General features: G+C 50.0%; 1 protein-coding gene across 1 annotated transcript; it reads left to right on the top strand.

The window, feature by feature from the left end:
* Positions 1 to 20,477: 20,477 nt before the first annotated feature.
* On the top strand, positions 20,478 to 64,704 carry NRF1 (nuclear respiratory factor 1). The gene is made up of 10 exons (XM_058805626.1): positions 20,478 to 20,700; positions 23,568 to 23,682; positions 25,642 to 25,768; positions 26,741 to 26,881; positions 33,200 to 33,358; positions 34,002 to 34,196; positions 37,267 to 37,368; positions 40,543 to 40,700; positions 42,250 to 42,374; positions 64,464 to 64,704. Exons 1-10 carry the CDS (start codon positions 20,478 to 20,480, stop codon positions 64,625 to 64,627), a joined length of 1,509 nt encoding a protein of 502 aa, XP_058661609.1. The 3' UTR covers positions 64,628 to 64,704.
* Positions 64,705 to 70,628: the final 5,924 nt, after the last annotated feature.

The following is a 70,628-nucleotide window of genomic DNA, read 5'->3' as shown; positions in this document are numbered from 1 at the left end:
CCAAGGAGAGGCCAAGTGCTCCCACAGTCCTGCAGGAAATGTCAGCAGGGAGAAAGCACACAGGTAATTGAAGAAAACAAAAATGCTTAAAGCTGTTTAGTACAAGCCAAAAATTACATTGAACTTCAGAACTTATATTCTTTGTCTCAGGATGATTCAAGTAGGTCATGCAAATCTTGGGGGCACTTTCCCCACATAATTTAATAGAAAGTTTGCTCTGTGAAGGATGGAGATAATCAGCCTGGAATCAGTTTTCTGTGCAGACTGAGATGTGAAATCAGAAGTTACACCACTGATGTTTGAGTTAAAGTTATTCAGTGAAGCAATTAAATCACAATAATTATTTCAATTAGTTTTCCTGGAGTTTTCTCAGAGCTGACATGGGCAACACACCTGAAAGGGGCTTTAAATGTGAATTATCTCACCCTGCTTTGCACAGCTGTGGGTGCTGAGCTGCTCATGCTGGGATCTCCTAGGGATAAAAATGAGATGGGAAACAGGCAGGTAAATTGTGGCCACTTCCAAAAAACTCTGCTGTTGCTTTGTCACATTTGTGGCAAAATGCTCATTCCTTAAATTGTGGTGTTCCTGAAAAAAATTAATTTGCTTTTTAAGACTTTTTAAATTTCAGTCTGAAGAAGAAGGTTTGTAGAATAAATTTGCCCTCATGATTGGATGGATTGCTCCCACAGTGCAGGACGTGGCACTGTGTGTGCTGAAGGCTTGGTGACAACAGTGACAACAGCTTGGATCACCCAGGGCACAGCAGGAATGACCTGGCTCCTTTGGTATTTACACAAAACCTGCTCTGGGACACTTGCTATGGGTTTCTTAGGGCAGCTCAAAATGTTACAGAGCCAGACGGACCTTGCTGGAGCTGTAACATTTCTGTCTGGAGGGAATTCCTGCTCTGTGAGGTTTCTTTGTGGTGGCTCTGTGAATTTCCCATTCTGGATTTGAGGTACCTGTAACATTTCTGTCTGGGGGGAATTCCTGCTCTGTGAATTTCCCAAATTGGGTTTGAGGTATCCCTCACTAGGGATGCTTGGGGAAGAGCAACTGGGAGCACTTTGCTTGTATAAAATGGAATTATTTCCAGCAGAAAAGGGCAGGGCCTGCCGAGGTTGATGATTTCCTGTCTGTGGGGTTTGATTGGGTTGTCAGCTGATTTTCTCAAGCCACCAAAGCAGGGAACACCCCAATCTTCTGCTGGCTTGTACTGGAGCTTTCCAAGCTCTTGATCTTACTCCAGTTGTAACTATTGAGTTTGACATGGGGTCCAACCCCTCTCAATGACCTGAGATGGGTCCTGGAAAGCTTCTGTCACCTGTTTTGGCTTCTGAGATGGTTCATCAGGAAGAACTTCATGAAATTAGGTACAATATTGGAGGGAGTACCTCATAATTATAGCTTGCCCTTTGGAAACTGTCCCAGCAGAGTTTTCAGGTGTTTTTGCATGGCTCTGTTTTGCAAACTTCCTGTATATTTTGACAGTTTATATATATATATGACAGTTTTCTTCTTAGAAATCTGCCCACTTTTATCAACTCCTCATCCTTTTCCACTGCCTTCCTCACGTGCTTTGCAGTTTCTGTTCCCACCACCAGAAAAGCAGACAGCAGAGTAGGAAACACCTCCAGCTCTTACACTGGCAGCTCATATTTTGTTTTTCTGCCCTAGAACCACAGCTGGGGTCTCTCAAAATTCTGCAGCAGGTCTGAAAAGTTCTCCTCTAGAAGTTTCTTCAGGAGAGGAGATGGAAGGAGGTGTCTGTGGGCTTCACACTGGTGACCTCCTGGGAGTGCCTCTGGTGATCTCCCCAGTGTCCCTTGGTGTGTCCCAGGCTGCTCCAGCATCAGGTGGCTCCAGGACTGTTCCAATTCCATGGAATTCGTGTGGCAGAGCTCTGCTAATGCTGAGCTCACCTGAACCCACTGATCTTCCATGAAGTGAGTGTTGTTAAATCCCTTTTCTCTTAACATCCTTCCTTGCGCCCCTTTAGGGTAACAAAGCGCCCTGCTGCCACCCTTTAATATTGTAACACATTTCAAACCTGTAATTCTTGTTGCTTTCCTCCCTTCCCCACACTGCTGCCCTTGCATCAGCACAAGGTGACAATTAACACCTCCAGCCCACAGTTTTCCTTCCCAAACCTCGATGTCTGCATCGATGCTGGGACTAATCTTGATTAACACAGGGAGAGCAGCTCAGGATGGGATTCCTCTGATTAAACGTGTGCAGGGCTTTACAGCAGGCTCTGACTGCATTGTTTAGGCACAAATTTAGCTATAAATTTGCCATTTATAAGATTTTGCTGAGAAAGCAAATTAAAATTTAGCGTGGCTGCAGAAATGTGAGTCCCTTACAGGGGAAATCAGGGCTTAGCCCTCAGGAATTTGGGCTAAAGGCCGCAGAAAGGGGTGTGAGAACTGGAAGAACTCTACGAGGGGGTGAAACTGTGTGGGATATTCAGTGACTGAAGGGAAACCAGGCAGCCTGTGCCTTTGGGGCACCTCAGAGGCCAAACCTGCAGTGCCTGCGAGGGGCAGTGGGGCAGAGCTGGGGAATTCTCTTTGAGTTTATCTCTCCTGCCCAGGGGGAGCTAAACAAACATTCTTTTTTTTAAAATCAGTTTGCTGCTTTTTTTTTTTTTTTTTTTGGTCATATTTTTGGCGAGAAAATCCACTTTAAAATGCGAATTCCTGGAAAATGACTTTTAAAATAGACATTTTGAAAGAAACTGTTCAAAGTAGTTTTGATGGAGTGTTTTTTTTTCTTTTTTGCTATTTTTTGTGCTAAAATAATATTTAAAATGCATTTTTCTTTCCTTGTTTTGGCGGGAAAATCCATTTTAAAATGGAAATTGTGGGGAAAAGCCAGTTCAAAATGGAAATGTTTCTCTTTTTTTCCTTCTTTTTTTTTCCCTTTAAATTTTTTTTAATGCAGTTTAAAACAGGGGTGGTTTTTTGGTTTTTTTTTTTTGTCTTTTAAAACTTGGTTTTGTTTTTCGTATTTTTTCTAAGATACAGTACAAAAGGAAAATTATCAGGTGCTCCAGCAGAGCAACTGGAGAAAAAAACAATTGAAAAAAAAAATCCCTGCTGGTGTGTGGGGATGGGAAGGCACCGCCTTCCTGCCAGCAAGTTCCCACCTCATTTCTCCCTTCTTCAGCCTGATCTTTGTCTCCCCATTAATTGTACATGAGATGCTTGGAGATCCTTCCCACCCAAACCATTCTGTGGTGAACTTGACCCAAGTATATCCACATTTATATAGATATTTGAAAATAAGAAGTGAAAAGAAGCTGAAATATCTGAGGAGTGCCTGCGGAAGAGGAGACCTTTAAAGATCTAAACTGGAGAGAGGGAATATTCAGCTGAAAGAGCAGAAATGTGCATTTGAGAGCCCTGCCAGGTGCTGGGAGACGCTGCAGGAATCCCAAATTCCCCCAGGAGCAGCTCTCCAGAACCATTCCAAATTTTGGGGACTTCAGTCACTACCAGAAGGATGGTTCCACTACAGGAACCAGCCCCACACTCACCCTTGGTTTTGGCTGGCTCCAGAGAAGCTGTGGAAAGCAGAGCCTGCCCAAGGCTGGCCTTAAAACACTGAAACACCAAAATTCTCCCCGGATGTGGGGAAAAACATCCTGACTATGCAAAGAGAGCTCAGAGCACATTCCTGAACAATCCCTGCTGCAAGGACACACTTTAATGTGGGGAATGGATTTGTAGCTTTTAAACCACCTCTCATTTCTCCCATCTGTGGGGCAAGGAAAAGGTAATGTCCAACACTTTAAGGAAAGCAGGGGATGCCGTTTTCTTTTCAATCTGGAAAAGCGGGAGAGAAGAAAAAAAGCCAAGGAGCTGCAGCTGTGTTCTCTCCCCTCCCATCTATATTGTAAATGGTTGAAAAATGCTGTTTGTGGTCTCTGAGTCAAGTGATATTTTCACTTTTTTCAGGTTGTCCCAGAGGTTGTGGACTCCACATCCCTGGAAGTGTCCAAAGCCAGGCTGGAGGAATTTGGGATAATGGGAAGTGTCTCTGCCCATGGCAGGGGATGGAGGTGGATGATCCCTAAATTCCCTTCCACAGTTCTGTGATTTTCCTGTGATTTTCTCCCTTCCCAGATCCAGGAATGGAGACGTTTAAACCTTTCCCCTCGGTTGTTCCTCCCCAGGTTTTCCCTGAACACTGAATTTGGCATTTCCTGACCACCTCCAGCACTCCCATGGCTCCCTTCCTTCTGCAGCCACACTTGCATTCCCAGTTAAGTTTTTCCCAACTTTTTCCTGTGGGATTATGGCCCAGCACAACCTGGAATTCCAGAGATCCTGGACAGGTGTGCGCTGGTGCTCAGGTTTCCAAAGAGAAAGGGTTGGTTTGTTCCCACTGGGAAATGATGCCTGTCCAGATAATTTCCAGTCATCCCACATGGACATCCATGCTGTTCACTTGCTCCTGAGTGCCCTCTGCTCTTCCCAGAGGTAGGGGAAAAGAAAAAAAAAAAAGAGGAAATTTCCCTTTTCTACTGTATCTTAGAGAAAATATTTTTTTAAAATTCTGGTTTAAACTGTATTTTTTCCACTAAAAAAATAAGCAAAACATTTCCATTTTTAACTGGCTTTTCCCCACAATTTCCACTTTAAAAAGGATTTTCCCGACAGAACAAGGAAAGAAAAATCAATTTAAATTTTTTTTTTTCCCCCACAAAAAAAGAGACCACACGTGCCAGCATTCAGCAGGCACAGACTCAGGGATTTTGGGCACTTTGACGATCCCATGTGTGGATGAGCCCATTCCAAAGGCATCAGCAACACCTTGCAAATATGCACTGGATGGGACATCCCCACCCAGCCCGCTGCCCGAGGCAGGAGCAGCTGCACCTGCAGCATTCCCCAGCCTGCTCCAAAACCTCAAACAATGTCAATTGTCACATCCTGCCCCTGGGCATTTCCCTGCTGCCTCACCTAAATCTGCCCTTCTCCAGGACCTTCCTCCTGCAGGGATCCCAGATTCCATAGAATCTCTACCTATATATCCACCTATAGATATATAAAATAAATATATTAATTATAATATTATATTATATATGACCATATATCTATATAACCATATACATATAACTATATATACATATATGTAACCATATATAAAAATTATATATACATATATATACGTATATATGTGTGTATATGCATATATATATATACACACACATGTATACATATATATGTATGTATACATATATATATGTGTGTGTGTATGTATGTATATATATACACATACATATATATATATTATATATATACAGGGTGACTAATTTAAATCCCAAGGAATTATTTGATCCACCAGAGCATGGAATAAACACAAATTGTCTCTAAATGAAGGGACATCCCTGAAAATATTTTGCTTTCCAGGTCCCTCTTAAACAACTCCTGTGAACTCTTCTCATGCTGGTCCCGTTGTGATTTCCATGCCATTCCTAACAAAAAAAAAAAAAAAAAAAATCCATTAGCTTCAAGGAATTAGGTATCAAGTTCCACCTCAAAAGTCAAAAACCTCATGGATTTACACCCATTTTTATTATTTCCCTCAGCTCCTTTCCCCTCTGTGCTTATTTTTCAATTCCCTAACGCATGGAATTGTTTACATTGGTTTTTAGTATTATTAAGTCCCACTAAAAGTCCAGATGAATTGCAAGTTCCACAGAAAAGGGAAACAATTTGTATTTTTGACTGGGTTTTTCCACAGAAAATGGGGGGAAATAAATTTTAGAATGGATTTTCCACAAAAATGGAAAAAGGAGTAGATTTTAAATATTGTGATTCTCCCACAAAAAAAAGGGTGAAATTTCCCTTTGTACTGTATCTTAAACAAAAATAAAAATATAATTTAATATTTTTAAACTGTATTTTTTCCCACCAAAAAAAGAAGGGAAACATTTTGATTTTGAACTACCTTTTCCCCACAATTTCCACTTTAAAGTGGATTTTTCCGCCAAAACAATGAAAGAAAACTCCATTCTAAAGATGATTTTTTCACAAAAAACTCCAAAATACACCTCCCCACACACAAAAAACGCACTAATTTTTTTTTTTAATGTCTGTTTTAAAAGGCATTTTTCAGGAATTTACATTTTAAACTGGATTTTCCCGCCAAAAATATGGGGGGAAAAATATTTATTTTAAATTGATTTTTCCGCAACTCCCATTTTAAACTGGATTTTCCCACCAAAAATATGGGGAAAATAATCAGTTTTAAACTGATTTTTCTGCAACTCCCATTTTAAACTGGATTTGTCCACCAAAAACATGACCGAAAAAAAAAATGCATTTTAAACGGATTTTTTCGCAACTCTCATTTTTAAACTGGATTTTCTCACCAAAAATATGAAAAAACCCTATTTTAAACTGATTTTTCCGCAACTTCCACTTACACTGGACTTTCCCACTATATATATGTCCAAATAAATCTATTCCAAGCGCTTTTCCCTGCATTTCCACGCCAAACTCGGTTTTAGCAGCGCTCCCGCCCCGCCGCGTCCCTCAGCGCCCCTGAGGCGGGAACGGCCGCGACCTCCCCAAGATGGCGGCGGCCCCTCGCGCCCCCCGCGCCCTCCCCAACATGGCGCCGACCTCCCGCCCATGGCCGCCCCCGCCGCCCTCGCCCTCCCCAAGATGGCGGCGGCGCGGCGCTATGACGCCATACGTCCCGCTCCCCCCCTCTCGCTGTCCCCGGCCTCCTCCGCCGCCGCCGCCGCCGCCGGTCCCCGCCTCCCGCGCTCGCCACCGCGGCGGCCGAGGGCGACTCGCGCCGCCGCCCCGCTCGCCCCCCGCCCGCCGCCCGCCCTCCGCCCGCCGCGGCCCCGCGGCGCGGGCCCGCCGCAGCGCAGCCGCTCTGAGGTGAGCGTCCTACCGCGCAATCTCCTCCAGCCCCGGCGCAGCCGCACCAACGCGGGGCCCCCGCCGCCCGCACCCGCTCCCCCGGCGGCCGCGACCGCCCGGCCGCGCCGGGCCCGCGGGGCGGCCCCGGGGCCGGGGCAGCGCGGGGGGGCCGGGACGGGCGGCGCGGGCGGCGGCCACGGGAGCCGGGGCCGGGGGGCGGCGGGTGCGGGGCGGCCTCGGAGCCCCGGCCCGGGCTGAGCCGGGCCCGGCCGGCCGGGGAAGTTGGGCCGCGGCCGCAGACATTGGCGGGGCTTTTGCTTCGCCCTTTTCCCTGCTGTTCTCGGAGCCCCTTCGTGCCTGCTTTTGGCCTTCACCGCCTTTTTTTTTTTTTTTTTAACCCATTATCCCTCCTTTTTTTCCTCCCTTCACCCTCCCCCATTTTTTTCTTCACTCCCCCATTTTTTTCTTCACTCCCCCATTTTTTTCTTCACTCCCCCTTTTTTGCCTTCACCCACTTTTTTTTTGCATTCACGCACTTTTTTGCTTTCACTCTCATTTTTTAACTCTTCACCTCCTCTTTTTTTCTTTTAACCCCCCCTTTTTTTTTCTTTCACCCCCTCTTTTTTTTCCCTTCACACCTCCATTTTTTTCCTTTTACCCCTATTTTTCCCTTCATCTCGCCTTTCCCCCCATAATCAATTAATTTGTAAAAAGCCTCAGAGGTAAAAGAGTCCAGCCTTGATAAAGTTTCTCTTCATGCCCCTTTTTTTTCCTCCTTTCATCTTCGTTTTTTTTTCCCTTCACCTCCTATTTTTTGCCCCAGAATCACAGACCCAATTAAGTTGGAAAAGACCTCTGAGCTCATTGATGAAGTTCCCCTTCATTCTCCTTTTCCCCCCCATTTTTTTCCTGTCATCCCTCTTTTTTCCCCTTTTACCCCCTTTTCCCCCCTTTTCCCCCTTTATTTTTCTTTACATTTTGCACATGTAGAATTTTCCTCCCTCTGTACAGGAGGTTGGGATCGAGTTGAAACGTGTTAATCTCTCACCTCCCCTCCATTTAATGCACCCAAAAACGGGCTGCGAATTGCCTGTAAAAAAGGGGTGTAACTGGCTGTGTATTAAAATACCCAAAAAAGGGCTCTAAAACATCTGGCTCAGCACAGACCTGGCTGTTACTGAGGTGCTCAGGCCCTTTTTAGTGTAAATAATAATTAGGGACAGAAATAATTCAGCTCAAGACTCTTCCTGCATTTGAGGTTGCCAAGTCTAAGCTTTCTTTCAGCTGTAGATGATTTTTGTTGTGTGGGGAGATGTTTTCTCTGTTCAAGTTTGGGTTCTCTGCTTTATGTTTTTATTATTTTTTCCTCCTTCGCTGGACTGTTATTTCCTGAATTTGGGATTTTTAATCCCTTAGGCTGTTGTGGTTTTGTTTCTAAGCCTTGCTGGTCTCTGAGCACGGTTTTAGACCCTCTTCCCACATCCTGAGAGGATTCCCAGTGTGAACTCATCCCTTCTTTTCCTTCATCCACATCACAACTGCTCCTTTCCAAATCCTCTCACAGTGAACTTTCATTTCCCAAATAATGAGGAAATAGGTGAGAGAATTGTTCATGTTTTTTATTGAAATTTTTGTGCTCATGGTAAAACTAGGAGCAATGATTTGGTTTTTTTTATGCTGTTGAGGGTGAAAGTGATGATGATGATGATGATGGTACTTGTGGGAAGCTGAGGATTGTTACAACTGAATTTTCCCAGGTTTTATCCTTGCCCATCCATCCCTGGAAATGTCCAAGGCCAGGTTGGATGGGGCTTGGAGCAGCTGGGATGGTGGGAGAACAGGATGGGATTTATGGTCCCTCCAACCCAAACCATTCCATGGTTCCACCAAATATCACAGTGCAGGGTTCATTTAAACCCTCTCATCTTCCTCTGTAGTTTCTGGGTGTGTTTGGTGGTTTGCAGAGTGTCTCAGCTGGTTTTTATGGAGTTTTGTGGCATCCTGGTTTTTTTCCATGGGCCTCCCATCATTTCTGTGGGGTTTTGTGATGAGCTCTTGTGCACAGGCCATAAACACAGCAAGGTGGGAGCCCTCAGCCTCATCTCCTGTGGGTTTTGTGCAGCTCTTGGAATATTTTAGGATCTAGGAAATGTGTGGTCTGACAGAGGTGATTTGGCCACTCCATTCCAGAAGTTAAATGAAACCGTCCTGGAAAACCCGGTGAGAGTTGTTGGTGTGGATGGGAGGTTGCACTCTGTGCTGCTCCATCAGGAAAATGGGAAATTTGGGGGATTAAGCTCAGGGAAATGGTGGAATCCCCATCCCTGGAATTGTCCAGTTTGGCACCTGAGGCTGAGGTTTGGTGGTGAACATGTCAGGGTTGAGTTGATGGTTGAACTCAGTGCTCTCAGAGGGCTTTCCCAACTTCAATCCATGATTCCATGGATTTGCTCCTGAGGGAACTTGGCCGCTGTAGGGTTTGTCCTGCCATTAATTTCCTGCCATTAATTGGGGTTTCCCCTGCCATTAATTGTCTGGAATTCCCTGCACGGCAGCCCCAGCCCGGTCAGCTACTCTGATGTCCGCCTGCAGCCCACGGGTGTCTGGGTGTGAGGGATTCTTCCCATGCTGGGATTTCATCACTTTTCTGTCTCTCAGGAGCCTGGATCACCTCTTTTCAGCCTTAAACTGGGAAATTTAACTTCTGGCAAGCTCAGGCCTGGAATATTTCAGCCCTGCAGGGGAAACCAAGGAACCCCAAGAGAGAGAAGGAGCCCAGACTGGGAGCCCTGGGACCACTCCTGGTGTCCATCTCCCTTCCAGGCTGCTCATGTCCAACTTCTGCCATGTGCATGCACAAACTCTGGAATATTTCCATTGCTTTTCCAAAGGAGGGAGGTTTCCATGCAGTTTCTCTCTCCCGAAGGGTTTGGGAATTATTATTTTTTATGCATTACCTTTGTCTGCTGTGGGAAATTGTCTTCCAGGAAGGCAGCAGGGCACAGTGAACTCTGCTGTGCTCCTGAATCCCTTTTACCAAGAAAATTTAATCCACTCTTTTCCACATAAGAACATTTTGTGCTGTCAGGAGGAGTGGTGGGGTTGTGTTGATGATTTTCAGTGCAGGGAGTTCTGTGAAATTCAGCCTTGGACTTTATCTTCCTTAGGCTGCTTCTGAAGTTGGTCTGTGGGAAAAAAGCACACAGTTCAGATCTTTTGTGTTACCCATTGCCCAGTGCCCAAGATATTTAATAAAATCATTTTAAACCACTTTTTTTGGGGGGGGGTTTAAAAATAATTTCTTCTGCACAGTGGGGATTTTACTGGTACTGTTGGGTGCCCCACTACCCTCTGGGGAAAGAACCCTTTCCAAACGTGGCCTAAACCCCCTGACACAGTTCCAGCCATTCCCTTGGATGAAGTGGAACCTTTTCCTTGTGTGTGTTTAAAGGGAATCCATCCTCTCAGGGTTTGGAGTTCAGCTTTTTGTGAGGGCATTTTAAAGCTTTCCCACACCCCTGCCCTGATCCATTTCTCACTTATTTCAGTGATTAAATTTGTGTGTCTGCTCTCATTAAACTCTTCATCAGCTCATTGTGCCTGTGAATCCAAACCAGGTGAATAAATCCTGGCAAAATCCCTCTGGTTTCCAAATATTGCAAATTACAGAACATCACTGGTGTCTTTTATCTCTTCAAAGTAAAGCTCCCCCCAGAAGCCCTCACCGGTTCCCAGCCTAAAGGGGAGTGTGAGAAAAGCTTTAAGCTCCAGAACTGTGCAAGGCTTTGTGCCAGGGATGAGGAGCCTCTCACCTGTCCAGGTAAACCTGCACCATCCAGGCCCTTCCAGCTTTGGGGAAATTCACATTTGTTCTGTGCCCGCTGCAGCAATTGCAGTGGGGTTCAATATTTGTGACTTCACCAATTCTGCTCCTTCTATTTCTGCTTTTTTTGCCCAAAACTGGTGGGGCTGGTCCAGTTGCCAGGTGGACAGTCCCACTGGGAGGGCTGGCTGGGGTTTGTCTAATTTCTGGAAAACCTCAGAGCCTTTTATCCTTTGGGAATATCACAGCTACAGCCAGGAGCTGTCCCTGAGTTTCACCAGAGTCTGAGAGGTTTTTCCCAGGATTTTGGAGCTCAGGCTGCATTCCAGTTTTTTGGGAAGGACTCTGAGGCTGCTCTGGGTTTGCTGTGGATGAGTTGCTTGCCAGACTCCGAGAAGGAATCCAAGAAGAAGTCCAAGAGGGAATCCCTTGCTGTGCCAGATGGAAGCAGGGAGCTGCAGGCTGTGTTTGGTGCAGCTCACAGCTTGTCCTGATCCACGCTGACATTTTGATGTCAATGAAACTCCACCTTGGTTTTTTCCCTCCTGGAAAAAAGATGGAGCTGTACAAAACCCTTAGTTCACTCAGGATGGCAGGTGGATCCCATCTGAGTAGGACTGGGAATTCCAGTGTCTCCTTCCCTTCCTGTTTTCCAGCCTTTCCCAGGGACTGCGCTGCTTTTGCTGGGGAGTGGAGCCTGGTTTTGTGCTGGAGGATGGCAGCAGGAGTCTCCTTGCTTTAGAGCTTTATTTTTGTTGTTATTTTTGTTTGGCAGATGTGTGAATTGTTTGTGTGCTGCCTGTGTTGCCTATAAATAATAAATGGGTTGCTCAGATCCTGCAGCAGCTCAGAGGGAAACTCAACTTTCTCAGTCCCACAAAATTCACCTGACCTCAAATACAGAAGGGAAGACCCATGAAAGTGTATTTTCACTCACAGACCACGTTGGCTTGTGATTAGTGTGACCAAGGAAGCCAATCCAGAAGTAAATGAGTCCCTCCCACTGTTGATTGCTTAACTATCTAATTAAAGGAATCAAACAGGGATGACTTGGAAAACTCCATACTCTGGGTCAAAAATACTTTGCAAAGCCACAGCCCAGAGTGCCCATGTTTTATTTATGCTGAGGGGTGCTGTGTAAATGAAGAAGTTTATTCTTGGTGTCAGCCTTTAGAGTCTCCTGCTGCTTCTGCAGCCGCTTCCTTGGGCACCAGGAAAATCCTTTAACGCCTCGTTTCCCTTGGGGAGGAGAGGGGACTCCATAGCGCTGCTTCCTTCCCTCCCTAGAAGGAGCTGGTGGATGCAGAGCTCTTCTTGTGGTTGCTTTGGGTTGAAAGTTGGGTTATTTTCAGGCTTACGAATTCTGCATCATGAGCATTCCCATGGATTTAGGGATAAATAATGATTTTGGTCCCTTGCTCCAGAAGGAAACTGAAGTTCTCTGGGAATGGTTGGAATACTTCAGCCCTGGTAATCTGAAGTATGTGTAGATGGAGATGGTGGTGGAGAGATGTGGAAGAAGATCTGAAGAAGAAAATGTGGCAAATTAAAATCTACGGTCCGTTTTCAGCAGGTGGAACGCGGGGTTGTGGCAGGAGCTGTGGAAGCCTGGAGTTCCCTCAGGATTTGCATAGCCTGCTCAAAGCAGGAAAAGCACAGGGTTGGGATGGGTCAGGGCTGGAATTCAGGATGGCTCAGCCCTGGGTGCTCTCTGTGGGTCTGCAGAGCCCTCTCTGCCCATGTGGGACCCAGGGGACACGGAGAGCACAACAGGCTGTTCCACAGCCTCTGTCACTCTGGGACCAGCATCTGAACCCAGCTTGGAGGTGCCTCAGACCTGAAACACTGGCAGGCAAATCTCTCTGCTGTAGTTGGGCTGGAAATGCAATTTTTTTCCCTCCAGAAAACACAAATGTTGGTGGTGTGGAATGTGTGATGTGGGATTTTCTCATGGGATTTTCTCATGTACCTGCTGTGTTTGCACAGGGTCAGTTTCCCTTTCTGGGGTCGTGGATTCATCATGGAATTGTGGAATGGTTTGGGCTGGAAGGACCTTAAAGCTCAGCTTGTGCCATGGCAGGGACACCTTCCCCCATCCCAGGCTGCTGCAGCCTGGCCTTGGGCACTGCAGGGATCAGGGGCAGCCCCAGCTGCTCTGGCAATGCCAGCCCAGGCAGGAATTCCTCATTGCCAAGATGCCACCCATGGCTGCCCTCTGGCAGTGGGAGCCATTCCCTGTGTGCTGTCCCTGCAGGCCTTGTCCCCAGTCCCTCTGCAGCTCTGCTGGAGCCCCTGCAGGCCCTGCAATGTGCTGGGAGCTCTCCCTGGAGCCTTCCCTGCTCCAGGGGAACATTCCCAGCTCTCCCAGCCTGGCTCCAGCCCTGCAGCAGCTCCTGTAGATTTGCTCCAGCAGCTCCATGTCCTTATGTTCATGAGTTCCCAGTGGATTTTCTGGGGAGTTTTTCCTCCTCAAGTGCATATTTTGCAGGACAGCCAAGCAGACGCGTTCTTGAACCACTTGAACTTCAAAAAGGGGTGGCCAGGCTGCCATTTTGGGTGGAAGTTTGATAATTAAATGTGATTGGGACTGTACTGTCTGTTCTCACCACGTGCTGATCTTGAGTTAATGCCGTGTGAGGAGTGAGGACCGAGTCCTTAAGGTGGTGCATTGTAATTTTGGGCACCACCACAGACAAAAGGTACAAAGGTATTAGAGAGTGTCCAAAGGAGGGACACAGGGATGAGGAAGGGGCTGGAGGAACGGCTGAGGCGACTTGGTTTGTCCAGCCTGGGGGAGAGGAGGCTGAGGGGAGACTTGCTGGGGGCTGCAGCTTCCTGAGGAGGGGCAGCTCTGATCCCCACTCTATGTGACCAGGGACAGGATCCCAGGAAATGGTACTGAACTGTGTCAGGGTTGGATATCAGGTTGGATATCAGGAAAGGTTCTTTCCTAGGTTCGCTGGCGCTGCCCAGGCTCCCCAGGGAATGGGCACAGCCCCAGAGCTCCAGGAACATTTGGACAGCTCTCTCAGGGACAGAGTGGCACTGTTGGGGTGTCTGTACAGGATCAGGAGTTGGATTGATGATTCAGTGGATCCTTTCCAACTGAGGCTATTCCCAGGTGGAGCCAAGGCTGGGCAGAGCTCGTCCATGCTGGGCACGGGTGATCCTTCCACCCCAGAGTCTCCACAGCATCTCTGTCCCCACCCTGTTGCTCAAACCCTTCTGTGTCACCCACTGCCATTCTCTCTTACTGTGGTAGCCCAGCATAACCACTAATCCTCTCTGTCCACAAAAGAGGATTGAAATGGGCACATTTGCACCTCACAGCAGCCAGCAGGGTCGTGCTCTGTCTTTTCCAGCAGCAATCCCAAGGGCTGCACCTCTGTGCCCAGCCAGGAATGCTTCAGCCAGCACCAACAGCAGCCTGGGCTTGTTGGGTGAGGAATTCTCTAAAAGACACTTCTGGCTGTTAATTAAAAGAGCTGAATTGACTAAAGATGAGTAACTCGCTTCACGCTGTTAGAACGACTCCTGGCTTCTGCGGGTCTGAGGAAAATAGGTTAAAATTGGGGTTTCTGTGTGGCTCTTTGAATAAAATGCACGAGTTACAAAGTATTACTCAGAGAATGGCATTTATCATGTCCTGGTTCCTAAACCTGTGGCAGACCGCACATCCTGCAAAAAGATTTTTGGGAAAAAGGTGCTGAAAGTGCTGGTGAGGGGGAGCCACCTCAAATGCTGCCCGTGGTACCTGCAGAGCCTGGGGCAAGCCCGGAATGCTAAATGAGAATTCCATCCCGTGGTTCACGGTTCTGGGTGCAGTTTCACTGCCAGGTTTGGGTTACACTCAGCCTGGCATGTGGTGGTGCCCTTCCCGTGGGTTTCCAAATGGGAAATGTGCCCTTTTCTTTCTTGAGGTCCTCCTAAGGAGGGCTGATTCCACTGGGATATTATTTCTTGGTGCCAAAGCTCCAGAAGAGTCTCCAAGAGGAATCCACCTCATCCTTGTGTTTACCCCGTGGCTTCCTGTTGGTTTTTGGTGCTAAATATATGAAATTTAGCTGCAAAAAGGCCCCATTGCAGGTCACATTGTCCCTGATGTGTCCTATCGCAGCACCCAATGGCAGCTCTCAGCAGCAAGTAGCAGCTATTATCCTAATAAATACCTGTGAAACCCTGTTTGTTTCTTTTCCAGAGCTGCCACAATGAAGGTTTTTCCTGCAGGGGGATTTCTTTGCTCTTTGATGTGAGATTGTGACAAAGAGAGCTCGTTAATAGAAGGAATTTTGGTTTTATTTGCTAGAATCTGTTTGATTTCAGGGCTTTTCACGCTGAGACCAGGAGCATTGGGTTGTTTTGTTGTTTTTTTTTTGTTTGTTTTTTTTTTTGTTTTTTTTTTTTTTTTTTTTTTTTGTTTTGTTTTTGTTTTTTTTTTGTTTTTTTTTTTTTTGTACCCCATGCTAATTAAAAGGATCATTTTACTAATGTTATGCCACAGGAGGACGCTGTGGAACGAGAGCCGGTTCCTGGTGTTGCTCGAGTCACCGTATCTGTGCCAGGCACGTAAATGAGATGTTCACTTCAATCTTGATAGCAAGGGAATAAACTGGAGTGTCTTATCTCGCTTTGTGCCTGGTATCAGCTGTGCTGCTGACAGGAGTCAGTGTCTCCAGTCCTGGAAAGTCTTTCCCATCCAAAACCTTGAGCAGCTTCTGGAGGGGCAGGGAAAAAAAAAAAAAAAAACACCCTGTTTTTTATCAGGTTGTGGTGTTGGCTTCAAAATTCTCCTCGTGAACCGAGAGCATTTTTTTCTTTCCGTGGAAAATGGGATTTTGGTACTTAAATGTGCATTTTCAATGAGTTGTGGTAATTGGTGAGATATTAATCAAGCTTATCCTGGTGGATGGTGGTGTTTGCTTGTCAGACCCGCAGGGGTGATTCCCTCTAGGCACAGTTTTATACAGGAGAGGTGTCAAATTCACCCTAAATAGCAATTAACGAAGGATATTTACCAGTGAGAGATGCCAGTGCAATGTGGAAATCAAGGAAAGAGCTGGATCTCTGCGAGTCTGGAATCACCTGCTGGGGACACCTGGACATCCTCTCGCTCCTGTCCCCGTGGAGAAAAGAGCAGGAGAAGGTCTGGGACTGGCTTGGTGGTGATTGATGGGAGTGGGGCTGTTCCTGGGCTCTCCCAAAGCTGGTGCTGTTGGAATTGGCTGGCACAGAGCTCCTGGCAGCTCTGGTTTCTCCTGGAAGTGCTTTCTGAGCCAGCACTCTCAGGAAATGGCGTGAGGGAGCTGCACGCCCCGGCTGGGAGATGGATGAGACGCCAGCTTGGCCCAGATGGAGGAGAAGCAGAGCCAGGACAGCACCAGGAGTGGCCATTCCTCCTTTTTAAAGGTTGTCCTCTAATCCTCCCCTCAGCTGGAGCAGCTCCTCTAACCCAGACCATGCCAGGAACCACCAAACCAGCTCCTTTCTGGCCATTCTCGTGGAGGGGAGACACAAAGCCCTCAAGACTAACGAGGCTGACCACTGATTCAGTCTCATCTCCTGGTGAAAATCATGGAATACATCCCTGGGTTTGTGTTGGTTCCCAGTGAGGTTTGCTCTCCGTGGTTGTGACCATCAAAATGTGATGTAGCAGAAATCTGCAGGTGCTAAACCAGGATGTGCCCGCTCTCCTGAAAATCTGCATAGAGGGTCCTGTGCCAGAGCAGGAGAAGCAGGACTGGACAATTTCAAAGGTCTAATTCCACTCCAACAGGGTTTGATTTTATTGGGAAATGGCCAGTGATTGATTTCTTGCTAAGATCAGTTTTCACTTAGGAATTATCCCAGGCTGCCTCTGCAGGGAAATTGGAGTTTATCGAGATGCACGGCCAGAAGTGTGGACAGCTTTTTAAAGAACACATTCCTGAGCACTCAGTGCAGAGGAATTCAACCTGAGTGAATCCACCAAGTGTGACCCAGTTGAAAAATCTCCCTCACATCACATCAGCCCAGATCATCAAAGGTGCTTTTGATCCCTCCCCATCATGAGCTGCCCATGGTGCTGTGGCAGGGAGGAGGAGTGGCAGGTGCAAACTGTTGGCAGATGTTAAAATAAATGGAAATGGGATCTTCCTTACCCTCCTGAGAGTGAGGAAGCAGCTCACAGGAGCAGGTGGGGAGTCCTGGGTGCCACCAGCAGCATTCGGGAAGCTGGAAACTGCTCCAGCCTTGCTCCGTGGCTCATGGAGATGAAGCAGCAGGGAAACAGCAAACAGTGGCCAGAATCTGATTTAGAGGGTGATTTCCTACAGAGAAGGAAAGGGTGACCTTCCCCAAGGTCCCTTTCATGGTTGTATCCCAGGAGGGATCCTCTCATGAGAGGACAGAGCAAGCAGGTCTCTCAAAACCTCCACAGAATTCCTATTTTGCTTCCTTTCAAAATTATTTAAACCACCAAAGAAGCAAGAGCCAGTGATTCTTTTTATTTATTGCTGATCTGAGCAGGGTTTCAAATTAATGAGGTGTGGGCTGAGTTGGTAAAAATGGCACCATGATTTAACATTGCAGAGGATAAATGCTCATCTCCAGCTTCAGTTTGTCTCTGTCGTGTCTCCTGCAGCATCTGAATTAAAACCTCTTCAGTGGGATAAAGGTTTAAAATAATTCCAGGGTAAGGGAGTTTTACCATCGTGCTGCTGCTCCCATGATTTTTCCTGGTGTGGGATTTTTATTTTGGACTCAGTTTTAAGCACCCATTAAGGTGGATGGTGATGGTAGAGGATGGTGTCTGTGGGGTTTTTATGGGCTGAGTTGTGACTTGTTACAGTCACACCACAGAGACCTCAATTTCAATCCACGTGGGTTTCAATTTGGTGTAGAATTTATGGGGTTTGCAGCCAGTTCCCGCTGGTTTTGGGTGGTTTGAGTGGGGCAACTCTGCTGTTTCCTCCTGCTCCTGGTGTTCCTCCAGTGATGGTGTCAGCAGCCTCTGGCCAGGCCATCAAAGGAACCCCTGACACACTCGTGAAGCAGCTGCACTGTGTGATGAGAGGGACTTTACCCTCATAGTTTTTACAAGCACTTTAAATGACTTTAAAACTACTTCTGGCTGTCATCCAAACCTTCAGGACTAAGGAAGTGTCCAGAAATGTCCTTGCAGTCACCACTGTGTCATTAGGCTTTCCCTCCTCCTGAAACTGCTCTGGTTTTGGGAGAACACCAGGGATCAATGTTCCTTTCCTGGAGTGAGGAATGTTCCTCTCTAAAGGATGAAGGGAACAGCTTTCCTGTCATCCCTGTGCCCAGATCCTGCTCAAATCCAGGCCCAAACCTTTGGATGTGTCACAGGGATGCTTGGCTGGCCCAGCTTGGTGACGCCTTCACCAGTCAAGGTGTTGGCCCACAGAGCCTGACTAGTGTCAGGAACACTTTGGGAATAATTTGAATTTGGGAATAATTTGAATATGGGAATGGCTTCCCAAGGGTTCAGTGTTGGTGGCATTGGGTGTGGGTTGCCTTTGAGTACAAGGTTTGGTTCCAGTGGTTTGATCTGTTGTCTTGGGGTCTTGTCTCCTGGCCTTAAAGTCACTGTGCTCTAGCAATCATATTCTGATCACATTTTTCGGTGGGTTTTTTAAACTTTAATAGTCAGAAAAGCAACAGTGTTCCCTTTCAGGAAAAGCTTGGTGTTTTGGGAAATCTGTTAATCTGGTCCATATAAGGATTTACTTGAGATATTTTTTGCCACCCATTTTTCTGTGGTGATGGCAGTGTGAGTTTCATGGCAGGAGTTTAGGGCTGACTGTTTCTCCACCAGAAGTTTTCAGTTTGTCTCAATGTACAGATATTTTTTGCCACCCATTTTTCTGTGGTGATGGCAGTGTGAGTTTTGTGGAAGGAGTTTAGGGCTGATTTTTTCTCCACCAGGAGTTTTCAGTTTGTCTCAATTTGCACCTCAGCGTCTCAGTCCCTTCCTCACTGGCACTGTTTGAACTCCTGCTATTTTTGGGTGGTTCTAATATTACAACCCAGGTTGTAAACAGGCTTGGACAGCAGCAACATCAGACTCCAGCAGCTTTTTTGGGAGGATTGGGAGTCTGAAGCTGGCTTGGCTTTAGCTGTAGCCTCAGTAGGTTTGTGACAGTCTCACAACAACAATTCTGCTGTCCCTCAGGCTGGAGTATTCCAACCCTTCCCCAGCAGGGCCAATCCCACCACTAACCAGGTTAAATCCCTTCAGGGATGAGGGTCCAGCACTTCCCTGTTCCACTGACAACCCCTTTGGAGAAGGAATGTTCCATAAAATCCCATCTAAACCTCCCCCGCACAACTTGAACCCATTTCCTCTCGTCCTGTGGCTCGGGAGAAGTGTCTGACCCCTACCTGGCTGCAGCCTCCCTTTTGTTTGGTCAAAATACCCCTCTTGACAAAATGGTTTGGGTTCCTGTGTCTGCCTGAGCCCTCATGGCATTCTGTGATCTGTGATCAGTCAGGAGCTGTAATTCCATGACTGTTCTTACCAGGTCAGAACCTTTTTTTTTGTTTATTTTCCTATTCCCTGCAGCTGGTCACCTCTTTCTGCCCTTTACCCTGAGCAGGAACAGATTCCCTTTGGGGAATCTCTTTTTGAGGGTTGAGCTTCTAATTCTCCTGTTGGGAAATCTCTTAGGGATGTGCCTTTTCCTTTCCACAAATGTACAGCAGGCACAGACTGAAAATATCCCTGCACCTCCCATCCTGGTCCTTCTGTGCTCCCAGTGTGTGGCCCAGGGCCCTGCTGACTCTGTAAGCTGCTGCTTTGCTCAGTTCTTTACCACTGGGCGCTGTAATAAATCAGCTTTCTGTGATATTTGTGCTTGGGCTGTGATGGCTTTGCCTCTTTCTGGACTCTGAGTCCAGGTCTGGGCCCCTCCTGAGCAGAAAGGTCTGGAGGGGGTGGAGGGGGTCCAGGGAATGGAGCTGGGGAAGATCCTGGAGCCCCAGCAGGGCTGAGGGGGCTGGGCAGGGGCTGAGCCTGGAGCAAAGGAGGCTCAGGGGCCCTTGTGGCTCTGCACAAGTCCCTGCCAGGAGGGCACAGCCGGGGGGAACAGGGACAGGAGCAGAGGGAGCGGCCTCAGGCTGGGCCAGGGCAGCTCAGGGTGGGCACAGCAGGAATTTCCCCGTGGAAAGGGGTCAGGCCTTGGCAGGGGCTGCCCAAGTTGATGGTGGACTCGCTGTCCCTGGGGGTGTTCAAGGAATTCCTGGATGTGGCACTCGGTGCTCTGCTCTGGGGAGGGGACATAGGTTGGACTCGATGATCTCAGAGGTCTTTTCCATCCTCAGTGCTGCTGGGATTCTGTGCTGCCATCCTCGTTTGTCCTGAGCTGCTGAGGTCAGAGGAGACTTTGTGTCGCCCTCAGGCCTCTTGACATGACAAAACCAAGTCCCACCTTTGACCCTTCCATGGACAATCTCAGGGCTGCAGGGTCCTTGGGGACCTTCCCTCCACCAGACATGACGATGTCTGGGTGCTGTGCTCTGTTCAGAAGTGTGAATTTTTCCAAACTCTAACCTAAAGAATTCCTCTTTAACTTCCTGTTCTCTGTTCCTCTCCTGACTCCTGGCAGAGTTATTTCCCTGTTCTAGACACCCTGAGGGAGGTGATCTCTGTCCCTGGTGCTCACGGCCCGGTTGGCTTTTTGTCACGGCTTTCTGTCACGGCTTTCTGTCACAGCTTTCTGTCACAGCTTTCTGCCGCGTTTCTTTGTCCCCCCTGGCAGTGACTCTTGATGGAAGAGCACGGGGTGAGCCAGGCAGAGCACATGGCTACCATCGAGGCGCACGCCGTGGCGCAGCAGGTGCAGCAGGTGCACGTGGCCACCTACACGGAGCACAGCATGCTGAGCGCCGACGAGGACTCGCCCTCCTCGCCCGAGGACACCTCCTACGACGACTCCGACATCCTCAACTCCACGGCGGCCGACGAGGTCACCGCGCACCTGGCGGCCGCAGGTAACGCCCGGGGCCGCTCATCGTCGCTTGGGGAAGGTGAAACGGGAAAGCCTTGGAAACAGGATTGTCTGGCAGGAGGTTTTGGGAGTATGGAAAGTGTGAGATTGAAATGAAAGCAAGCTTTGAGATCCCTCAGTTACTGAACAACTGGAAAACAATGGTGTGGCCAGCTGAAGGTGATCCCCTTGTGATGGAACAACACTCTCTGTTTGCAGACAGGCCCAAGGGTCAGAGCAGACCCTACAGCTTGGCAGAAGGGCCCAAAGAGGAGTTTTTAGGGTTTAAAATGTAACACAGTATGGTAATGTAATGATTCTTATAGGCTGTGTGGAAATGCTATAGGATTTATATCTTGTACTAGATTGGTTAGTGAGAATTAAAATATTCAACACAGAAGAAAATTTATTGTATTGGAATGGGCATCTTGCCCTCTTACCCTTTTACTCTCTTACCTTTTTATTCCCTCTTACATTCTCATCCTCTCTCTCTCTCTCATCCTTTTTACCCTTCTCTTCTCTCAGACCTGCTCTGAGCTGTGGCTGGCAGCTCCCAGCAGGGCCCTGCACCCAGGCCCTGTGCAATGAACCCCAAATCCCAGCAGGGCCCTGCACCCAGGCCCTGTGCAATAAACCCCAAATCCCAGCAGGGCCCTGCACCCAGGCCCTTGGCAATAAACCCCAAACCCCAGCAGGGCCCTGCACCCAGGCCCTTGGCAATAAACCCCAAATCCCAGCAGGGCCCTGCACCCAGGCCCTTTGCAATAAACCCCAAACCCCAGCAGGGCCCTGCACCCAGGCCCTTGGCAATAAACCCCAAATCCCAGCAGGGCCCTGCACTCAGGCCCTTTGCAATAAACCCCAAATCCCAGCAGGGCCCTGCACCCAGGCCCTTGGCAATGAACCCCAAATCCCAGCAGGGCCCTGCACCCAGGCCCTGTGCAATAAACCCCAAATCCCAGCAGGGCCCTGCACCCAGGCCCTTTGCAATAAACCCCAAATCCCAGCAGGGCCCTGCACCCAGGCCCTGTGCAATAAACCCCAAATCCCAGCAGGGCCCTGCACCCAGGCCCTTTGCAATAAACCCCAAACCCCAGCAGGGCCCTGCACCCAGGCCCTGTGCAATAAACCCCAAATTCCACCACCTGGCTGCAGAGATCTCTCATCTCCATCCATCCTGGCATCCTACCCCCCGTGCATCAGCCATGCAGGGACACTCAGTGGCCATGGACAGCAGAGATCTCCTGTAGGGAGGATTGGCTGTTGGAGAGATAAAGAAAACTTGTAACAATTCAGAGGGAGGGGTTTATATTTTCCATTTCAGGGCAGGCTCCTGCCTTCCTGAGCAGACACCTGGCTTTTCAAACCAAGACACAGGGCCCAAGGCAGTCAGGTGTCCTTGAGTTTCAGGCCTAGAGAGAAATTGTTTTATCTGAGTAAAATGGGAGAACAGCAGCTGATAGGCTAAGGAGTTTTACAGTTATACACTAAAGCAGTACAGGGTGTGAAAAATAGAAAAGCTAAATCCTAAGTCATCACTGGTCCATCCCACCCACAGGAATATTCCACAGGAAATTCTCCCTGCTGGCCACTTGAATCCCACATTGTTTCTGTGTGCACCACAGAGGTGCTGGGAATTGCTGGTCTATACAAAGGTCCCTGCTAAAATGCTGCCTCAAGTAACGAAATTAAAATACCAAATATGTCAAAGAGCAAAGATTATTTCAGGCCCCACAGAAACAACCACAAAAACTAACCCAGGAGTGCAGCCTTGCTGAGTCTGGGAGCTCAGGTGTTGGGCTTCTCCACAGAGATCCACAGAAAATCCTGACACATCTGGACTGGGAAAGGACTTCAGAATCACAGATTCCTCCCAGTGAGCCAAACGTCCTCCAGACTGGCCCCATAGTGGGTCTGCATTGGCAGAAAAATGGGGTGATAATAAAGCACTGAGTGTGGCCTGACTCTGTATCAGACTTGAGACCAAACCTGTGAGGTTCCACCACCCCCTGAGCATCCCAGGCCTCCTCTTGCTTATGAACTTTCCAGCCTCCCATCCTGCAGGAATTTTCCTTTCCCCTTCCTTTCTAACACACAGGATTTTCAGGCCTGGGTGGTCTTCAGAAGACTCTGCTAGGGCACTGCTGTGAACTCTGGATTTTACATTTCTTTCCTTGGTGGGGCACTGGTGGAAACTCTGGATTTTGCATTTCTTTCCCTGGTAGGACACTGTTGGAACTCTGGATTTTACATTTCTTTCCCTGATGGGACACTGCTGTGAAATCTGGGTTTTACAATTTTTCCCTGGTAGGACACTGCTGGGAGCCTGGATTTTACATTTCTTTCCCTGTTAAGACACTGCTGAGAACTCTGGATTTTACATTTCTTTCCCTGGTAGGACACTGCTGGATTCTACATTTCTTTCCCTGTTAGGACACTGCTGAGAACTCTGGATTTTACATTTCTTTCCCCCTAGAACAGGTCCTTAATCCCTCAGGGGAGCCTCAGATTCCTGGTGCTGTAGTTGAGGTGTCCAAGCAGGATTTGTGGAGCTGTACCTGGTTTCTTCTTCCCAGCCACCAGCATCTCCTCAGTTATTCAAACCTTGGGAGTTTTTCAAGATGAAAACACAGAGTTCTGTCAGTGTAAGGACAACTTTAGGCTGAAAATGTGACTTTGACCCAGGACTGAGCACAGATTTGCCAGCCTGAGGAATGGAGCTTTCAGTGCAGTGCTGCGGGGCTCAGGGAGGGATTGGTGTCCCTTGGCTGTGCTGGGGACACCCTGGGCACCCCTTCCTGGCCGGGGGGCACGGTGCCAGTGTCCCTCTGAGCTGCTGGAGCTGACTGAGCCCTGTGCTGTGCTTTGCAGGCCCTGTGGGGATGGCAGCAGCTGCTGCTGTGGCCACGGGGAAGAAGCGGAAGCGGCCGCACGTGTTTGAGTCCAACCCCTCCATCCGCAAGAGGCAGCAGACACGATTGCTCAGGTGAGCTCTCACCTGGCCCTGACACCTCTGCGTCCTCCTGCCAGCTCTGGTGGCCTCTGGGGTCACACCAAGTGCTGCCCAGGAGTCACCCAGCTTGGGGATTTTTTGGGAGTGTCTTTCTGGAAGCCAGAAAGTTATAAGTTATATTTAAGTTTGGTCCGTTTACATATCAGGGGTAAATCAGGGTGTTAGTTGGCATTAAAGGGTTAAACTGCAGCTCTGCTTATCTCATCCAGGACTGGCACTCTGGTGGATCCATTTTTCTGTTTTAACCCCAGTTATCTGTCACAGTGATATTCCAAGATATCCACAGTGGCTTTAGCAGAAATTGCTAAATTTCCATATCCCAGCTCTCAATTTATCTGCCTCACAAAAAAAGTCATTTCTGCTTGATTAAACCATTCTGGGGATAAATTCAGTGTGTGGATATCCAAATTTCCTTTGCCATTGCAAAGACTGGCAAAGGAATCTCAGGCAGGTATTTTCCCCAGACGATTCTTCCTAAAATTGTGCTCCAAATCCCACGGTGAAGACTGCAGGGTTTAGAGCACAATTTTAGGAAGAATAACCCAGGGGAGATTCCTGCCTGAGTTAAAACACTTTTTCTGGCTTTAGAAGCTTCCAGTGGGGACAGCAGAGCTGCACAGCCCTGCAGGTGCTGCATTCCAGGTGCTCTGAGGCTCTTTGCCCACCTGGTGGCCCCCGAGCCTCACCAGAGCCGAGGGCACTGCCCTGGAAACACTTGTGAACATCGGCTGCTACTGTTCCCTGCCTTTTGCAACAGAGCAATTCTTGCTTTTTCTGCTGTTTTGGATCTCATTGGGAAGTTAAGGTTTAATTATTGGGCAGAGTTACTGCAAAATAATAATCCTTGGGAGTGAACTCCCTGCCTTTTACAGCTCCGTTCTGGTTTTCCCTCCTTCCCCAACTCAGCCCTGTTTACTGCAGTGTTTCTGTGTTTATTGCAGTGTTTCTGTGTTTATTGCAGTATTTCTGAAGAACAAATCCTTTTCTCCCTTGAAATATGAACAATATATTTTTGAAGAAACCACTTAGTGAAGGAATTATTTATTCTCCTTTCACGCACCTACTTCATTTTGCTACCTTAAGATAATGACAAAACATTTTTTTTCCATTCTGACCAGTTGAACACATGTTTGTGCTTGATTTTCACCCCACTGGGAATCAAGCGTTAATTCCAAACCCCTGAGTGTGGGATCTGTGTAGCTGGAGGTGCTTTTTGGCAGCCTCAGGTTCTGAAATGACCAGGACAGGGCTGAGCTGTCACCTCACAGAGTGCTCAGGTTTTCTGAGGAAAGCACTACTTCTCTCTTGCTTTTAGAGTTTCTGCCACCATTTCTGGCTCCTGCACTGTTTAACAGGGAATAAGAGGCAGAAAATATCCAGTGGAACATTTTGATTCCCAAGGGAGTTGCTGATGGGGCAGGTGTGGGGACACCTGGGTTTCCTGTGCTGAGCTGTTGCAATATTTCCAGTTCTTGCTTGTCCTGTAGCTTGAATTCCTCCAGATCTGGTCTGAGCAGGACTTTGGTGCTGGAGAATTGCACTGCTATGAATTGCACTGGATGTAGAACAACCTCTGTCTGCAGGCCTCTTTTGATGAATCATTCAGGTGCTTCAACAAAACACAAGTTTTGTGTTGCTGAGACAGAGTGCAAGTGCAGACTCTCGCTGCCCCAGCTTTGCTGCTCTGCTGATTTCTCTTTTTACATCAATGAGAAAAGGAGAGAGGGGACAATAATTGACATTTGAGCTGCTGGGTGGCTGCAGGGAGCACAGCAGGCCTGTGGAGCAGAGGAATAAGCTCCATATGTGGCCAAGCTGAGCAGCTGGGGCTCTGTTTCTCACCTGCTTTGTGCAGGGGAGCTGGCAGCCAGGGGGGTGCTGTTTGTGCAGGGTTTCAGCTCCTGCCCATTCCCAGCTTTTGCTGTGTTTCAGGAAGCTGAGGGCCACGCTGGATGAGTACACCACCAGAGTGGGGCAGCAGGCCATCGTGCTGTGCATCTCACCCTCCAAACCCAACCCCGTCTTCAAAGTGTTCGGTGCTGCACCCCTGGAGAACGTGGTAGGTGTCCCTGGGAAAGTGAGGAGACAAATTCCTCACCTTCTCTGCAGGTTTTGTTCTGTTCAGGGCAGCCTTGGAAGCCTGGTAGGGATCTGAATGTCATGCTAAAAACCCTGGAAAACAGAGGTTAGGTTTTATGTGATACAGTGCTGGATCTGGTTGAGTCAGTGATTTCAGAGACCTTTTCCAGCCTTAATGTTCCTGTGACTCCCTGACGTGAGGGCAGCACTGAGGTCCTCTCCTCTCTCCTCTCTGCAAGAATGGCTGCCTGGCACATCTCACCAGGGGGGAACATCCTGCATTAAAAATTTAAAAATCAGAGGGAACAGGTCATGATACAGAATCCCTGAGGTTGGAAAGGACCTCCAGGATGACTGAGTCCAAGGTGTCAGAACCCCACTTTGTCCCCAGCGTAGAGCTGAGTGCCACCTCCAGGAGTTCCTTGGCCACCTCCAGGGATGGGCACTGCAAAGCTCCCTGGGCAGCCCCTGACCACCCTTTCCGTGGGAAAATTCCTGATGATTCCACCCTGAGGCTCCTCTGGCCCAGCCTGAGGCTGTTCCCTCTCCTCCTGTCCCTGTTCCCTGGCAGCACAGCCCAACTTGCCCCCTCTTGTCAGGGACTTGTGCAGAGCCACAAGGTCCCCCCTGAGCCTCCTCTTCTCCAGAGTAAACCCTAAAAAATGACATGTTTAGACTCAGCTCTTCTGCCTGCATCTTATTGCACACCCTGCCCGGGACAAGTTCTACTTTGAGAACTTTTCCTTTCATCCCACAAATCCTTCCCTTGCCAGTGTTACTGCAAGTTTCATCAGCAGGGCCGAGTCTCGTGGGGCTGCTGCTGTTTCCTGCCAGCTGTGCCACTGTTTGCTCCTCCTGCTCTGCAGCACCTCGGGGAAGGTGGCTGGGCCTGCCCCCTGCTCCTCTCCTGGTGCTGCTCCCCTTGTTTACCTGAGCTAACAACTCCCCACAGGTGCGCAAGTACAAGAGCACCATCCTGGAGGACCTGGAGTCGGCGCTGGCCGAGCACGCCCCGGCCCCCCAGGAGGTGAACTCAGAGCTGCCCCCCCTCACCATCGATGGCATCCCCGTCTCCGTGGACAAAATGACCCAGGTGAGTGCACAGGTGACCCAGGTGAGTGCACAGGTGACCCAGGTGAGCAGCCAGCCCTGGCGCAGGCAGGGAACAGAGGGATGTTTGGAATCTTGCAGTCACATCCTGTTGTTTTGTGTGGCTGCCTCTCCTGGGGATGGCTCTGATCTCTTCATTCCCCTGGGGCTGTAACAGCTCAGGTTGTGCTTGGAGGTGGAGCTTTGTTAGTGGTGCTGATTTTCTGTGTGAAAAAACTGCTGCTGTGGAGAGCTCAGGCTGCTGGGAGCATTCCCTTTGGAGATGGTTTTGGTACTTCCCAGAAAGCAAGAGCAGGGAAAATGTTTGTTCCATGCTTTGCCACAATCTTTAGGCACCAAGATTGGGAAGGCCACTCATGGACACCTTTCTGTGTCCTGTAGCTCATTCCCTCCTCTGTTTCTTGCTGTGGCTTGGAGCAGAGTGGAGTTTAACCCCAGATCAGACCGTGAGTGAGATATTTTTGTTGGAGCTGTGTTTGTGGTGCTGATTTTCTCTGTGACAAAGAACTGCTGCTGAGGAGAGCTCAGGCTGCTGGGAGCATTCCCTTTGGAGCTGGTTTTGGTACCTCAGAAAGTGGGAACAGGGAAAATGTTTGTTCCATGCTTTGCCACAATCTTAGGTGTCAAAGTTGGGAAGGTCACTCATGGACACCTTTCTGTGTCCTGTAATTCATTCCCTCCTCCATTTCTTGCTGTGGATTGGAACAGAGGGAAATTTGCTGTTCAACCCCAGCTCAGACCCTGAGTGAGATATTTTTGTTGGAGCTTTGTTAGTGGTGCTGATTTTCTCTGTGAAAAATAAAAACCTGCTGCTGAGGAGAGCTCAGGCTTTTGGGAGCATTCCCTTTGGAGCTGGTTTTGGCACCTCAGAAAGTGGGAACAGAGGAAATTTCCCTGTTTCTTCCGTGATTTGCCACAATCTTTAGGCACAAGATTGGGACGGTCACTCATGGACACCTTTCTGTGTCCTGTAATTCATTCCCTCCTCTGTTTCTTGCTGTGGCTTGGAGCAGAGGGGAGTTTAACCCCAGATCAGACCCTGAGTGGGATATTTTTGTTGGAGACAGGGAATTCTGTGCCCTGAGCATGTGGGAGATTCCCTTTCTCTCCAGGTCCAGCCTGACCTCACTGCTGGAAGAAAATGCAGGGGACTCCCCAGGGAAGCTTCATCTGGAGGGAAATCTCCTTCCCAAGGATGCAGGACCTGAATTCAGGCAGGTGTGTCCTGCAGGAGGCTCTGGGTGCACCCAGCCTGAGGCACCACGACAAGTTTTAAATGCTGAAAGGCAATTTTTCCCGAGGAGTAGCAAGATGGAAAGGGCAGCACACAAAGAGGTCAGAGCAGGGCAAAGATGTGCAGATTTTTCTGTGCTCTGCAGAGGTCACACCCTGCTCAAAGCACCATTTCCATTTCTTAGTGGAATCAGACAAGCTCACACTCATAATAAAATTTTATTGAGCTTACTGTGCTTTGGCTGGTACAGATCATTTCCCCAATCCCTGACAAAGAAGACAAAGATGATTACTTGGATTTTAAACTCCTGTGAAAGGTGGCACTGCAGGAGCTGCTCATGGCAGCTTTTGCTGTGTTCCAGGAGCAGTTCCCCATGGAAATGTTTTTCTCCTCCTGGTCCTGCAGGGCCTTTGCTCAGCCAGCCCAAAGTGCTGATGTAGAACCTCTTCTTTCAAATCCACTCCTGCTGCTCTATGGTAGAAAAACAAGGATTCTTTTAGGAATGGCCCTCATTGTTCCAGCACAGTGAGGTGGCTCAGAAGAGCTTTGTGGAAAGGTTTCTCCTGAGCTGGGCACAGAGGTGCCATCATTTATTGTGGGAATCTTGATTCCCAGAGCTTCCAGTATAATTGTTTGTATTTTCTAGTAAAAAATCAGATATTTTTGCAGCTAAGTTGCAAAAAACCCTATGGAAAACTGGACCAAAAATAAATATAAATGTAATTAGGATGGCAGGGACTGGAAAAATGAGGCCTGTGCTTTCAGCAGGTGCCAGCAGGCAGGTGTAGAGGTGTCATCAGTGAGGAGGTGAAAATAATTCTCCTTTTAATTGCTCTGCTTCCCCAGTGGTCTGGAGGGAAATAAAGCCTTTATTTGCCTGGGCAAAGATGTTTCTCCAGCCTTGGGAATGGAGAGTATCACCCACCTGGGCTGGGCAGGAAAACCTGTGTTGCAGTGGGGTTTTCAGCCTTCACAGAGGGGGATCTTGGTGCTTTCTGGACTTTGGTGACAGCTGAGTTTGCCCCTCAGCTTGTTCTCAGCTGCTCATTGATGTGATTGAGGAGTAAAATTGGGTAATCTGATCTTAACCAAGCTGGGCTCAGTGCTTCAGTCAGCTCTCACTGTTTTATGAACAGGTGATTTGTCCTTTAAGCTGATTTTTTTAAGTCTCCATGATTTATAGGAGGCAGTAAAAGCTTTTCTGGCACCTACAAGCCAGAAAAAACTTTATAAAGTTTATCAAGGATCATCATGGTGCCTGTTCACCTCCTGAGAGTTGCATTCCTGCTCTCCCAGCTGGAGCATCCCTGGCACGTGGCAGGGGGAGAATCCTTGCTGGAATCAGCTCCTGTGCAGCTGAGCAAGAGCCTGGGTGGTTTTATGGTTTAACAGCTCTGGGAGTGCAGCAGGGATGGATTCAGGGCTCTATTCCCTTCCAGCCCTGGGAGTGCAGCAGGGATGGATTCAGGGCTGAGTGTTCCCTTCCAGCCCTGGGAGTGCAGCAGGGATGGATTCAGGGCTGAGTGTTCCCTTCCAGCCCTGGGAGTGCAGCAGGGATGGATTCAGGGCTGAGTGTTCCCTTCCAGCTCTGGGAGTGCAGCAGGGATGGATTCAGGGCTCTATTCCCTTCCAGCTCTGGGAGTGCAGCAGGGATGGATTCAGGGCTCTATTCCCTTCCAGCCCTGGGAGTGCAGCAGGGATGGATTCAGGGCTGAGTGTTCCCTTCCAGCTCTGGGAGGTGCAACAGAGATGGATTCAGGGCTGAGTGTTCCCTGCCAGCCCTGGTGCAATTCCTGTTTTCCCTCTCCCACCAGGGTGGTCCTGCATGGCCTCGACTTTGCCTTTCCCAGAGATCCTGAGGCTGAGCTGTGGGGATGTGTAGAAAATTCCCAGCCACAGATTTTGCTCTGTTCTAGAACCCACTTTCCTTGCTGTTTCCAGCTCTGGAGAGCAGCTGGAATACAGCTGGCCATGCTTTGGGCTGTTGCATTTGGGATTGGGATAGCTCAGTACCATTAATTCCTGAATTTAACATTAAAAGTGAAAACACTGAGCCTGTGTGGAAGGGTGGCAAAGAAACATTTCTCACAGTTTCTCCCAAATCCTCCATCCTGGGGCCTACCTGAGCCCTTTCCAAGCTGCCAAGGGCACAAACTGGAAGGTGCCACTGGGTTTTTTTCAGCAGAGGTTTGATTTTTGGGTGTTTCCTGGATGGTGCCAGCAGAACATGGCTCCTGCAGGTGAATGTTCCCCCCGTGCCCCAGGGGTGTGGGGGACAGTACCTGTGGCAGAGCCTGGCCTCGTTAGGGCACTAATTAGCCAAGTGCTCTCTCCTGACAGAGCTGCTGATTGTCTCCCCGTGGATTAAAGACAAACCCTTGAGCGGCTTGAGCCCTGCACTGCCATGGAGCAGTAATTGGTGCAGCTGGAAAGAAGGGGCACTGCTGATGGCAGGGCAGGAAAGCAGCTTTGAACTGTTCCTGCACCACTCCTAAATGCTGAAAACTCTAAACTTGCTGTACGAAAAAAATCTAACCCCCCAAAAAATCCTACATTTAACTTAAAGCCATAAACCAGAATTGTTAATGACACTAAAATTACAAGTGCGTAGTTGATTAAAAGTGTGTAATATCACAAAGTAAAAACTTCAAATTTAGAGTTTTAAAATATAATATATATATTATTTTACATATAATATATATTATTTTAAATATAATACATATTTTAAATATATATAATATATCTAAAACAAAATATAAGTTTTAAAACAAAAACTAATCCTTCTTATTTGTTCTTCATAAGTTTAAATAGTATTTTATAACTAAAAAAAATCCACATTACAAAGTTCAAATAATTATTAAGTTTAAAAAAAGTATAATTTCTTAATTAAATAGTTTAACAATAAAAAACCTCGTACAAAAAATCATTAACCATTTTGTAACTTATTAATAGACTATTATAAATAGAAAGAATATATTATAAATAATATATATTATAAATAAATATATAAATTACTATATATTATATAATTTTATAAATATTTAATATTTATACATATTTATTTATTTTATTTATTTTTAATATTCATATATTATTTATTTAATTATTTAATTAATCAAATTGCTTATATAATGTTATATATTATATAATTTATATATTTTATAATATAAATGTAAAAGTAACAAACATTTAAACCTAAACACAAAACACCATCTCTAACACTTCAATCCAAACCTTGAAAAAAACAAAAACCCACCAAAATGCAACAGCAACTCCCAGAAACCCTGCTGCTACCAGGTTTATTTGAATAAATGACTGGGCAGAGTTGCTGCTCAATATTAATCCTTGGGAGTGAACTCCCTGCCTTTTCCAGCTCCATTCTGGTTTTCCCTCCTTCCCCCAGCCCTGCTCACTCAGCCCTGTTTATTGCAGAGTTCCTGAGGAACAAATGCTTTTCTCTCCTGGGCTATGAACAATGTATTTTTAAAGGAACTGCTCTCTGGAGGAATGATTTCTTCTCCCTTCACCAGGCTCCATCCAGGGAACCTGGAGCATGTCAGGGTTGGGTGTTGGCCCTGCAGTGGAAGGTGGATCATGGACAGGCTGGGAAAAAGGTGCTTTAGGGCATGTTCCATGTGGAAGGTGGAAAAGACAGCTGGAAATGAGTTCATGGACATCATGGACAGCTTGGAGCCCATGGATGCAACATCCAGACTGTGCCCAGAGAGGGGAACAGAGCTGGAGCACAGGGAGAGGGTCTGGAGAACTTCTGAGGGAGCTGGGAAGGGTCTGGAGAACCAGGAGGGGCTGAGGGAGCTGGGAAGGGTCTGGAGAACCAGGAGGGGCTGAGGGAGCTGGGAAGGGTCTGGAGAACCAGGAGGGGCTGAGGGAGCTGGGAAGGGTCTGGAGAACCAGGAGGGGCTGAGGGAGCTGGGAAGGGTCTGGAGAACCAGGAGGGGCTGAGGGAGCTGGGAAGGGCCTGGAGAACCAGGAGGGGCTGAGGGAGCTGGGCAGGGGCTGAGCCTGGAGCAAAGGAGGCTCAGGGGCCCTTGTGGCTCTGCACAGCTCCTGCCAGGAGGGCACAGCCGGGGGGTCGGGCTGTGCTCCAGGGAACAGGGACAGGAGCAGAGGGAACGGCCTCAGGCTGGGCCAGGGCAGCCCCAGGGGGGATTTTGGGAAAATTCCTCCTGGAAAGGGCTGTGCAGCCCTGGCACAGCTGCCCAGGGACCTTTGGAGTCCCCATTCCTGGAGGGATTTCAAAACCCTGTGGATGTGGCACTTGGGGACATGGTTAGTGGTGGCCTTAACAGTGCTGGGGAACTTAAAGGTCTTTTCCAACCAAAATGACTCCATGGTCTATGAAATATTTTACTCTAAAAGCTCTGAAGTGATGCAGGGACCTGCTCCTAAATGCAGTTTTTGAACTCTAAATGTGATTTCCTCTGACGTAAGGAGGGCTCTCTCCTTCCTGCTCTGCTCTGCAGCTGAACCAGCCTTTTCCTGGTGCACCAAGGAGTCCCTGGTACAAAACCAATCTTGTCACAAAACCCTGTGTGAGTTTTTCATTTATTTTGGCAGGACGGGGCTGGAGATGTGTGAGATTTGTGGTTTGCACATTTCAGCGGTCACTGAAGCTCCATCCCCTCACAGCATCTCTGTAAATGATACATCAGCTCATGCCTGAGCTCCTGCCACTGTAGGAACATTGATTATGGGGTTTTAAAATAGGTTATTGTGGGGTTTTTTTTTGTTTTTTTCTTCCATTTCAGGTTGGCTCGTTCTCTTCCTGGTAGTGTTTGAGTTGTGAAGTGTCAATACAATGGCTGTGCCTTGGTGTTGTAATTTTGTATTTGCTGATTGAATTTTGTTTCTTCTCTTCCACCTGCTGCCAAGCTGAGTCCTGGGAGAGGATGGCAAAGTATTGTCCACCTTCCTTGGGCTTTCAGGCCTCTTCCAGCTGATGGCTCCAACAGGATGGAAGTCGAACCCAATAATTCTGCACAACACCCCTCAAAACCACCCGAGATGTGAATTCCTAAACACCTCTCAACCTTTTCTTTGTTCCAGGCACAGCTGAGAGCCTTCATCCCCGAGATGCTGAAGTACTCCACGGGTCGTGGGAAGCCAGGCTGGGGCAAGGAGAGCTGCAAGCCCATCTGGTGGCCCGAGGACATCCCGTGGGCCAACGTCCGCAGCGACGTCCGCACGGAGGAGCAGAAGCAGCGGGTGGGTGTCTCCCTGTCTGCCTCCAAACGGAGCTCAGGGGCTGCAGGATGGGTTTTGGGGGTGCTTTTTGCCTTCAGGGACAGAAGAAAGGGTTTGTGTCATGATCTGAAGGAGGGAAGGGATGCTGGCCTGTTCAGAGCAGCAGGGAGCTTTGTGCTTAAAGGAAGGAGTTGTGGATGTGCAGTGGAGCCAGGGAAAATGAGAGAACTGGGTGAAAAAGTAAAGTTTCTACCAACCTGTCACAAAGATAATCAAAGGAAGCCGTTGTGGTGGGAGGCAGCTGGACCTGTGCAGGCTGGTTCAGGGCTGGCTGGGTGGGGAGGTTGGAAATGGTGCTGTGGCAGCATTTTGGTGCTTTCCCAAATCACTGTGGTTTTTTACTTGGTGTCACAGAATGGTTGGGGTTGCAAAGACCCTTTTAAAGGAGTCTGAGCAGGGACACCTTCACTGGATCAGGAGGCTCTCCAGGGTGATTTCTTGTGGGAAGGAGGGGATGAGCAGAGGAAGATCAAATATTGGGGTTGTTCGCGAATCATTACAAACCACCCAGCAAAGGCCAGTGAGGACACAGTGCAAACCCCAGTGCCGAGCCTGCTTGGAGCCCTTCCCTGGGCTGACTGTCCCCTGTCCCTGCTGCTGGCAGGTGTCCTGGACCCAGGCCCTGCGCACCATCGTCAAGAACTGCTACAAGCAGCACGGGCGCGAGGACCTGCTCTACGCCTTCGAGGACCAGCAGACGCCGCAGACCACGACCACGCACAGCATCGCCCACCTGGTGCCCTCCCAGACCGTGGTGCAAACCTTCAGCAACCCCGACGGCACCGTGTCCCTCATCCAGGTGAGAGCAGACCCTGGCTTCTCCATCCCAGCGCCATTTAAACCACCCCTCTCGGGGGTTTAGCTGCTCAGAGTGACCCTGAGATGTGTCACAAAGTCTCTTTTCAAAGGAGTCAGTGCTCTTCAGTTATCATTCTCAATGTTTTTTATTATTTCTTATCTATAGCATTCTTTCTCTGGCCTGCTGAGGTCTGTCCAGCAGGTCATACAGAGGCACTCTGCCTGCCCTGGGGCAGTGTTACCTTTTTACACTAAAAACTACATGTACATTATTTACCATAACTTCCCAATACCTATCACCTGTGTTAGACAGTGAGCTTCTACTCTAAACCAATCCAAAAGTGCCAACATCACCCAGAAGATGGAGGCTAGGAAGAAGAAGGAAAAAGGGCAGGGCACACCCAAATTCCTCCATCTTGGCACCCCAAGCCCCATTCTAAAAACCTCAAAAATCTATTTTTCACCCTGTGATAAATTCACTATGTCATTCTATGTAGATATTCGTGGCTTGTAAATCCTCATATTAGGTTGGTAATTTTTTTTCCATGGGTCATAATCAAAGGCACAGGGGGGTCTTGGGCTCTGTGCCAAGGTCTCTGAGCCCCCTTTGCAGGTCTCTGAGCCCTCCAGGGCAGCCAGAGGAATTTCCTGGGTTTCAGCACCGCAAGATGGTTTAAGGAAGCTCAGGAGCCAAACTCGTCCTTCAGGAATTTTTTTTTTATCACATCTAACTCCACAACAAAGATCCATCCTCAACCTCTCTCTTCCCAACTCCCACCTTTGGTGTCCAGTGCAAGGATTTCTGTGATGGGGTCAAAAAAATTCAGGGTTTTGACCTGAGTTTAGTGAAACTCCTTAGAACAAATCCAGTCCCTGGTGCCACCACATAACACCTGTGGTGGCAATGGGAGGAGAGGTGGTGGATCTGCCTTCCTTTAATGGTATGAAATGTAGTTTAATCAGCTACATTTCAGGTATTAAATATAACATATAACATATAACATATAACATATAACATATAACATATATAACATATAATATATAATATATAAAAATAACATACAACATATAATATATAATATATAATATATATTATTATATAACATACATAATATCTATTATATATCTATCTATATGTATCTATATATCTGTATGTATTTCTCTCTCTATATATATAATATGTCTATATCTATATATTTATAAATACATGTCTTTATATAGATCAGGTATATCTGTGCCCCAAATCTTCATCTGACACCTGAAGTGTATTATATTTATTACAAACACCAAATACATATATATATATATATATCTCAATATATCTATATCTATATATCTATATATATCTATATATATCTATATATGTATCTCTATATATCTCTATATCTATCTATCTATCTATCTATCTATCTATCTATCTATCTATATATATCTAGATCAGGTATTTCTGTGCCCCAGGTCTTCATCTGCCACCTGAAGTGTATTACATTTATTACAAACAGCAAATGCATATTTGTCCTCATGGAATAAGGATTCCTCTCACACTGTTCTTAGCTCAGTGCTGCTCCTGTTTTCCCTGTGTTCCCTGTGTGGGAAGGCTGATTCTGGCAGCTCAGGAAGTAAAATAAAATAGGTTTTCTCTTGAAGCTTCCCACAAACTCCTTGTGGGAGTGAGATTTGAATCTCAGTTTCCCTGTGCCTCCACACCACCACTGGTGGTGGTTCCTAACCAGGCACTTTGTCCCTCTCGAGCATCACGTTTTTAGTGAAGTCTTAGACATACTTTTGTCAGACATAATGCAGATAAAAACTGGGTGTATGAGTAGGGTTTTTTTCCCAGATGAAGCTTTTCAGTGGCTGTCAGAGTTTTCTGTTCCCCACCAAGGCCCAGCAGACTTGCCAGGCTGGTTCTCTTTGCTCACCTGTCCATACAATCTCCCTTTGACTGGGGTTCTTTCAGCTGCTGGACACCTGAGATCCCCTCGACTTCCTGGCATTTATATTTAATTCTGCTCAGAGACAAAGCTGCCCATCTCCCTGCCTTTGTCCTTTCCCAGCTGTTAAATGGGGAAAAGATCATTTCCAAAGGGGTATTGAGGAGGAGCTCGTGTTTGCTAGGGTGCCTGGTGATGAGCCCCAGGGAATGGGGAGCAATGAGGGTGTGCAGGGAATTCTGAGCCAGTGCAGGGTGGATGGGAGAAGGGAGCTGGCTCCACCATGCTCCACAGCTGCTCTTCCTGAGGCTGGCAGACTGCTGGGGCCTTCATGGACGCAGGGACAGCACAAGGGATGTGCAAAACTTGCTTCCAGTCTGGATTAATGACTTGGTTCCATGGGTTAGCATGGCTCCAGCTTGGGATTTCCTCCCCCTTGGGGACAGCTCTGTGTTTTGTGTGAGCTCTGCAGTTACAATTAGTCACAGGATCAGGGATTTTGAGGGGGTTGGAATGGCCCTTAAAGAACCTGTCACTGCCATGGCGGGGACACCTTGCACCATCCCAGGCTGTGATGGTGCTCACAGGGGTCTTAGGGTGAGGGAAGAGACGAGGATCTGACTCCATGTTTAGAAGGCTGATTGATTATTTTATGGTATATATTATATTAAAACTATACTAAAAGAATAGAAGAAAGGATTTCATCAGAAGGCTAGCTAAGAATAGAAAAGGAAAGAATTAATACAAAAGCTTGTGTCTCAAATAGAGTCTGAGCCAGCTGACTGTGATTGGCCATTAATTAGAAACAACCACATGAGACCAATCCCAGATTCACCTGTTGCATTCCACAGCAGCAGATAATCATTGTTTACATTTTGTTCCTGAGGCCTCTCAGCTTCTCAAGAGGAAAAATCTTAAAGAAAGGATTTTTTAGCAAATGTGTCTGTGACACCAGGCTGCTCCAAGCCTTGTCCAGCCTGGCCTTGGACACTCCCAGGGATGGGACAGCCACAAGCTCCCTGCACCACACTGACAGTAAATTCCTTTATTGTTTCAATCTGACAGCATGTGAGACCCCTTTTCTGAGAGCTGTGGGCAGTTCCTGCACTAACAGATGCACTGTTTTGTCCCCCACAGGTTGGCACGGGGGCCACGGTGGCCACGCTGGCCGACGCCTCCGAGCTGCCCACCACGGTCACCGTGGCACAGGTCAATTATTCTGCGGTGGCTGACGGAGAGGTGAGAGCTGCTCCTGCTGGGGCACTGCCTGGGCTTCCAGAAACATCTCTGGGGGCACAGCAAACACCAGCAAACACCAGCCTGGCACATAAGGGCTGGCACACAACAGGAAATGGGGCTTGATGCAGAAAGGGATGAAGTGCTGTTGTGGCTCAGGACTCTGTAAACACAATTATTTATATTTATATCTATATTTATATCCACAAATAATTTACATTTACATTTACAAAATATATTAATATTTATATTTAATGATATAGAATATATTATATATATTATATAGATAGAAAATAAAAATTATATATATTATATATACAATATCATATAATATATATAATGTTATATATATAATTGTGTATATATAATTTCAGCTCAGGACTGCAAAGGCAATTATATATATAATATATAATATAATGTATAATTTATAAAATATTATATATATAAATTATATAGTATATTTATATATAATTGTATATAAAATTATATATATTATATTATATTATATTATATTATATTATATTATATTATATTATATTATATTATATTATATTATATTATATTATATTATATTATATTTTTTGTGTTTGCATAGTCCTGAACCAAAATTGTACATATAAACAATTATGTATATACTTATATATAATACAATATGATATAATATCTATATAATTATATAAAATATAATATTATGTGTATAATTATATATATATTATATATATAATTGTGTTTGCAGAATCCTGAGCCAAAATAACAATTCAGTACTTTCTGTATAAAAAATATAAAAGGTATTATAAATATAAATTATATTATAAATATAATTTATAAATATAATATAAATTATATTTTATACATATATGAATGTATATGATTCCACAATTATCATGGGAGCCCTTAGGTCTGAATTTTATTGGCTTTTTTTTATATATACCTCCTATAAATTATTTTTTTAGGGTTTTTTTGGCATTTCCATGTTTAATCTGAGCACTCAAACTCGCAAACATTTATTTTCCCCTTTTTAAAAAATCAAATCATACATTAAAAAATAGAGTTCTTTCTCTGGGTTTAAGAAACATTCCCTTAAAATTACAGAGATTCTTTTTTTCCCCTTTTGGCTTCAAAGCCCACCTTTAAATGAGGCTGTGGGTCCCTTTGTGTCCCTTTGTGTCCCCGTGCTGTGCCCAGCTGGGCTGTCACTGCGAGAGGTGGCAGCACAGAACAGCTTTGCTGGCCACAAACCCTGTTCCCATCCCAGCCCCGACTGGAACAGCCTGGAGTGACCTTGAAGCACTTTGCAGCTGCTTTGGGGTTTTCAGAGTCCCAAAGAGCTGCAGGAAATCTTTCAAAGGCACCAATAAGGCTGAGTGGGGCTCCCTGTCCTGGAGCTGGATGGGTTTAATTTCATTTTACACCCTTTTAGCTGTACAGTCTCAGCAGCTCAACCTTGGTGGAGACAGTCCCAGCTTCTTTTTATTCTTTCCTTACCCTATCCCTGTTCTGGAACTCCTTGGGCACCTTTGTAGGGCATCACTGGGATCTCCTCACCCACAATTTCAGGCTCTCCCTCCCTCCCTCCCTGTCCATCCTTTGCTGGGATTACCCTTTGCCCAAAGGCAGCAAAATTTCCTCATGCAAAATTTTACCTTGAGCCTTGAGTCACCTCTGCTTTTATGGGTTTTTTAACCATCTCCATCCCAAACAATTGAGGTTTTTTCCTCACCCCCTACAGCATTTTTAATTTTGTTTCAGAAGTTGGGGAGTGTCCTAAAATGTTTATGGGGGTGGGAGGTGAAGGGAGATCTCCACCTTGCAAAGCAGCCAGTAGGATTTGTCAGCAGATCCTCTGCTTGTTTGGACCAAAATATGATTTGAGTTCTCATCCTGGTGGATTTTGTGGCTATATAATCATTATCTCACCAGCTGAGAAGCTCCACATGAAAATATGGGGGAAAATGAGCAGCTGGGTGAACTTCAGGTAATAGGAAAATTATCAATGGGAATGTCTAGAGCTGGGGAATTTTAAATAACTGGGATAAATGAACATTTCCAGCCACCATCATCTTTTATTAAGCAATATGGCTCAATCCCATCTGAGATCACGGGTGCTGCCCAGATAAATCCTGGATGGGAACGTGGACCAATCCCCAAAAAGTACAAATAGAAACAGGGAGGAAAACAGCTCATTTCCCTGAGGGATGTGATCTGTGCTGGGACTCCAGCACTGCAGAAACACAGAATTCCAGAGCAGCTGGGGTTGGAAGGGACCTTTGGGGATCATCCCAAGGCAGGGTCACCCAGAGCAGGTGACACAGGGACACGTCCAGGTGGCTTTGGGATGTCTCCAGACAGAAACTCCACAGCTTCCCTGGGCAGCTGCTCCAGAGCTCTGCCACTCTCCATGGAAGGAAGGAATGAAGCAAGTTCTTCTTCATGGTGAGGTGGAACTTGTGTTTTAATTGATGGCCATTAATCACAGTTAATTAATGAACAGCCCAGACTGGCAGGCAGTGATCCAGGTACAACAACACCATTGCCCTGTTTTGTTGAGGATTTGGCTGGACAAGAGAGATTTGGAAGGGCTGGGAACACAAACCCTGAGGGAGCCCTGAGGGAGCTGGGGGTGCTCAGCCTGCAGGAAAGGAGACTCAGGGTGCCCCCAGCACTCTCACAGCTCCTGAAAGGTGCCTGTGCCCAGCTGCCCCTGGGCTCTGTCTGCAGCAGCACTGGCACACCCAGGGCACACAGCCTGAGCTGGGCCGAGGGAAATCCAGCTTGGAGAGCAGCAAAAAGCTTTTCCAGCAAGGGGGAGAAAGTTCTGCAATGGCTGCCCGGGGAGGGGGTGCAGTCACCACCCCTGGGTGTGTTTAACCAGCCTGGAGGTGGCACTGGGTGCCAGGGGCTGGGCTGGACTCTTGAAGGTCTCTCCCAACCCAGTCATTCTGTGAATTCTGTGATTTCTGGTTTTTTTGAGGACCTTTCTGGATCTTTATGCACTGTGAGCCTCATGGCTGATGCAGGGCTGCAGTGTCCAGCCCCATCCCAGCCTCCCTCCCTTTCCCCGCTCTCAGAGCTGGACACCGCAGGACTCTGTATACACCAATCCATTTATCCTTTTTGGGAATCAGCCACCCCTGGAGGGGTTCTCCTGATCCCACAGGCTGTGCTGTGTCCCTGCAGGTGGAGCAGAACTGGGCCACGCTGCAGGGAGGGGAGATGACCATCCAGACGACGCAGGCCTCGGAGGCCACGCAGGCGGTGGCATCGCTAGCCGAGGCGGCGGTGGCGGCGTCGCAGGAGATGCAGCAGGGAGCCACTGTCACCATGGCACTCAACAGGTACCTGGGCAGGGCACAGCTGCCTCAGCCTCAGCCTGGCACCTCCTGCCTGTGTTTCCTTCTGATGGGACAGAGTTCACCTGTTCAGTCCTGAGAGAGGCTTTTCCTCAGTGGATTCATTTGGCGGGTGGTGCGTGCAGGACAGCTCCTGATTCCTGCTCTGGTCAGAATCAGAATTTCCTCCACTGCCCCCTGGTTTTGGGGTTTTTTCCCCCAATCTTACTGCAGTAGAAGCTGAGGGAGCTGCAGTGGTTATTAGGGTGTTTGGCTGCACTCAGGTTAGCAAGATCTGAGGTGTAGCTCCACAGGTCCATCCAGCAGGATGAAATATCTTTGCTCAGCTCTGCTGAGCTGCTTAAACTCATCCTGCTGTTCCTAAAACCTGGAAATGGCTGTGGCCATTTCCCATTTATCCCATTTCCCATATCCCATTCCTGAGGGATAGGAAATCACAGTACAGCAGTGAAGGAGGTTTCCCACTGCTGAGGTGTGGAAAAGAATTTCCCTCATCCAAACCAGGATCCTGGTTAGAGGCTGTTGGCTGAGCAGCCAGGGGATGGGACAGGGCACCAGACCACACTGCTGGTAGCTGGAATAAAGCCCCAGGACCTTGTTCCATCCAGAAATTGCTGAAGGAATCACTTGGATCCCAGCTCCCAAATCTCTGTTGGAACTGAATTCCAAGCACACCTAGAACTGTTTCTGCTCTTTATGATGCAGATTTGAGTCCTTCAGATATTTCTTGTCTGCTACACGAGGTTGCTCAAATAGGCTTTTTAACTAATATTTCCCTGTAAAATTCTCTTTTAAAACCAAACGATCTTTTCAGGACACTGGACTTACAGGAAAAAGCCTCATCTCCCCAAATCCAACTTGCAGGATTTTATCCTGCACATTTCCAGGATTCCAGATTTCCCTACATTTATTTTTTTTAGAAGTGGGAAGGCTGGGCATGGGGTTACACCTGATGCCAGGTTTGCTGAGATGCCCTGCAGGGAAAATGCCTTCCCAGAGCTCCTGAAGAAGGATGTGCCAAGGGGAGGAGGGAAGCCAGGCAAGATTTTCTTCATCATGTGAAGAAATTTAACAGCACTCTGCTGGAAAATAATGCTCACTAAAAAGAATTATTGAGCCACTTGGCTGGGGAGAAGCTGAAGCCTGAGCTGGTGATGCTGGTGAGGTGAAGGGGCAGAACCAGGGAGAGCTCTGAGATCTGCAGAGCCCCAGGATGTGCCAGTGCCAAAGTCTGATACCTGAATGCAGAGGCAGGAAGGAGCCACATGGAACTGTCCCAAAGTTTTATCCAAGTCCCAGGAGAAAGGGAGAACACAGGGCTGTTCTAAAAGACCTGAAAAAATCCACCTGAGGCAGCTCCTTCCCATCCCTTCCTGCTGCAGTGCTGATTTCCTGCCGTGCATCATTTCCCCCAGGCCAGATAGGAATCCCTGTGCTCTGGGCTGCTCTCCTGGCGTGTGTTTGCTGGTTAAATGGAGGTTTATTTTATTTCCTTTGTTCCTCTGCTGTTCCTAACCCTTGCCTCCCCCTGCAGTGAAGCCGCTGCCCACGCCGTAGCCACGCTGGCCGAGGCCACCCTTCAGGGAGGGGGACAGATTGTCCTGTCTGGGGAAACTGCAGCAGCAGTGGGAGCGCTCACAGGAGTCCAGGATGCCAATGGTAAGGCCTCTGCAAAGGGTTTGGTTTGGCTTTTTTTATTTGGGCTCTTAAAAATAGTCTTTTCCTCTCTTTTTACTGAAATAGCACGGTTTGGGTGGTAAAATACTCCTCCTCACTCAGGGGGTCACTGACCAGTTGTGAGTTTTAACCTCAGGGTGGAATGGGAGCATTAACTCCTTCTTTGCTGCCATGGTGCTGGTGGCTCTGCTCTTTCCCTCCTTTGCCAGCTGGCTCTACATCCTTAGGGTTTTTTTGGGAAAACTGCTCTGTGATGTGTGTCTGTGCCCAGCACGGGAAGGACCAGCCTTGATCAATTAACACAATTAGTTGGTGCCATAATAAACTCATCTGCAGAACTCTTAAACCAACATTTTATTACTTATTTCCTGCCCTTCTCAAGGCTTTTTTTCTGTACCTGATGGCTGTTCCTGAGTCAGCCTCAGGTTGTTTTCCTCCTGCTTCATTTTCCATCTTCCCACCACAGTCGATCTCTTGATTCCAGGGATTCTCTGTAGCATTTCTCACCTGTTCTATGCCTTCTGCCAAGTCTGATGACTTTTGCAGCTCTTTAAACTAGAAATAAAACTGTAAATCTATAAAATCCAGTTCAAGAGATGAGTGGAATATGAAAATGTGCCTCGTTGGGGGTCATCCACTGCCTCAGTTGTCCTGTGCTTCTGCCTGACCCTGAAGGTGTTTAAGGAGCACCTGGATGTGGCACTGAATGCCTTGGTGTTGGGTCATAGGTTGGATTCAGTGATCCCAGGGTTTTTTTCCAGCCTGACTCTGGGATAATTTCCAAGCTCAGACTGGTTGTTATGGAATTACCCAAGAAACCCACTGGTTGTTTGGGTTAGGTGGAAGGAGGTGTGTCAAAATCAGCCGGAAAAGGGCGCAAAGGGTGAAGTTGTAAAGAAACCTCACCTCGAGGGTGAGGCTGTTTGGACAGGAATAGTCAAAGAGGGGCCAAGCACGTGTGGCTGGGTGACAGAACTGTCACTCTGCATGAAAGCAGAAAGCTGCTCAGGTGAGAGCTGCCTTCCATCAGGATCCTCATCCAGCCAGGAGCTCAGTCTGTGTGAAACATCGATGCTCGGTTTGCAGCAGAGGAGGGGAGAGGAGCTTCACTCGGAGCTGGTTTGGTTCCCTTGCTGTGGAGTCAGCCAGCCTGAAGAGGGAGCAGAAATGAAGGGAAATCCCTGTCCCCGGAGCTGGGAGTGCATCTGGCACCGAGGGAAGAGCAGGATTGTGTTTATTGTGCCGGCAGCCTGGCGTGAGGGCGATAAGTGCTGTGTGTTTATCAGAGGCAGGATCTGACCCTGGATGCTCAAAAGCAGCAACTAATCAGATTTGGAAAAGCAGATCCGCACCCCTGGCTCCTTCTGCTCTGCTTCCAAAATGCTTTCACAGTCTGGATTCCTCTGGATGCTTCCCCTCTAACTCCCTTTCTTTTCTCCACACCCTCCCTGAGTCACTCCACCTCACTCTCCCAGCACTGACATCATTTCAATACAGGCTGGGCTATTTTTTTTTTCCTTTTTTTTCTCCTTTTTTTTTTCCTAGCAGCCGAGTTGGAAATCAGATGGGATTTAGAGTGCATTAAGAGGAGAGGCTGCAGCATTTTCCTGTGAGCACAAGCTCGCCCACAGCCCCTCGCCTGCTCTCCGCTCTCCTTCGATTTGCTCTAATCTCCGGTGGTATTAAGGGGAAGGGCTTTGGAGTCCTTGGAAGCTCCATGCTGCTGCCTCCTTACGTAACCAGCTAATAGATCTCCCTCAGGGATGGAGGAGATGCTGGTATCCATTGCTGCTGTCTCTGTCTGGGGAGGCAGAGCAGATGGATTCACTGCTGGCAGGGTTTATCTCCGTAGCCGGGGTGGGAGTGGCAGCATCCTCCTGCATGGACACCATTTGATGGATGCAGCAGGGAAAATCCACTCTGTGCCCTTCTGTCCAGAGGAGGTGGAATTGGGAGTGATTTGGGGGAAAATGCCACAGCCAGAGTGGTCCTAACCAGCAAATTTCCCCTTTGCTGTTGCTTGCAAGGTCCTAATTTGCTGTTATTTGCAATAAATGCTTCTCTCTGGGAACGCTCTGACCCTTCTGCAGGACTTTTCTGAGTTGAAAACCTATCTGGAAGGATAGCATAGAAATTTATCTCCATCTTATTGATATGGCAAAGGAGATAGTTTGACACTTCCCCATCCCTGGGAGTGTCCAAGGTCGGGTTGGGCAGGTTTGGAACAACCTGGGATAGTGGAAGGTGTCCCCATGGCAGGAACACTATGATCTTTAACTCACTTCCAACCCAAACCATTCCGTGATTTCTGTGAAAATTTCTGGAGGTCAGGCAAGGTGTTTCATTAGCCATTTAGTGTAATTCCTCTCTTTTTAAAATTTTTTTTTTTTCATTTCTCTCTCACTATGGCATTTTTCCCATCCCTTCTCTGAAATTATCTGAATAATAATAACAATACAAGACAACCAGGATGGCTAAAAAAAAGGAAACCTGTGAATATTCCTGGAAATGTTGGACTCGAGGGCTGGATATCTTGCAGGGAGCCCAGGAATGTGGCTGCACTGAGAAAGGGCTGTGGATAATCTTGTGATCTGTTCCATTCCCAGCTGAAGGAAACAAGATCTCCTGCTCCCATGCAGTGTCAAGCCAGCTAAGTGCATTAAGGTTTTCCTGCTCCTCAGGAGCATCTGCTCCAAGTGGGGATGCAGGAACCGGCGACCTCACACTTGGAGCCTCAGATGGTTTTGTTCCCAAGTGGTTGGTATTGAACAGAGGGGTATGGAGAGCAAGAGGAGGGGAGTGTGGCAGCACCAGGCCCTGAAAATGCTGGGAAATGCTCTGCTGAGAGCAACCCTGTGCCCTGGAGCTGCTTTTGGAGGAGAGGAGCTGGGGAGGTGCCTGCTGGAGCAGCCTCACCCGCAGCCCTTTGTTTGCCATTGATCGTGGGGCCCTGGGAGCTGCCAGGGCTTCCCGGCTGATGCTGAAATATTGATGAGGCTGCAGGCGGGGCCGTGCCCGCAGGGCTGTGCCCGGGAGGGCAGGGCTGTGCCCGGGAGGGGCAGGGCAGCTCCTGCCCAGCCAGGCTCCAGCAGCACCAACCGGGGCTGCTGTGTGAGGTGAGGGGAGTGGAACGCTCCAGCTCCTGCTGGGATTCAAACCAGCTGGGATAGAAGAAGAAGCTGTGGAGGAGGATGTGGGATCAAGCCATAACCAGGGAATTAATCTCACAGACCAGAGCCTGGCCCAGGCGGAGATCCAGTGGATCCTGCTTGTTCCCTCTGGCTGCTCTTTTCCTGTCCCCAAAGCAGATTTTCCTGCTGGATCTCCTCCCCGTGCTGCTGGAGATGCACAAAGGGGACACTGAGAGGAGCCCACCCTAAATCCTGCCCTTCTCCATCCCAAAAATCCAACCCTGCTCCCCACACAAGCAGAGGGAGCCGTGTCCAGGCTGGGCTGAGCCAGGATCTGTGAGCAGCATTAGGGTCTGACGTGGGCAGGGGGATTAGAGAGCTCCTGCTTTCACAAGCCCAGGAAGGAGGCATCAGTGCTGTTGGCTTTTGGCTTCTTTTTCCTGCTTCTCTCAAGGCTGGGATTGAGGCTCCTGAGATGATATTTTGTGTTCAGATTTAGGTGTTTATTATTTCTTACTTATATTACAAGTGGTGAGTTCTACAGCATCCTACTAACAAGCTACAAAATGGCCAATATCTTTTTATACAAGGTCTTTTAAGGCTAAATTAACCAATTAAGAAGTGATACCTGAATTATTTTTACTTTTAACTTAATAACTAATTGCTCAAAGTCAGCAATGTGGGCTTCTTTTGTCTAATTACAAAATACTACTTAAACTTATGAAGAAGGTGAAGAAGATAAACTAGCCACTGCCCTAAAACTTCTGTTTTGCCCTATATATATTGTTATATTTTAAAACTTTAAACTCTAAGTTTTTACTCTGTGATATGACAGACTTCTAATCAAACTCCACACCAGTAATCTCAGTGCTATCAATCAATCATGGAAGTTTTCTCCATGGCCTCAGGTCAAATATAGTATTTTCTTGTGGCTCTGTGCCCTTCAGCACAGGGACTTTAAAGTTCTCAGCATGCAGGACTCCAACATGCACAGGATAAAGGAGCCTCAGCGGGGTTTGGGGTGACAGTGCCACACAGGACTGCTGCTCCAGGTGGTGATTTCCATGTGGGAAGAGGTTTGGGATCCCTGTCTCTGCTTTGGGATCCCTCGGGATAGGGAGGTGCAGCACAGAGCCACTGGGAGCTGGTGGCTTTTTCACATGAGAAAAACATAAATTTCATGGGGGGAGGTTTAGGGGCTGGAAATGTCACTTTTTATAAAGGAGTATTTTATGTTTTTCCTGTTGGATCTCCTTTTTAGGGAAGATGGAGCCAAATGAGTCGCTAGCAGCTTGGCAAAGTGCAGAGCAGCATGTTTGCATCCAGGAGGACAGGAAGGAAAGAGTCAAGCTTTTTGTAGGGCCTCCCTGGTGGGAACAGAATTTTTTTATGAAGGTTTTCCCTGAAACAGGTAGGATTTAATCCCAGTCTGAAGGAAAGGTGAGCAAAATCATTTTTGCAGCTATGTTTCAGATGAGAAAGGGTAGAAGAGAAGCCAGCAAGGAGAGCAGAGGAGTGAATTCCTTCCTGGGTTTGCTGAGCAGCTCCAGGGACAGGGAGAGGCGTTTCCTAGAGGACAAATTGCTGTGTATCAATGAATAATTATCAGCAGCAGAGCTGTTGGGCTCTGAGTGAAATCCCTTGGCATAAACCTCAGTTAAAAGCAGTTTCATCTGTGTGGGGTTGGGGTCTCTTCTCCCAGGGAACGAGCAACAGGGCCAGAGGAAAACATCAAATTGCATCAGGGAGGTTTAGGATATTAGGGAAAAAAAACTCCTCATTGAAAGGCACTGAAATTCCTCTCCTGTCAGGCACTGGAATAGGGCAAGGCTGGAGTCCCCATCCCTGAGGGGATTTCAAAGCCCCGTGGATGTGGCACTTGGGGACATGGGGTCGGGCTGTGCTCCAGGGAACAGGGACAGGAGGAGAGGGAACAGAGCAGAGAGCCTCAGGGTGGATTTTAGGGAAAATTCCTCCCTGGAAAGGGCTGTGCAGAGCTGCCCAGGGAGCTTTGGAGTCCCCATCCCTGTTGGGATTTCGAAGCCCCGTGGATGTGGCACTTGGGGACATGGGACAGTGGTGGCCTTGGCAGTGCTGGGGGATGGTGGGACTCAATCTGGGAGTGTTTTCCAGCCTTAATGATGCCATGATTCCAAGGACACTCACTCCCCTGTGTGTGCCCTTAGAGAGGGGTTCCTGACTGCACCCTGTGCCCACCCCCATTCCCTGTTGTTGGATTTTTTAGTTTTTATTGAGATGGAGTAATACTGAGTGATTGGTGTTAGAAGTAACAGCAGCACTGTGTGGCAAAAGCTAACAGGCTGAAAAGAATTTACAAAGTGGTGTAACCAAAATCCAGGTTAGCTTCTGATGGAATAGCTTTGAATTTACATCTCTTGTGCCTCGCTATTCATCAAAACTGATAATAGAATGAAATTCCTTCAAACACCTCTCAGTTACCCCATCTCCATAAAAGCTGGGAAAACCAACACTCAGTCAGGGTCACTGCTGGGTGTGACCAGGAATTCCCTGCTGGTATTTTGGGGCACCAACCCCAGCTCACTGCCAGCACGAGGAGAGCCAGAACACCCCCAAGAGCTGCAGTGTGCCCATCCTGGCACACCTTGCCATGCTTGCCCTGGCACACCTTGCCGTGCCCCCCTGGCACACCTTGCCATGCTCACCCTGGCACACTTTGCTGTGCCCACCCTGGCACACCCTGCCGTGCCCCCCTGGCACACCTTGCCATTCCCCCCTGGCACACCTTGCCGTGCCCACCATGGCACACCTTGCCGTGCCCATCCTGGCACACCCTGCTGTGCCCTTTGGAGCCCCCCGCGGCACACCCTGCCGTGCCCCCCTGGCACACCCTGCCGTGCCCACCATGGCACGCTTTGCCGTGCCCTTTGGAGCCCCCCATGGCACACCCTGCCGTGCCCCCCTGGCACACCCTGCCGTGCCCACCATGGCACACCTTGCCGTGCCCTTTGGAGCCCCCCATGGCACACCCTGCCGTGCCCCCCTGGCACACCCTGCCGTGCCCTCTGCAGCCCCGGGCTGGGGCGGTGTTTGCGGTGCCGATTGCCGCGCTGATCCCGCCGTGACGCGGGGCTGGCACCCGCTGCCACCGCCTGGCTTTGCTGTGACATCGCGGCCCCGCTGGCGATTAGGATTTGTCTGCCCACCAACCGCGGTTAAAAATATCCCCTCCTGTCCCACATCCTGCCAGAGCTTCCCCCGCTCCGGTCCCGTTCCAGGTGCGGGGCGGAACCAGCCCTGCTCAACCCAGTTCCTTTGGGCTTCTGTGGTGGGAACACAGAACGGGCATTTCTGGGGGCAGCTTGGTCTTTTGGGGGAGAAAAACCTCATTTTGTTGTCTTTATTTGGCCTGGAGAAGAGAAGGCTTCAGGGAGATCTTACGGTGTGCAAAGGGGATTTACAGGACTGAGGCTTCCCTGGGGCAGGGGGGGGTTTGTCCCAGGGGTTTATGGAGCCCCTTCCCTGGGGCAGGGAGAGGTTTATCCAAAGAGTTTATGGAGCCCCTTCCCTGGGGCAGGGAGAGGTTTATCCAAAGGGTTTATGGAGCCCCTTCCTTGGGGCAGGGAGAGGTTTATCCAAAGGGTTTATGGAACCCCTTCCCTGGGGCAGGGAGGGGTTTATCCCAGGCCTTTCCCTGGACATTTCTCCCTCTCCTGCTGGTCTCTGGGTGCTCCCAGCCCCTAAAGGAGCTGTGCCCTGTCTGGCCTTGTCCCTTGGCTTCTCCCTGACCTCAGAGCATCTCCAGCCCTCCCCTGGTGAGCTCTGACATGCATTGCTGTGATGAGGCCGTTGAGCCTGCCAGGCTCCCCAGCTGTCACAGCCCAGGCTGGCCTGGTTTGAGCACAGGCCATTCACCTTCCACGTGTCCTGAATTAGGGGAAATGGACAGGAGGGCTGGGTCTGTTTAAAAATTAAAGCTGATTACAGGGCATTAACATTACATTTAAAGCAATAGACAGCAGCCCTCCTCTCTCTCAGCATAGCTGCAATATGTTCCCTTTTGTTCTGGGCTGCGAGAGGGAAGGGAGCAGCACTGCCAGCGACTCCAGGCTGGGCAGGATTTCTTCTTTAGCCATAAATTTTGAAAGAGGAGCTGCCTGTTGGCTGGTGCAAGAATTTAAAGCAGGTCTGACTACCTAATGAAGTTCCCTTCTTTGCTGGAGTCCTTTGGGTTGATCCTAAATTTCCCTTGGAAAATTCAGATGATCTGACACTGTCTTCTGAGTGTCGTGTTAGGAAGTTTCATATTTGAAGGATCCCAGTTGGTTTTTGTTAAATCCCACAATTTACACGGCGACTCTGCATCTCAAAACCAGGAATTCCTCAGTCTGGCTGGGAACTCTCTGAATGTGATGCTTGACTGGGATTCCCTGTGAGTTTGGGTTGGACTTGAAGCCTGTTTGTTTGGTGGATTTGTAGGATGCTTTTCCAGGCTTTGGCACCTCTTCTCACAGCCCCTCAGGAATTCAGGAGCTGCTCAGTGCAGGGTGGGTGCTGAAAAGAGGCCCTGTGGCAGCTGAAGGGATGGGTTTGTATTCCCTGATCCTGCTTTTCTCTGTGTTCAGGAAACCAAAGCTCCAGGGAGAGCTCCCAGCACATTGCAGGGCCTGCAGGGGCTCCAGCAGAGCTGCAGAGGGACTGGGGACAAGGCCTGCAGGGACAGCACACAGGGAATGGCTCCCACTGCCAGAGGGCAGCCATGGGTGGCATCTTGGCAATGAGGAGTTCCTGCCTGGGCTGGCATTGCCACAGCAGCTGGGGCTGCCCCTGATCCCTGCAATGCCCAAGGCCAGGCTGGACACTGGGGCTGGAGCAGCCTGGGACAGTGGGAGGTGTCCCTGCCATGGCAGGGGTGGCACTGGGTGCCCTTGAAAGGTCCCTTCCCACCCAAAACCATTCCGTGGTTCTGTGATCTCTTAGTGACTTTTCATTGACTTTACCACCACCAGCATTCACGTTAAATTCCAGGGGTTTTCTGTTTATTGTGTGAAAATCCCCAATAATTTGGCTTTGACAGCCATGCCCTGAGCTTTCCTGGTCCCCTCTGGGTGGCTGGGGCTCTCAGGGCACGTGGCTCTGTGGTCACAGCAAATTTTTTGGGGTGTCTGCAGTAGGTGGGAATTTTAATGTGATTGAAGCCAGGCAGGACAGGAATGGCAGCCAGTAGAGTTGGGCTTCTTCTCCTAAATACATCTGGAAGCACAAGGAAGCATTCCCTGGTTTCCCACTGTTTCCAGCCCAGGAATGGGGATGGAAGGGATGGAAAGGATGGAAAGGAGGGAGGTATTTTTGAAGGGTGTCTGCAGGCAGATCTCAGCAGTGCCACCCTCTGGGATCAGAGTTTTGGCTCCAGGATAGGGAACTGCTCTCCTGACAAGCTGCACCTCTCCAGCATGGTGCTGTGTTATTTATAACCCTTGGCTTAGGGAGAAGGGCACAGCTGGGGGCAGAAATCTCTCCTGACCCATCAGAGATGCTGCTGAGTCCTTGTTCCAGTTCCTTTTGTCCTCCTCCATGCTTAACCTAACCTGGGTCTGAGGCTTGATCAGCAGAGCTTCTTCAGGGGGTCCAGACAGGCTTGTGGTGCTCCTGGAAGGGCCACAGGCACCACCAGCCTGGAGAAAACAGCTGGGTGGATGAAGATGAAGCCAAAATCGAGACCAGCTCTGCTTTGCTGCTCCTTTCTCCAGGATGAAATTCCCCTGTGGTGGATTCTCCCTGTAGTAACAACTCATTCCAAACTATCTGGAGCTTGTGGCAGCCCCACCTCAGCTTTTTGAGCCCATCTCTGGCAGATCTTCCAGCTTAACAGCAGAGATCCAGGGCAGGTTAGTGCTGCTGGCACCATCCCTGCTCATCCTGAAACCTCAAAGAGAGGTCCCAGCTCTCCCTCCTTGTGAGCTGCTGCCCAGAGCAGGGCTAAATTTGTGCCTGGAGTTCAGGGCAGCTTCTCCAGCTGAGCCCAGGGCTGAGGATGGGCAGCATCCAGCAGCTGCAGCATCTCCCAGGGCAGATTTTGGCAGATTTTGGCTTGCAGGGTCTCATTCCCTGGGCAGATGGAGAGGGGCTCCCTGATCCCCTGCACCCCGTGGCTGGTGGGTGACAGCAGGACACAGCTCCTGCCACCATCACGGTGCCCTGCTGGCTGCGGGCTGGGCTGGGCTGGGCTGGCTCAGGCCACCCTGTCCTGAAAATGGGAATGGAAGGAGGCTGCTGTGACCCGAGGGCACTTTGTGAGCCTTAATGGCTGTCGGGGGTGCGGGGTGCAATCTGATCCAAATGGGAAGCTGGCTGAAATCCCAGCAAGCTGTCGCTGCTGTGGGAGGCATCTCAGGAAATGAGCTCTGGGAGCTCCCTCCCCACCGTGGGGATGGAGAAATGCCCTGCCTGCACCCTGGGGCTGCTCCCTGCACTGAGGGTTGCTGGCTCTTCATTTACCCAGCTCGTGGCCTTTTGTTTTGCACCAAAGTTTCCTCCCTGTGGGCCGCTTGTGGTTTGTGTGCTCCCTGCTCCTCTCTGGAATGTGCCTTCCCCTCTTCCTGGATGGGCTTCTCCAAACTCCTGTTGGCTTTCTCTGCCTTGAAAAGTGCTCAGCCCCTCTTTCCTGAGAGCCTCAGCTGCTTCCTCAGCAGGCTCTGCCCTCCCAAGTTCCTCCATTGCTTTTTTCCTGAGCACACCCAGAGGCTCTCTCGGTGCCTGGATTTATCCTCCTCGTTGGATCTCCGGAGCAGGCTCTGATTTTAAAGGCTAAAAGCACAGCCCCATCTGTCTGATGCCTCTGGGGCATAGTAAAGAGCCCTGTCCTGCAGCCCCTGTGAGCAGAAAGGTTTTCCTTGTGCACCAGCCCTGCCCTGGCAGAGTGAGGAACATGGGAGGTTTTAATGAATTTTCCCAAGGGGCTGCACTGAACTTTCAGATTTCTGCTTTCCCAAGTGAAACTCTTTCCTCTTCCTTGATGTTCAGCCCTTAGGTTTGGGATTGAGGAGGAGATTTCCTGCTCTGGGATTGACTGGGGTGTTATTTGAGGCATCAGCAGGTTGCACAGGAGCCTGAGGAGTTGCAGCTCTGTGCTGGTGTTCACAGGGGTCTCAGGTTGAGGGAAGAGACGAGGATCTGACTCCATGTTTCAGAAGGCTGATTTATTATTTTATTGTATATATATTACATTAAAACTATATTAAAAGAGTAGAAAAAAGGATTTCTGCAGAAGGTTAGCTAAGAATAGAATAGGAAAGAATGATAACAGGGGCAGGACCTTGTGCTCAGACTCTCTGAGCCAGCTGACTGTGATTGGCCATTAATTAGAAACAACCAACATGGGCCAATCCCAGATGCACCTGTTGCATTCCACAGCAGCAGATAACCATTGTTTACATTTTGTTCTTGAGGCCTCTCAGCTTCTCAAGGGGAAAAATCTGAAAGAAAGGGTTTTTCATAAAACATGTCTGCGACACAGCTGCACCTTGGTGTCCCGTTGTGGTGACCATTGGGTGGCTTTGTCCCAAACACTGGTGGGCACCCGAGGAGGAGAAGGCAAATCTGTCACCATAAGGACTCTTCCAGCACTTTGCTTGGAGCCTGGTCAAGCAGTGGCTCAGCCCTGGGACATCCCTCCTGTGATGTGCAGCCCAGCTGAGCAGAGGGGAGGAGGCAGAACCGCCTTCCCTTGCCCTGTGAGCATGGGGAACGCCCTTCCCACAGCCTGGCGTCCCTTTGGGAAGGCACAGCAGGGTGATGTGTCTGTCCCTGCAGGGCCCTGTCTCCCAGTGACCTTCTCAGCTCGTGGAGACAGCTTGGCTTTGCTGTAAAGCAGCTCATGTGACAGCAGTAATCCTCAGAGGGTAGACAGCTGTGCAGGAAGATTCCAGGGAATCGCCCTATTTTCCCTGCTCCTCACACTCTGGGAGAGGCTGCACCAGCCCAGCCCCACTGGATGTCCCTGGAGCCATCCCTGAAAAGCCAGGGCAGGAGCCCTCACTGCCAGGATTGTGCCTGGAGCTGCACAACAGGTTCCAAGAATTTTAAGAAAGCCCTTTCTCCCCAAGTGCTTTCCTCTGAGTATTTTCCAAAATCACGAGTGGCATTTTTAAGCCTGAATTTGACTTATGCCTCCCACCCTCCATATTTTTTGGCATAATTTATTCCCTCACAGTTATAGAAATTCTCCTCTCTGGGTAACACTTCCTGGTGGCTCATGTGGACCCTCTTCTGCTGCTGGGATACCCAATGGACTTTTTGCCCCCTGCCCATGGGGAGTTCACTTCTGCCCTGGAGAAGATACAGGCTGAGGGAGCACTAGCACTGGGATTGGTTTGAAATTAATAATGGGTTTATCATTCCCATCCCCATCTTACAGACTGTAAACTTCCTTTCCCTGTGGCTTTGCCCTGTCGTTGTTCAGATCCCTGAACTTCCCCATCTCCGTTTTCCCCATGATTTTCACTTTGAACCTCCCAGGGGAATTTCAGTGAGCGTGTGCTGGTGCTGACAAGTCCAAGGAGCTGATGACAGCTAAAGCAGGTGGTTTCAGCCTGAGACCCAGGTTCCTGCACCTCACAGGCAGCAATTCCCCTCAGTTCCCTGCAGGAATGAGGTGCCTGGGATCAGGTGGGCAGCAGTTGCTTTGTAGCCATGGAATCCCTGGGTTGCTGGAGCAGAAACCACCAGCAGGGTGTTTGTGGCTGCAGCAAATTGTCCACCAGTGGCCTGAGAGAATCCTTATTCCATGTAAGCCAGAGCCCAGCCCTCGGGAGGGACCATCTGTTCCTCTGGCCTGGGGCAGATCTGAGCAGAGCCCTGCAGTGAAAGGCTCTCTGCAATTCCCCCGAGCCGCCTGATCTCTTCCCTTCCACCCCTTCCCATGGGGGAAACAACCAAAAACCCCAAAGCTTTGTACTGCCAGGCATTAGGGGAGCTCTAATTGGTGTGAAAAGTGGGACTGCTGCCTTTAAGTGGTGGCCATGGAGCTAATGGAAGTGGAATTTTATTGCTGGCATCCATGGGGGATGCTCAGCTCCTTTGAAGTGGCAGGGATCAGCAGCCAGGGGGGTTTCTGCTCAGTCAGAGCCAGCAGTGAGTTTGGTCTCTGTTATTTCCCATTGCTCTGACCCAAGGATGAGTTATGATGTCTTTCTCAGAGGTTCCTGGTGCGTTCTCTCGAAAAAAAACCAGTTTGAGTTGCACTTCCAAATAGGAATTACATAATAAGAGGTTTGAAGTGCAGCAGAAAATGAAGACTTGGACTCAGCCAGGTTTTAGGGTTTCTGTGTATTTGCTGCTGTTGGAGATGTGCTTCCTCACCTGTGGGCCTCCCATCTGAGCCAGAGCTGTGGGGATTTGGGCCTGAATCATCCCAGCAAATAAAAACCAGAATTCTCCAGCCACCACCACCACTCCAGCTCTCTCATTTCCCAACCTGTTCTGTCTGCCTGGGAAGGGACAGCACAGACTCTTGCACTGCTTGATTCTCCTCACAGATTTTGTCCATGTGCCACAATCTCCACTTTGCACATCCAGGGTGAGACCCACAGGGACAAAACAGCTGGAAATCTTCTTTTTGGGAAAACAAACTCATCCCTCTCCCTGCACCCATCGTTGCTTTCTCTTGGTGTGCAAAGGACACTTCCAACCCCCAGGCCTGCATGGTTGGAGCACAAAAGTTCTGTGCCTTCAGTCACCAGGCCAGAGCCCAAACTTTGTGTTTTTTGCACCAGATGTGCAGAGTTTGAAAGGGAGGAATCTGCCAGAGGCAGCAGCATTCCAAGGATAAATACTCTCAGGAGAGCGAGGTGGGAGCCCCATCTCACCTGCCGGGCAGCGGGGGACGGTGGGCTACAGAAAAGGAGGAATGTGGACTGTAAAAACTTGCTCTTTACATGAAAAGTTCCACATCTGAGCCGTGTTTCCACTGTGATTTATTGCTTACCTCGTTGAGGATGGGCCAGGTTCATCCTGCCCTGGGGGAACTGTGCCAAATGTGTCCTTTGTCCTATAAAGGACACCAAAGCCTGGGACGCTGCTGCAAGAGGGGATGTGCTGATTTGCAGCAGGGATGCTTTTCGAGCTGGATTTGGAGGATGTGCTTTGAGGAAAAGGGGGAAAATAGGAGCCTTCAGGTGCATTTGCAGCCCCTTTTCCCCTAAGGAAAAAAGCCAAACTTACCTCCTAGTATCTGGGCAGGACCTAGTGCGAGGTGAGGCTCCAGCAGATCACCACAGCTGCAGCTTTCTGTATCAAGGTAAAGCTTTAAATGCCTTCCCAAGGAATTATCCTCCTCCAAAGGCTCTGCTGGGGGGCTCCAGCCACCTCTGTTGGGTTAGGAGCACAGAATTCCCTGGCACAGAGGCACTGATGGGGCAGGGGGGAGAACCTGAGGCGTCGGAGCCGCCGGTTTGCCATGAATGTGCACCCTGTTGTGGCAGGGAAAGCTCCTGGGGAGCAAATCTGCAAAAATGCTGGGAAAATGGCTTTTAGATGGAGCCAGGGCCTATCTGGTTACAGATTGCCTTTCTGCCAGCACAATGGCTGCTTTATGTCTCCATGTGCTCAGCGCTCTGTAGGATGTGCCCGCGTCTGTCCGTGCTCACTCGTGATCCGTCGGCCCCGCCGACACCTGCCAGGCACCCCGAGCCTTAAAATCACATGGAGCTCCTGCCAGGCCCCAAGGAGAGCCTGGAGCCCATGAACTTCCCAGCCTTGTGCTCCTGGGACGTGTGGAAATTCCACTTTGGCAGCCATTTGTCTCTCACGGTGGGAATTGTGGAGAGCTTTGTTGGAGGCGGCCTGAGCTCCTCCGTGATGGATTTCACTGCAGACTTTCCTCAGTGGGCCTCTCTGGGCCAATTCAACATCCAAATGTTGGTAAAATACCTGGCAGTGCCTTATTCTTACCTCCCACTTTACCTCCCACTTACACACTCCATTTTCTGTGTGGAATTAGAAATATTTTTGTTTCTCTGCCTGATATTGGGGTGTTACTTCTGTGGGGGCACTGAATTTTTGCACTCACCCAGTAAACCAAAGGATGCATTTCCTATGAATACATTAATGACCCCACTAAATTCCCCTCTCCAGCTGTAGTATCTCCCCTTTTACACTTGCATTTCATTATCAGGCATGCTAGCAGCAGACTATTCATGTTGCAAGTGGAACGTGGCAGAGGGTTTGTCAGAGGGTTTGTCAGGTGAGTGGATTTTTGTGGTGGTAGTTTGGAATGTTGGGATTTAGCTGGTTTTGCACTTGGACCCTTAGGTCCCTCTTGGTGTTTCTCGGGGTTAGAGGGGCTCTGTCTGTCTGGTTTTTGTGCCTGGGCACCGTTTGGGGTTGAAATGCCTTTGGGATGTGGTGATTTCACTCAGGTAATAAAATGCTTTTGTAATTTTAGGTGCCATGCTTCACACAGTAGCCATTAATAAAAACCTGTGGAAAATACAGGACACTAAAAACTGTTTATAAAAGCAGGATAAGAATCCATCTCTTCCTCTGGGAGAGCCCCATGGATGTTAAAAGCAAAGTATTTTTGGCAAAATCTACCAGGGATCCCTTTGAGGTGATTGTTCAGAATCTCGTTCATGGTTTAACACCTGATTCCTGGGGAGAGGAACAGGCTGAATTATCCTGAGGTGTTTCCTCTCCCCAATTCCTGAGAAGCTGGGCACAGATAACCCCTGTCTTACCTTGTTTTGTGCCAGCACCCAGCAGATTGTGGGGGAAGCAGAGCCCAGCTGGAGCAGACCTTTGGGGTTTGGACTTTCTCTATTTTTATCTGTGTTTCGTGTCGAGATGATTGACCACGATAGACTCCTAATCTTCTCAGGTGTGTCCACGCCAAAGCCAGCTCATCAGGGAGGCTTAGACAGGTTATTCTCTAAGCTCCCAGCCCTGGAGCCCAGGAAAAACCTTCCTTCCCCCAGGTGGACACATTCCCTGGGTTTGTCACCTCTCCTTAGTGACAAATCGACTCCAGTTTGAGGTGCCACGTCCTGGAGACCCAGCACTAGAGGGGCAGGTCTCGGTGAGGACTGAGCTTAAGCAGGGACAGCTCAATTCTGCCTCAGGTGATGCCCAGGGGCTGTTCTCCAGCTCTGAACTCACCCCATGAAGGGGAGAGGAGGCCTCAGGTAAGGCAAAGTAAAAAGTGTGGGCTAATCCACCCCCAGGACACCAAACTGCTGTTCTGCTTTTCCCAAGCAGAACCCTTTTCTTGGGAGTTTTTCCATCAAAAACAAGAGAAAAGCTGGGATTTCAGCTTGTTTCCCATGTTAAACATCACTGCAAGTTTTTTCCTCCTGGGACTGTCCTTGCTGCAAAGACAAAGGTCCATGGCACTGGTGTCACCAGTGAATGACACATTTGTCACCACTGCTGCAGACTGAGGGTCTTTGCTGTGCCAGGGAAGTCTGGGCATCAGGTTGGCTCACTGGGATTTGATTTCCCTCTTTCCATGGAAGTGCTGAGGCTCCAGAGGAGATAATTCCTGTAAATCAGGAGTTCCAGCCCTGTGGGTTTTGTCTCAAAGTGCTGCAACTTAAAAGAAGTCCAGAAACTCCCTAAACATCCAAAACAAACCCCAAAAACTCAAAGCCCCCACAAAAGATCTGGAAGAAATAAGGGAGATTAATGAAAAGATGTTTCAGATCTTGGCTAGGCCATGGCCCTTCCCTCCTCACAGGGAGGAAGAAACCAGGAATGTCCCAAAGATGCTGGTGCTCCCAGCCAGGGAAGGAGGGTTGGTTCCTGACTGAGATTTGGAGATAAACCCCAGGTTTGGATGTTTGGATTTTATTTAAAACAACACCTTGTTGCAAAATACCAGCATTGTGCTGAAGCTGAGGGATGGGAGGAAAATGGAGCTGTGTAAATGTGGTGTTGCCTCCTGACCTGCCCCGTTCCCATAGTGTCCCAGATCAGCCAGTGGCTTTGGGGTCACTGAGACAGCAACTCCTGCTGCCCTGAGAGAGCAGAGAGGGAAAACTCCCTGCAGCAGATGCAGAGGAGCCAGAATCCCACTCTGGGGCGGTTGGGTTGGAGAAGATCCCCAAGGTCACCGAGTCCCAGCTGTGCCCATCCCCGCTCTGTCCCCCAGCCCCGAGTGCCCCATCCAGGCCTTCCTTGAAAAGCTCAGGAAAGAAGGAGTCACAGAGCAGGTTAAGCAGGCAGGTGACCCCAGGGACAGTGTGAGAGATGAGCTGTGACCCTGGAGCTGTGGTGGATGCAGGGAAGGAGGCAGTGGCTCCTGTGCAGCTGCGGGTGGGAATGTTGGATCTCATCTCCTGCATTTATCATCTTCCCTCCTAAGGAAAAGTCAGGGCTATGATGTCACTTAATTGATTCAACTTTGATACCAAAGCTTCAGGTGTCTCATAAAATTGTTCTTTATTGGGGTTTTGACCAGAGTAGCTCCTGAAAAGACAGATGGAGGATCTTGAATGAGGACCATAGCTTCTTGCAGATAATTTGGTGGAGAAACTTTCACGTTCTGACCTGGCTGGCACAGAGGTTCTGTAGGGAAGAGCTGTGACTTGTGAGCCTGGAAAGTTCTCTCAGATCTTGCATCACTGCATGGGGGTTTTGTGGTTTGTCAGCATCACAGAACCCAGACCAGCTTGGGTTGGAAGGGACCAAAGATCATCTCCTGTTCCAGCCACACCTCCCACTGTGCCAGGCTGCCCCAAGCCCTGCCCAAGCTGACCTTGGACACCTCCAGAGATGGGGCACTGAGCCATTTCTGATGGGAAAAATCCTTCAATTGTCATCCTGAGAGATGTCAGAGTCATCTCTTGCAGCTGAAGTGGTAAAAGATGGAGGCTGAGCTTTCATTCATCTTATCTTAAACCAAGTGTCTGTGTTGAGAGATGTCTTTGCTCCTCTGTCACTGCTGAGTGTGGTGGGATTCCTGAAATGCTTTATTCCTGAGGCTGGCTTTGGGTGAAGTCCCTTGCATGGTGTCGTGTCAGCACCTCGTGCCTCAAGGGACAGGTTTGGTTTGGCATTCAGGGTTTGTCAGGGTAACACCTGACTTGGAGAGCTCTCGTTTCAGCTGCTGTGGCTGGACCTGGTCAGAAACTGGTTTATCTCCCTGAAAATACACCCTGGTGCCCACTGATGGCCCCCTCCTCCACCTCCTGAAGGCCTCTCAGTCCGTTCCCCAGAAGGGAGGTGGTCAAGAGGATATTTTATTGAAATCTTCACAAAGCAAGCTCCCAGTCAAAGGAAACATCTATTAAAAATCATTTGTGGGACACTTTAATGTTTGTGCTGAGCGGTGTTGGCAGTGACACTCCAGGTGGTGTCCAAAAGTGGTGAGGACAGCAGTGGGTTTTGCTCCAGGATTCTGTAGGACCAGCTCCTTTCCTGAGCCAGCCTCAGTCTCACTTCCTCTAAAACACCTCCAGTGATGGAGACTCTGCTCCAGAGCTTCACCAGCCCTATGTTCAGCTGTCATCTGGGGTTTTCCACCTCCTAAGTGCAGGTTTCCATGCTGCACTTCAAGCTCGTGTCTTACTGAGGGAAAAACAATCAGAAAAGATGATTATTCCCTACTTACCTGCATCAGCCTTGATGTTTTACACCTGAGAACACAGACCAAAGCATGCCCAGTGCCCCTTTGTTGTGCTGCCCACCAAGGGCAAACATTTCATTTTTTGGAGGTTCATCTGGCTTGGTTTTGGGGCTTTTTGTGTATTAAAATCTACTCATTTTGAATCATTGACAAGAATTCTTCCATCACATCTTCAGAAGTCACCTTGGCTCTGCAGGGAGCTGGTGATGAGGTGGTGTCTGCTGCCCTGCAGTGCATTCCTGAGCACAGGAATCTCAGCTGGATTCCTCAGCCCTGCCTCCAGAGCAGGGGAAGGAGAAGGTGCAGGAGTATCTGCCACCATCAGCAGGATGGTGCTCAGCACAGCTTGCTCTGGTTTCCCCCAGTGCTGATGGAAACAAACTCCTCTGGAGGAGGAGTTGGACATCAACAGCCAAGAAAGTCCAGTGGAAAATTCCCCTTTTTGAGCCTTTTCCATTTGGTGCTGAAACAGGGGCTGAGGGACCGCTGAGGTTGCTCACTCCTGACCCTGCAGTGCTCACAGCTTGCAGCACTTAGGCCTTTGGTGCCCAAGTGAACAGAGCAAGAAGAGTCAGCCTTGGCCTCTGGAGCCAAGGATCCCAACAGCAGCAGCAGTCAAGGTTCTGGGCTTTCATCAGGGTTTTCATCTGGGTTTTCATCATTTTGCCTTGCTCCAAACCGGACAATGTCCTGTGCTCTCTGAGGGGCTCCAAGGTGATGGCTCACCTTGTGCATTTTCCATTTTGTGCCATGAAAGAACTGCCAAGAGCAATAGTTCTGTGCTGCTTCATCACCCCAGACTTGTGTCCCCCCTGCTCCTCCATCCCAGCATTGTCCTTGGGACATCTCATCCTGCAGAGCCATAAACTCCCCTCAGGGGACATCTCCACTCTTGGGTTCTTCCCTCAAGTGCTGAGCAGTTCCCACCATCCCCAGGTGCCTGGAGCTGGCTCCTCACCCCTGCTGAGGACAGGAAGGGCTTTTTGGGGGCTCCACGGTGGGGAAGCAAAGGCACAGCCTGGCTGCCTCTTCCTGGGAGCCCATGGGCACAGTCTGTGCTGCTCTGTGTGTGATCCATGCCCTCTGCTGCTGTCCCTGCCAGGCAGGAGCTGCTCTGAGCAGCCCCAGATTCCAGTGGGATCCCGTTCCCTGCCTGCCCCGTTCCTCACAGCCCCGCTCCACTTTCTGTGCACAAATGCATTTCCCAAAGACTCGAGAAGTTGGTTTGGGGCTGGTTGGGTATGGGTTTTTTTTGTCTAATGGATTTCCTGTTTTTAATACAATTGAAAGGGTCTGAAATCCATGCTTTAGATTAACATATGCCAGCTAGATTAGGGCTAATCAGGGCCCAGGTCTGAGCAGATGCAGCGCGGGGCCAATCCCAGACCTGATTACAGCATCTCAGTGCTCTAATCGTCTCTCTCCCAAGGGCGATCAGCCCTGCTCTAATGCACAGCAGACTTTGCAGCCCTCTCTGCTGTGGTTTGTCACCACCCCTGGCAGGAAGGGCCACCACGTCATCTGCTGAGGCGATTTGCGTTAATCCCGCGCAGAGCAGAGCAGAGCAGAGGGGGATCCGCGCCGTGCCGCCTCTCACCCAGAGGTGCCCAGGCTGGGCCAAGCCCTGGCTGAACCAACTCACCCTTCCCAAACACCCCCCAGGCTCTCCAGTGCCTGGTTCTGGCACGTTTGGGCAGCACGGTGGCTGGAGTGTCACACAGTCTGTGTCCCACGGGGTGGTGGTGGCCCTGCTCCCTGGGCTGTCCATGCTTGATCTCCTCTGGGTTAACAACCCAAGTCACCCAAAGGGCTTAGTTGGCTTGTTGGTCTGGAGCAGGGATTTGAGGTGCATGCCAGGCCAGAGCTCCAGCTCTTGCCTGAACTGGGATGTGCTGTGTTCCCTGAGGGGTCTGCTCGGAGATTTCCTTCAGCAGGGCTGAGCCTGAGCTCTGGTTGCTCATTTCTGCTGTTCCTGAAATTCCCAATGACCAGAGGGAGCTGGGAGCCTCCTCCTGGCTCTGTGCCCCTATGGGAGCTGGTGCCGAGCAGCCAAGCAGGGAAGCAGCTCCTTGGCTGGGCTGGGAAGGTGGCCAGGACCCCTCAGGCTGGGGGATCAGGAACATTCCCGGCCCCAGACCCCGAGGGAGGGCGGAGGCAGCGCCGGGGTCACCCACCTGGTCAGCATGATTAACTCCTAAGCTTTCCTGTCTGCACACAGAGTTATCCAAGGACACAGAGCTGCCTCTGTTACCAAACCAGTGCCCTTGGTGGGCAGGGCTCTGCTCCTGCTCCTCAGCCCAAAGGGATTGTGCTGCTTTTTTGGGAAAGCCTCGCACGGGAGCCTGGGCAGGGCTGCCCATCCATCCCGTGCTGCTGCTGCTGCTGCTGCTGCTGGAAGAATTTGCTCACCTCAAAAAACTGTTTTTTCCCCCAGCAGAGCTGTGGGTAGTTTCTGAAATGTCTAAATGATCTCACTTGTCCAAATCCCCCTTGCCAAGCCACATGTGGAGGTGGGCACAGGGATAACACCGGGGTAGAACGATGGAGTTTCTCCTGCCAGCCTGCAGAATTTGCCATCCCCCTGCCCCGCCCAGCTCTGTTGAGAGCTCTTTGATATTTTTTGCACCTCTTTCCACCGTTCACATCACCGTGACCCTCAGGGGCCTCGTTGTTTTGTTGTCACCTTGGTTGGTGTTTCCTGGCTCACCAGGACTCGCCCTTGGCACTGCGGCGTTTTCCTGCCAGCCCGAAGCTTTGCCAGCTCCATCCTCAGCCTGGAGGCCTCTGATCCATTCCTGCAGCCTTGGGAAAAGCTGTTCCTGCTTTGCTGCACCCATCCATGGTTGGGGAAGGGCTGGGAAAGGGGAATTGCTTTCCTGTCTCTGTTCTGTGTGTCACACACACACTGTGAGAGCCTGGGGCAGTGGCCAGGGCTTGCTGCCCTTTCCCTGTGAGGGCAGAAGGACCTGGCTGGGATGGGGAGGGAGCAGGAGGAAGGGAATTGTGTTGGAGAGGGTTGTAATGGGGTTCATGGATGCACAGCAATGGGATCCTCTCACGTGCCACCAGTGGGGTGACCTGCAGAGTTACAGGGGATGGGAGAAGCCAAATTTATCCCTTCCTCAGCCCCACAGTTCCCAATTCTGGGCATATCAAGTGGAAAACACATGTGGGGAGTGTGTTCCTCATCAGTGGGGAATCCCTGGTGGGATGTGGGGTGGGTGGGAGCAATCCCTGTCCTAGGAAAGCTCGGCCTGATGGGTTTGGCTTAGCAGCTCCCTCTGTACCACCCCAAAACATGGCTGGGCTGGGTTCCTCCTCCAGAAATGATGATATTTCTTTGCTCCTCATCCTTATTTCCTCCCTGGATCTGCAGAGTCCTGGGGTGTGGGCCCCAAGGTGCTGCCACCCATGTCAGCCCCATCCCATCCCTGTTCCCATCCCGTTGGCTCCAGGGAGGGCAGATCCAGCTCAGCGAGGGCACCAAGGCACAGAGCATCCACCCAGCCTGGGCACAGCTGGGGCCACTTCCTGAAGTTCTAAAGTCCTAAAGTTCCTTCCTGATTGCTGCTTTTCATGGACAGAGTCATGGCATGGTTTGGGCTGGAAGGAACTTTAAAGATCATCCAGTTCCAACCCAAACCATGGCAGAGACACCTTCAAATATCCCAGGCTGCTCCAAACCCAACTTCCAACCTTGGCCATTGCAGGGATCAGGGGCAGCCCCAGCTGCTGTGGCAATGCCAGCCCAGGCAGGAATCCCTCATTGCCAAGATGCCACCCATGGCTGCCCTCTGGCAGTGGGAGCCATTCCCTGTGTGCTGTCCCTGCAGGCCTTGTCCCCAGTCCCTCTGCAGCTCTGCTGGAGCCCCTGCAGGCCCTGCAATGTGCTGGGAGCTCTCCCTGGAGCCTTCCCTGCTCCAGGGGAACATTCCCAGCCTGGCTCCAGAGCAGAGAGGCTCCAGCCCTGGAGCAGCTCTGGGGCCTCGTCTGGGCTCACCCCAGCAGCTCCAGGTGCTCACAGGGTTGAGAACCCCGCTCCAGGTGGGAGAGCTCCAAGAACCCCCCAGAGCAGCCCCCACACCCCAGGCACCTCCCAGGGCACTGTCCCCACACCCCAGGCATGTCTCATGGCACTGTCCCCACACCCCAGGCACCTCCCATGGCACTGTCCCCACACCCCAGGCATGTCTCATGGCACTGTCCCCACACCCCTGGGCACCTCCCATGGCACTGTCCCCACACCCCAGGCATGTCTCATGGCACTGTCCCCACACCCCTGGGCACCTCCCAGGGCCCTGTCCCCCCTCCTGACCCTCCTGGTGTCCCTTTGTCCCGCAGGGCTGGTGCAGATCCCGGTGAGCATGTACCAGACGGTGGTGACCAGCCTGGCGCAGGGGAACGGCCCGGTGCAGGTGGCCATGGCGCCGGTGACCACGCGCATCGCGGACACGGCCGTGACCATGGACGGGCAGGCCGTGGAGGTGGTGACCCTGGACCAGTGACCCCGGAGCAGCCCCCGGCCCTGCCCAGCCTCCTCCTCTGCAGATTTTTTACGCCTCTCCAGAGATGCAATCAGGTGGCATTTTGAGTCTCCCGGCTTTGGAAACAAAACTTTTTTTTTTTTTTTTTTTAATTTTTTTTTTCTCTCTTTTTTTTTTTTTTTTTTTTTAAATCGAGAAAACTAGGGAAAAAAAAAAAAAAACACAAAAAAACCAACCAAATCCTGGCAGAGGATGTGTGTAAAGTGCATTTTTCTAGTGCCACTCTGCTCTCGGAGGAACGAGAAGCCAAATTGTGACGGGACTTTGATTCTGAGGAGGTTGGAAAGAAAAGGAAAAGAAAAATAAAGCGACCCTTGATGCCCTGTTTTCCCCCACATGGGATCGAGCAGGAGGAGGCTGGGGGGCAGCACGGACACCCTCGGCCAGCACCGACCTCGACAGCAAATTAGGTATCAAAGATTTTAATATGGACTTTTATATTCCGAAAAACCCGCTCTGGATACACAAACAAAACAAAAAAAAACCAACAAAAAAACCAACAAACCACAAAAGGAAAAAAACAACAAAAAAAAAAAAAGCTTGGGGAAAAAAAAAAAAAAGACTCCTGGGAAGGAAGAAAAAAAAAAATTAAAAAAAAAATGAAATGCATGTGTGACTGCAGGGGGGTGGATGGAGACCTCCCGAAGGGATGGATGATGCTCTTCCAGGAGCCTGCCGCAGGATCCGCGCCCGCTGGGCTCCCTTGGTGCACACTGGAGACCTGTTCCTACTTCTCTGCTCTCGTACCTGCCATTTTACATCCTCGGGGTTGATTTTTTTTTCCTTTATTATTATTATTATTGTTGATGTTGTTATTGTTATTATTATTTCATGGCTCTAGACTGGAGCGGAAGCGCCTCTGAAGGGGCTCTGGCTGTGTCCCCCCCTTTTCTCCCGCCACATTCCCGGGGTTTCCCTCAAAAGGAGCCACCTCGGGCTCGCCCCATTCCCAGCCCCACCTCTCCCCCTGCAGATCCTACAGGAAAAGCTTTGCCTGAGGGGGGATGCGAGCGAGACCCTTCCCTTTGGGGGCCCCTCCTGCCCCCAGCCCTGCCCCACGCTGGTCCTGCCCTGTGCCTCTCCCAGCACCGTTTTAACCCCAAAATCCTTCCCAGGAGGGTTCCAAAAGCCTTTGGGGTGGGGTGGGGGTGTTTTTGGGGGGCAGATTTTACTCAGCATCCCCATGGGCCAAACCCTGGTGCCCAACCAAACCCCTTCCCCCTCCCGCAAGCACTTCCCGTGGGATTTAATTTTTGGGGTTATTTTGGGGGGTTTTTTATTCTCATTTCCACGTGGCCGTTCAAGTTCTCCACGTCTCGCTCTGCCTTCGAGGGAGTTTTCAGATTCTTGTATTTACTTGTTTTATATGGGGAAAAAACAAAAACCCACAAAAAACAAACCTATCCAATGTTCTTTGTATACAGTTCTTGGGTCCTTTTTCCGAGGGGAGGGAGATCTTTCCATAGAGACAGTCCTGGTTCTCCAATCCATGACGTTTTTGGGTTTGGTTCTTTTTCTAATGATTATTTTTTTATCGTCGTTGTGAAGATGTCGGTGGCTTTCCAAGTCAGTGTTTCTTTGGCGATGAAATGAGGTTCTTTTAGTCCTCCCACCCCCCCAAAAATAAAAAGACAAAAACCAGGCAAATAGCAGAGCATGGACCCCCCCCTTGTTTTCCCAGTGTCTATTATTGCCTCATTCAATAAATTGTTACAAATGTGTCTACCCGGGTGTCCAACTCTCCTGTTTTGGGGGGACTTTGGGGAATATTTGGGAATATTTGCCATCCCTCCCTTCCTGGCGGGAGTTTTGGGCTTTGGTCCCTCCCCTGTCCTGTGTTGGGGCTGGGGAGGAGAAGCTGAGCATCACCTCATGGTGATGGTTTTGGGGTTTAACCCTCTTTTTGGTGCAATTTATCTCATTTTCATCTTCCAGCATCAACCTTGGGGTTGCTGGAGCATCCCCCCCATGCTGAGCTGCCTTTTGGGGTGAATTGCTCCATTTCCAGCCCCATCTCACCCCCAGGGCCGATGGTTTTTTGGGATGCAAACCCAAGGAGGAGGCAGGAAACACAGGGATGGGTTTCAGCAGCTTTATTGAAGGATGGTTCTGGATCCAGAGAATCCTGCAGGGCTCCTGGGTGGGAGGAAGAGCAGGAGAAGCTGGAAGGACAAAGAGAGGGAGGGAAGGAGCAGTGGGGCTGCTTCCCTGGGGATGCTGCCAGCAATTCCAGGAGCTGGAGCGGATGCCTGGGACGTGGAAGGTGCTGGGAGGGTGACTTGGGGCTTTGGGGACCTCTGGGGACCCCAGGACATCCCATGGCCCCAAAGGGTGCAGCAGCAGGGCCAGGTCAGGTGGCTCGGGCTGGCAGACGCTGCTGGGAGGGTTTAATCTTCATTAATCGGCCTTAATCAGCAGCAGGGCCCCTGCTGGGGCAGCTCTGCAGCCCCCAGCACCAACAGCCTCCAGCCCAAACTGGGAGAGACTGGGGGGGCTGGAACCTGCACCAGTAACCTCCATCCTGTACTGGGAGAGACTGGGGGGCCTGGAACCTGCACCAGTAACCTGCACTCCATACTGGGAGACACTGGGGGGGCTGGAACCTGCACCAGTAACCTGCACTCCATACTGGGAGAGACTGGGGGGGCTGCACCCTGCACCAGTAACCTGCACTCTGTACTGGGAGACACTGGGGGGGCTGCACCCTGCACCAGTAACCTGCACTCCATACTGGGAGACACTGGGGGGGCTGGAACCTGCACCAGTAACCTCCATCCTGTACTGGGAGAGACTGGGGGGGCTGGAACCTGCACCAGTAACCTGCACTCCATACTGGGAGAGACTGGGGGGGCTGCACCCTGCACCAGTAACCTGCACTCCATACTGGGAGAGACTGGGGGGCCTGGAACCTGCACCAGTAACCTGCACTCCATACTGGGAGAGACTGGGGGGGCTGGAACCTGCACCAGTAACCTCCATCCTGTACTGGGAGAGACTGGGGGGCCTGGAACCTGCACCAGTAACCTGCACTCCATACTGGGAGACACTGGGGGGCTGCACCCTGCACCAGTAACCTGCACTCCATACTGGGAGACACTGGGGGGGCTGGAACCTGCACCAGTAACCTCCATCCTGTACTGGGAGAAACTGGGGGGGCTGCACCAGTAACTTCCATCCCATACTGGGGCTGCACCCTGCACCAGTAACCTGCACTCTGTACTGGGAGAGACTGGGGGGGCTGGAACCTGCACCAGTAACCTCCAGCTTGTACTGGAACAGACTGGTGGGGCTGCACCCATTCCCTGCCCCCTGGCACTGGGGGAGGGTCTTGTGTGGATTTTCTGCCTCTACCCACCCCCAGGGAGGGCCCTGAATTGCAAAATGTGGCCCCAAATTGGAGGATTTGACCCCAAAAATGCAGGTGGACACTCAGGATGAGCCCGGCTGCTGCAGCTGGGAAGGGCCAGGATGAGGGGGGGGTCCTGGGGGGCTCCCCCAGAGGGAGCAGATCCTGGGAATGCGGGTACTGGGAATGCTGGTCCTGGGAATGCTGGTCCTGGCGGGACCGGCTGCCCCTTGGGGCGGGGCCTCTGGGGAGGGGCAGAGCTCCTGGGGGTGTGGCCAGGGGGTGGGGCTGGGGAGGCTCCACCCCCAACCCCCCCAAATCCTCCCCCGGCAGGGCAGGGCCCGCTCTGAGTGAGGGTGGGGTTAAATCAGCACTGGGGGAGGGAGGGAGGGATGGACAGACAGGGATGGATGGATGGATGGATGGATGGATGGATGGATGGATGGATGGATGGATGGATGGATGGATGGATGATGGATGGATGGATGATGGATGGATGGATGGATGGATGGATGGATGGATGGATGATGGATGGATGGATGGATGGATGGATGGATGATGGATGGATGGATGGATGGATGGATGGATGGATGGAGGGATGATGGATGGATGGATGATGGATGGATGATGGATGGATGATGGATGGATGGATGGATGATGGATGGATGGATGGATGGATGGATGGATGGATGATGGATGGATGGATGGATGATGGATGGATGGATGGATGGATGATGGATGGATGGATGGATGGATGGATGGATGGATGGATGATGGATGGATGGATGGATGATGGATGGATGGATGGATGATGGATGGATGGATGGATGGATGGATGGATGATGGATGGATGGATGGATGATGGATGGATGGATGGATGGATGGATGGATGGATTATGGATGGATGGATGATGGATGGATGGATGGTGGATGGATGGATGGATCCACGCCTGGACAGACAGACAGACAGACAGAGGAAGGGTGTCAGTACAGCCAATGGATGTGGCTGCAGCAATGCACACACGTTGGGTGTGTGTTACCTGGACGAGCAGATGGATGAATGACCAGACAGACACACGGACACCTGTGCCCCCACTGCCCCCACCACCCCCAGCAGGGCCACGGGGACCCCCACCCGTCCGTCTGTCCATCCCTCCCTGCCCCCAGCCCGGGGAGGATGATTGGAGCCTGCCCTAATCCAGCGTGATCCAATCTCCGTGGGCTAATGCCGAAAGCTCCGTAATCACCAGCGCTGCCCTACATTCCCTGCACATCCCAGCACAGGGGTGGGCACAGCCCCCACCCAGCACAGCCCCAGCCCCCTCCCCTCATCCCCCTGTCCCTGAGAGCTGCCACCACCCCTGTGCCACACCTGGGGACAGGCAGGGGACAAGGGGCAGCTGCCACCGCCCGCTGCTGCTTCAAACGTGCCTCAGTTTCCCCCCGGCACAGGGCTGGCGTGGGGTGGGATCCCCAAGCAGGGACTGGATCCAGGAACAGGGGTGGGATGCAGGAGCAGGGATGGGATCCAGGAGCAGGGGTTGAATCCAGGAGCAGGAACAGGATCCAGGAGGAGGGATTGGATCTGGGAGCAGGGGGTGGATCCGGGAGCAGGAATGGGATCCAGGAACAGGAATTGGATCCACGGCTGGGGCAGGGGCTGGTGGCCTGACCCCATCCCCGCAGGGCCCTGCCCCGACCAGGGCTGGATCAGCCCTTGAGCCCGGAGTCACACCGGGACACGTGGCCACGCTGCTCCAATGACCGGTGTCCCACAGATCCCAGTTCCCCCTGCCATGGAGACGGGCTGGGGTGCCAGACCCCCCTCTGGGGCTGGGGGTGGCCCAGCATCGCCATCCCCTCCCACACCACGTGTGCAGGGCACCCACAGCATCCCCCAAATGCACACGGATGGAGTGGGGCCCTGCCCCGACCCCGCGGGGCCCTGCCAGCCCGGGAGCAGAGCCCAGGGGGTGCCAGGGGACACCAGAGGACACCAGGGGACTGTCATGTCTGTGGCAGCGCCCCGGGGCCGTAGTTGGCAAGTCTAGAACCACCGGATCCTGCTACCGCACCAGTGTGAGTTCTACCATTGCCAAAGGCAGCCCCGGGGCAGCCAGGCCCAGCCTGGGGACAGCTGGGGACAGGGGCCACCGAGCAGGGCCTGGAGAGCTGCAAAAAACAGGAAAAATGCATCATTTCACCCATGGGGCCAGAAAACCCCACATGGGGCTCCAGATCCCCCTGGGGAGGGGGACAGGAGGTGCAGGGTCCATCCTGCTCGTGGTGGCCTGGCCAAGGTGTCCCCATGGGCTGGGACACCACGCTGGGATGGACACCCCCTCAATGTCACCACATTGGGATGGACATCCCCTCAATGTCACCACATTGGCACGGACACCCCCTCGGTGTCACCACGCTGGGATGGACACCCCCTCAGTGTCACCACGCTGGGATGGACATCCCCTCGGTGTCACAGTGTCACCTCGTTGGGATGGACATCCCCTCAATGTCACCACATTGGCACGGACACCCCCTCAGTGTCACCATGCTGGGATGGACACATGGACACCTTCAGTGTCGCCACATTGGGATGGACGCCCCCTCAGTGTCACC

This window comes from Ammospiza caudacuta, chromosome 5, assembly GCF_027887145.1.
Source record: "Ammospiza caudacuta isolate bAmmCau1 chromosome 5, bAmmCau1.pri, whole genome shotgun sequence".
NCBI classification, from domain to species: Eukaryota; Metazoa; Chordata; class Aves; order Passeriformes; family Passerellidae; genus Ammospiza; species Ammospiza caudacuta.
This window is presented reverse-complemented; position numbering and strand designations above follow the sequence as displayed.

Excerpts from the sequence above, each read along its gene's own strand:
- NRF1 (XM_058805626.1), top strand. The coding sequence starts at position 20,478 with ATGGAAGAGCACGGGGTGAGCCAGGCAGAGCACATGGCTACCATCGAG. Across the intron at positions 33,359-34,001 it reads CGGAGGAGCAGAAGCAGCGG|GTGTCCTGGACCCAGGCCCT; the intron begins GTGGGTGTCTCC and ends TGCTGCTGGCAG. Across the intron at positions 37,369-40,542 it reads CTGCGGTGGCTGACGGAGAG|GTGGAGCAGAACTGGGCCAC; the intron begins GTGAGAGCTGCT and ends GTGTCCCTGCAG.